The sequence below is a fragment of the Homo sapiens genome, chromosome 2 (assembly GCF_000001405.40).
Source record: "Homo sapiens chromosome 2, GRCh38.p14 Primary Assembly".
NCBI lineage: Eukaryota > Metazoa > Chordata > Mammalia > Primates > Hominidae > Homo > Homo sapiens.
The window spans coordinates 81,025,925-81,098,013 of NC_000002.12; positions in this window are offsets into that span (position 1 = coordinate 81,025,925).

Sequence of the window (72,089 nt, forward strand, 5' to 3'; positions counted from 1 at the left end):
TATTGCTCTTCTGAATCTAGCCATCCAGTGAGACTACCAGGTTCTGGGCTGCTGGTGGGAAATGTCTGAGAAGGATCCGGTGATATGACCTGTCTTTAGATCTCCAAGCAGTGAATACCAGCACCTACTCTGATGGAGGTGGCAAGCAGTGACGTAGACTGTGTGATTCCTTGATTGTAGTTAAGCTTAGTGTGTGCGGGCTTTCTCAAATGCTGCTTATGCTAGTAATGAATTTGTCACATGGATAGACTGAGGACCTCTAGTTAGCCAAGGTGTTGCAGGCAGTGGTGTTAGTAGCCATTTTTTTTTTCCTTCCTAGGTGCAGTGTTATTCTGCCAAGAGGTGCTATAATGGCCTGAGTTGGTTGGCCTCCAGCCAGGAGGCACTTGCAAGAGGGCACCAGCTGCAGTAGTGGCAGTGGTATTTGAGCTTGCCCTGAGTTGTCCAGGGGAATTAGTCTTGTTTTTCAGGTGATGGGCAGGGTCATAGAGCTCCCAAAAGTTTATGTCTTTTGTGTTAAGCTACTGGTGTGAGTAGAGAAATAACATCAGTTGGGGGCAGGGTTTGGAGGGTCTGAGCTCAGACTCTCCTTGCGCAGGGCCTGCTGTAGCCACTGTGGGAAACAAGGGTTGGTTTTTAGGCCATTAGGGTAATGTTCCAAGTGGGAGTATAATTGCCTCTTTTCTTCAGTTTCTTTCATCGTTGCTTTATTGTTTTTATTATAGAGATCTTTCCCTCCTTTGGCTAAGTTTATTCCTAGGTATTTAATTTTTATTTGTAGCTATTGCAAGTGGAATTACCTTCTTGATTTATTTTTCAGATTGTTCATTGCTGTCACGTAGAAATGTTGCTGATTTTTGTATGTGAATTTTGTATCCTTCAAGTAAACTGAATTTGCTTCTCTTATAGTTTCTTGGTGGAATATTTAGGTTTTTCCTAATATAGGATTATATCATCTGCAAATAAAGATAATTTGGTTTCTTTCCTTCCAGTTTGGATGCCCTTTATTTGTTTCCCTTATCTGATTGCACTAGCTAATACTTCTATTATTGTGTTGAATAGCAGTCGTAAAAATGGTCATCCTGTTCATGTTCCAGATGTTAGAAGGAAAACATTGTGTTTCCCATTCAGTGTAATACCAGTTATGGATTTGTCATAAATGTCTTTTATTACACTGAGTTATGTTCATTCTTTACCTAGTTTTTTTATTTCAGAATAAAACTTAAGTCCAGTTTTATTCTGAAAGTATGTTGAATTTCATCAAATGCTTTTTCAGCATGAATTGAAATGGTCATATGGATTTGTTCTTCATTCTGTTGATATGATGTATCACATTGATTCATTTGCATATGTTGAATCATTCTTGCATTTCTGGGTTAAATCCCTGTTGGTCATGGTGAATGAATTTTTTAGTGTGTTGCTGAATTCTATTTGCTAATATCTTATTAAGGATTTTTGCATCATTGTCAACCAGATATAATGGCCTGTAGTTTTTTTTTCTTTGATGTTTTTTCTGGTTTTGGTATCAGAGTAATACTGGCCCTGCAGATTGAGTTTAGAAATATTTTCTCACCCTGTATTTTTCAGAATAGCTTGAGTGGGATTGATATTAGTTCTTCTTGAAATGTTTGGTGAAATTCAGCAGTAAAGCCATAGAGTCCTGGGCTTTTCTTGCCTGGGAGACTTTTTTTTATTATGATTTCTTTTTTATTTTATTTTATTTTATTATTATTATACTTTAAGTTTTAGAGTACATGTGCACAATATGCAGGTTTGTTACATATGTATACATGTGCCATGCTGGTGTGCTGCACCCATTAACTCATCATTTAGCATTAGGTATATCTCCTAATGCTATCCCTCCCCCCTCCCCCCACCCCACGACAGTCCCCAGAGTGTGATGTTCCCCTTCCTGTGTCCATGTGTTCTCATTGTTCAATTCCACCTATGAGTGAGAACATGCGGTGTTTGGTTTTTTGTCCTTGCGATAGTTTACTGAGAATGATGGTTTCCAATTTCATACATGTCCCTACAAAGGACATGAACTCATCATTTTTTATGGTTGCATAGTATTCTATGGTGTATATGTGCCACATTTTCTTAATCCAGTCAATCATTGTTGGACATTTGGGTTGGTTCCAAGTCTTTGCTATTGTGAATAGTGCCGCAATAAACATACGTGTGCATGTGCCTTTATAGCAGCATGATTTATAGTCCTTTGGGTATATACCCAGTAATGGGATGGCTGGGTCAAATGGTATTTCTAGTTCTAGATCCCTGAGGAATCGCCACACTGACTTCCACAATGGTTGAACTAGTTTACAGTCCCACCAACAGTGTAAAAGTGTTCCTATTTCTCCACATCCTCTCCAGCACCTGTCGTTTCCTGACTTTTTAATGATTGCCATTCTAACTGGTGTGAGATGTTATCTCATTGTGGTTTTGATTTGCATTTCTCTGATGACCAGTGATGGTGAGCATTTTTTCATGTGTTTTTTGGCTGCATAAATGTCTTCTTTTGAGAAGTGTCTGTTCATGTCCTTTGCCCACTCTTTGATGGGGTTGTTTGTTTTTTTCTTGTAAATTTGTTTGAGTTCATTGTAGATTCTGGATATTAGCCCTTTGTCAGACGAGTAGGTTGCGAAAATTTTCTCCCATTTTGTAGGTTGTCTGTTCACTCTGATGGTAGTTTCTTTTGCTGTGCAGAAGCTCTTTAGTTTAATTAGATCCCATTTGTCAATTTTGGCTTTTGTTGCCATTGTTTTTGGTGTTTTAGTCATGAAGTCCTTTCCCATGCCTATGTCCTGAATGGTAATGCCTAGGTTTTCTTCTAGGGTTTTTATGGTTTTAGGTCTAACATTTAAGTCTTTAATCCATGTTGAATTAATTTTTGTATAAGGTGTAAGGAAGGGATCCAGTTTCAGCTTTCTACATATGGCTAGCCAGTTTTCCCAGCACCATTTATTAAATAGGGAATCCTTTCCCCATTGCTTGTTTTTCTCAGATTTGTCAAAGATCGGATAGTTGTAGATATGCGGCGTTATTTCTGAGGTTTCTGTTCTGCTCCATTGATCTATATCTCTGTTTTGGTACCAGTACCATGCTGTTTTGGTTACTGTAGCCTTGTAGTATAGTTAGAAGTCAGGTAGCATGATGCCTCCAGCTTTGTTCTTTTGGCTTAGTATTGACTTGGCAATGCGGGTTCTTTTTTGTTTCCATATGAACTTTAAAGTAGTTTTTTCCAATTCTGTGAAGAAAGTCATTGGTAGCTTGATGGGGATGGCATTGAATCTATAAATTACCTTGGGCAGTATGGCCATTTTCACGATATTGATTCTTCCTACCCATGAGCATGGAATGTTCTTCCATTTGTTTGTATCCTCTTTTATTTCATTGAGCAGTGGTTTGTAGTTCTCCTTGAAGAGGTCCTTCACTTCCCTTGTAAGTTGGATTCCTAGGTATTTTATGCTCTTTGAAGCAATTGTGAATGGGAGTTCACTCATGATTTGGCTCTCTGTTTGTCTGTTATTGGTGTATAAGGATGCTTATGATTTTTGTACATTGATTTTGTATCCTGAGACTTTGCTGAAGTTGCTTATCAGCTTAAGGAGATTTTGGGCTGAGACGATGGGGTTTTCTAGATATACAATCATGTCGTCTGCAAACAGAGACAATTTGACTTCCTCTTTTCCTAATTGAATACCCTTTATTTCCTTCTCCTGCCTAATTGCCCTGGCCAGAACTTCCAACACTATGTCGAATAGGAGTGGTGAGAGAGGGCATCCCTGTCTTGTGCCAGTTTTCAAAGGGAATGCTTCCAGTTTTTGCCCATTCAGTATGATATTGGCTGTGGGTTTGTCATAGGTAGCTCTTATTATTTTGAGATACGTCCCATCAATACCTAATTTATTGAGAGTTTTTAGCATTAAGAGTTGTTGAATTTTGTCAAAGGCCTTTTCTGCATCTATTGAGATAATCATGTGTTTTTTGTCTTTGGTTTTGTTTGTATGCTGGATTACATTTGTTACTGGTGTGTTCAGGTTTTGAATTCATTCACCATTCAATCTTGGTAGATTGTATGTGTCTAGAAATTTGTCCATTTCTTCTAGGTTTTCTAATTTCCTGTCATATACTTCCTAATAGTAGCCTCTAATGATCCTTTGAATTTCTGCAGTATCAGTTATAATGTCTCCTTTTTCATTTCTGATTTTATTTATTTGGGTCTTCTCTCTTTCTTAGTTAGTCTGGTGAAATATTTATCAATTTTGTTTATCTTTTCAGAACAACTTTTCTTTTTGTTGATCTTTTGTATTGTTTTCTTCATTTCAATTTCTTTGTTTCTGCTTTGACTTTTATTATTTCTCTTCTCCTCCCAGCGGGTTTCTGAGTTCTTTATGATGCATTGTTAGGTTCTTTATTTGAAATTTTTCTTTTTTGATGCAGGCACTTATACGTATAATGTATCCCTATGAGATACTGCTTTTACTGTTTCCCATATGTTTTGGTATGTCGTGTTTCAATTTTCTTCTTTCTTCTTTTGCATTTGCCATTCCAGAGAATATTGTTTAATTTGCATATGCTGACCTAGTTTTCAAAATTTCACTTGTTATTGATATCTAGTTTTCTTACCTTAAAGTCAGAGAAGATGCTTGATACTACTTCTATATTTTGATTTTATTTTTTTAAGATTTGCCTTGTGGCCTAACATATGCTCTATGCTTGAGAATGACCCATGTATTGAGGAGAACAATGTGCATTCTGCAACCATTGAATGAAATGTTCCCTAAATAGCTATTAGGTTCATTTTTTCTATAGTGCAGCTTAAGTCCAATGTATCTCTGCTGATTTTCTATATAGATGATCTGTCCAGTGCTGAAAAATGGGCAGTTGAAGTCTACAGCTAATAGTGTATTAGGGTCTATCTCCCTTATTAGTTGTAATAATATTGTTGTATATACCTGGGTGCTCCAGTGTTTGGTGCACATATATTTACAATTGTTATATCTTTTTGCTGAATTGACTCTGTTATCATTATATCATGACCTTTTGGCCTTTTTATTATTTTTGTCTTGAAATCTACTTTGTGTGATATAAGTATAGCTACTTCTCCTCTTTTTAAGTTTTCATTTACATTGTATATCTTTTTCCATCGCTTTTTTTCAGTCTATGTGTGTCTTTATGAGTGAAATGTGTTTCTTGTAGGCCACAGATTATTAGGTTCTGTTTTGTTTTAATCTATTCAGTCACTCCTTGTCTTTTTATTGGAGAGTTTTGTCTAACTTACATTGAATGTTATCATTTATAAGTAAAGACTTACTCCTGCCATTTTGTTATTTGTTTTCTGGTTGCTTTGTGATCTTCTCTTCCTTCCTGTCTTCCTTTTAGTGAAAGTGATTTTCTCTGAAGGTATGTTTTAATTTCTTACTTTTTAGTTTTCATTTATTTGTTGCATGTTTTTAGATTTGAGGTTACCATGAAGATTGCAAATAATATCTTATACCCCATTTTATTAAAACTGTTGACAACTTAACACTGATTGCATAAACAAACTTACAGATGAACCAAGCGAAAACCAAAAAGTACTCTACTCTACATTTTGACTTCATTTCTTTGTTTTTAACTTCTTGTTGTATCCATTTGTTTTTTATTATACTGTAAAACTTTGTTGTAGTTACAATTTTTCATATATTTTAGTCTTTCTACTCAAGATATGACTAGTTTATATACCACAACTATAGTTGTTATAATTTTCTGTGTTTTTATGTGTACTTACAAGAGAAAGTGAGTTTTGTACCTTCCAGTGATTTTCTATTGGTCCTTACCATCCTTTTCTTTTGGATTGAAGAACTCCCTTTAACATTTCTTATAGGACAGGCCAGGTGTTAATGAAACCCGTCAGATTTTGTTTGTCTGAGAAAGTCTTTGTTTCTCCTTCATGTTTGAAGAATATTTTCACTATATATTCTAGTCTAGGGTAAAAGTTTTTTTTTCCTTCAGTGCTTTAAATATGTCTGCCACTTTCTCCTGGCCTGTAAGGTTTCCACTAAAAAGTCTGCTGCAAGATATATTTTAGCTTCATTGCAGGTTATTTGTTTCTTTATTGTTGCTGCTTTTGGTATTCTTTCTTCATTCTTAAACTTTGGGAGTTTGTGTATTAGAGCCCTGGAGGTAGTCTTATTCGGGTTAAATCTGCTTGGTGTTCTATATAGCCTTTTATTCTCCTTGGTTATTTATATCTTTCTCTTGGTTTTAGAATTTCTCTGATATTATCTTGTTAAATAAACTTTCTACCCCATCTCTCTCTGTCTCACCTTTAAGACCAATAACTGTTAGATTTGCCCTTTTGAGGCTATTTTCTAGATCTTGTATGCATGCTTCGTTTGGTTTTTCATTTTTTATTTGTCTTCTCTGATGGTGTTTATATACCCTTCCTTCAAGCTTACTAATTCTTCCTTTAATTTGACCAATTCCATTATTAAGAAACTCTGATGCATTGTTCAGTATGTCAGTTGAAGTTTTCAGCTCCATAATTTCTATTTGATTTTTTTAATTTTTTCTATTTCTTTATTTATTTTGTCTGACAGGATTCTGAACTCCCTGTCTGTGTTATTGTGAATTTTTTTCAGTTTCCAATAAACAGCTCTTTTGAATTATTTGTCTCAAAGGTCACATATCTCTGTCTCCCTTGGATTTGTCCCTGGTACTTATTTAGTTAATATGGTGAGGTCATGTTTTTCTGGATGGTCTTGATGCTTGTGAATGTCATCATTGTCTGGACATTGAAGAGTTAGATATTTATTGTAGTCTTTGCAGTCTGGTCTTTTTTATACCCATTCTTCTTGGGAAGGCTTTGCAGGTATTTGAATGGAATTAGATGTTGTGATGCAAATTTTGGTCACTCTAGTCTTATATATAGTTCTTGTAGACTTGTAGAGGTACTGTCTTTGTACCTAGGTACTTAGATCTTGGATAAGATCTAAAAGAATTCTCTGGATTACAAGGCAGAGATTCTTATTCTATTTTTTCATTTTCTCCCAGGCTTACAGAGTCTCCCTCTCTCTGTGCTGAGCTGCCTGAAAATTGTGAAGTCATGACATAAGCTCCCCTGTAGCCACCACCACTGAGACTCTGTTGGGTCAGATCTAAACCCATCGCACTGGTTCTTGCCCAAGGCCCACTGTAACAACTGTCTAGCTATTGTCTATGTTTTCTCAAGGCCTTAGGGCTGTAAAATCAGAAGGTGGTGAAGCCAGACAGGCTTGTGTACTTCCCTTCAGGGTGTCAATCTCCCCTAGACCCCAGGTAGATCCAGAGATGCTGTCTGGGAGCCAGAACCTGGAGTCAGAAACCATAGAAATCCACCCAGTATTTTATTCTACTGCAGCTAAGCTGGCACTAAAACCATAAGATTCCATCCTTTCCACTCTTTGTTCCCCCTTTCTAGAGCAGAAGAGTCTCTCCCCATGTCCTCCACCACCACCACCACCACCATGGGTAACACTATCAGTATTACCCATCGAAATACGGCCAGAGTACCACTGATGTTCACTTAAGGTGAAAAGGGCTTGCAGCTATTGCTGCCAGGTCTGGAACTCACTTCTTTGGGTGTTGTGCTCCCCTCTGGCCATGGGTAAATCCAGAAATGCCACCCAACAGCCAATATCTGGAATCAAGGACCCCAAGTGCCTGCTTGGTTTTCTTTCCCCATTGTGGCCAAGCTGCTACCTAAGCTGCGAAACGAAGTACCCTTTATTCTTACCTCTCCATTTCTCAACCAGAAGGAGTCTATTCTCACAGCTAACACAGCTGTGAATGTGCTGGGTCACACCAGACAACAGCATATCTCAGAGACTCACCTAAGGCCTGTGGAGTTTACTAACTGGTTACTGCTTCTGGTTATTTAGTGCCCATGGGCTCTTTAGTGAGCAAGTAATGAATCCTGGCAAGACTGGATCCTTCCCTTTGGGACGGTGGGTTCCTTTCTGCCCTAGGATTTGTCTGGAAATGTGATATGAGAGCTAGGGCCTAGAATGGAGTCCTCATATCTCTGACCAGTGCCCTATTTAACTGTGGGTGAGCTGGTATCCAAGTTGCAAAACTAAGTCCTCTTTACTCTTCCCTCTCTTCTCCTCAAGTGGAAGGAAGTGGCCTCTTTTGTAGCTGCACTACCTGGGTTGGAGAAGAAGTGACATAAGCACTTCCTAGCTGACATCGCTGGTGTCTCATTAGGTTGTGTACTCCCCAAGACCACTGGCTCCAGGCCTACCCCAGAACTAGAACTTGCCTAAGAATTGCAGTCCTTGTCGCCTCGACTGCCTTTCAAGTTTATTTGGTAACCCAGGACAGTTTAGCTGTTGTGGTGAGGCTTGCTGAAGCTCAAGATCCGACTGCTGGAATCGGCAATTTCACTATGGATAAAGCTGGTCTAAATGCTCCTGCCATAGACATAGACTGAGTTTTGTCTGGTGTTGGCAGCACTTAGTTCCAGGGTAAAGTGTCACGATTGCTGCACTCTCCATTCCCCAAGTACAAAGATTCTCTCCTCCTGCCATGCAGCCACTTCTGGGTGATGGGGGATGGATGGTGTCAGCAATTCAAGACTGTCTTTCCTACCCTGTTCAGTGCCTCTTTCAGAGATATGAAGTTAAAACCAGGTACTGTGATTTTTTTTGTTACTGTTCTTATGAAGGTGTTTGTTTTCTGTGTAGATAAACTTCAGACTTGGTGTTCCTGCAGGGAGGATGATTGGTGGAGGCTTCTATTTGGCCATCTTACTCTGCCTCCTCCCCCAGCAAAAGATTTCTTGAAGGGTGAGAGAAGCTGCACAACTTTAGGGCTGACATAGCTGATGTATTTTTACCTGCTGAGCATGTTTGTTGTTCAAGAACTGGGGATCATATTTATCTTACATATTCTCTTATAATATCATAGAATCATAGAAGTAAAGTAGCTTTTCATCTTGCCAAACGAAGCCCCTCTTGCTTGTTTGAATGTAAAAATTGATTTCATGGGCACTTAGTTCTAAAGAATAATCTGAATGATGCAATCCACACCAAAGCTTCAATTTATGGATAGGTAAACTCTTCTTTAGATTCTTTATTTTACTACAGTATAAGAATAGATAGTCATTTGTAAATTTTGGCTGCTCATTTTTAGTCCTGGAAAGAATTAAATGTCTGCATGTTGAATAAAATATACTATTGAGAGGTGAAGCCAGCTGGAATTCTGGGTCAGATGGAGACTTGGAGAACTTTTGTGTCTAGCTAAAGGATTGTAAATGCACCAATCAGCACTCTGTGTCTAGCTAAAGGATTGTAAATGCACCAATCAGCACTCTGTAAAATGGACCAATCAACACTCTGTAAAATGGACCAATCAGCATTCTGTAAAATGGACCAATCCACACTCTGTAAAATGGACCAATCAGCAGGATGTGGGCAGGGCCAAATAAGGGAATAAAAGCTGGCCACCCGAGCCAGTGGTGGCAACTCGCTCGGGTCCCCTTCCACTCTGTGGAAGCTTTGTTCTTTCATGCGTCACAATAAATCTTGCTGCTGCTCACTGTTTGGCTTTGCACTACCTTTAAGAGCTGTAACACTCACTGCAAAAGTCTGCGGCTTCACTCCTGAAGTCAGTGAGACCACGAACCCACCAGAAGGAAGAAACTCCAGACACATCTGAACATTTGAAGGAACAAACTCTGGACACACCATCTTTAAGAGTTGTAACACTCACCAAAAAGGTCTGCAGCTTCATTCTTGAAGTCAGTGAGACCAAGAACCCACCAGAAGGAATAAATTCCGGACACATTTTGGCTACCATGGAGGGACAATCACCAAGCGGTGAGTATCATCGGACCCCTTTTGCTTGCTATTCTGTCCTATTTTTCCTTAGAAGTTGGGGGCTAAATCCTGGGCACCTGTCAGCCAGTTAAAAGCGACTAGCCTGGCTGCTGGACTAAAGACATGGTTGTCAGGCTTTCTGGGAAAGTGTTCTCTAACAACCCCTGACTCTTTGGGAGTTGGGAGCGTTGGTTTGACTGGAACCAGCTTCTGCTTTTCCTGTACTTCTGGGCTGAGCTGAGGGTCGACAGATAGTAAAGCCATTCAGCTCCATGGTCCCAAGAACAAGTTGGTTGACCCTATGGCCATGAGCAGAACTCTCAAAGTCATGTCGCCCAAGCGAGACTCGCCCATGTATCCTGTTTATCCTGACCCTTGCCTCCTGGGTCCTAATGCTTGTCAGACAAACTTCATCTTGCTTCTGTTCTCCGAGGCTAGTCCTGCTTCTAAAATCCACTCCCTATCTCTGGTGCATTTCTAGTTTCTCCTATAAGAATGATTTCTAGTATAAATTTCAGGACACTGTTACTTTCTTTAGGCAATCGGGCTCACCAATCAGAAAGACATAATTTTTGCCCAAAGCCCCATCAGGGTGGGGGACTATCTGGAATTTTAGGATCCCTCCTCATATCTAGCAGGCCTAACAAAAGCTATTCCTGAAGCTAGGATATGGGAATCTTCAGAAATGGTATCTTTCCTATTCATATAAGTGAGGACAAAAGGCATCACTCTTCCAACTCTGGAGATCCCTTACCTCCCTCAGGGTATGGCCCTCCACTTCATTTTTGGGGCATAACATCTTTATAGGACAGGGGTAAAGTCCCAATACTAACAGGAGAATGTTTAGGACTCTAACAGATTTTTGAGAATGCATCAGTAAGGGCCACTAAATCCGATTTTTTTCAGTCCTCTTCATGATCTGGTAGGACAGGCAAGGGTGCAGCTTTTCGAGAATGCATCGGTAAGGGCCACTAAATCTGAACTTCCTCGGTGCTCCTTGTGGTCTAGGAGGAAACCTTGTGTTTTTGCTGCTGCGTCAGTGAGTGCAACTATTCTGATCAGCAGGGTCCAGGGACCATTGCAGGTTCTTGGGCAAGAGGTGTTTCTGCTGCTGCATCAGTGAGTGCAACTATCCTGATCAGCAGGGTCCAGGGACCATTGTGGGTTCTTGGGCCGGGGGTAGAAACAAACCAAAACTACGAGCAGTTTTGTCTTTCAGATGGGAAACACTCAGGCATCAACAGGCTCGCCCTTCAAATGCATGCTAAGCCATTGGGACCAATTTGACCCACAAACCCTGAAAAAGAGGTGGCTCATTTTTTTCTGCACTACAGCCTGGCCCCAATATTCTCTCTCTGATGGGGAGAAATGGCCACCTGAGGGAAGTATAAATTACAATACTATCCTGCAGCTTGACCTTTTCTGTAAGAGGGAAGGCAAATGGAGTGAAATACCTTATGTCCAAGCTTTCTTTTCACTGAAGGAGATTCCGCAACTATGCAAAGCTTGCAATTTATATCCCACAAGAGGACCTCTCATATCCTAGCCTCCCTATAGCTCCCCTTCCTATTAATGATAAGCCTCCTCTAATCTCCCCTGCCCAGAAGGAAACAAGCAAAGAAATCTCCAAGGGACTACAAAAACCCCTGGACTATTGGTTATGTCCCCTTCAAGCTGTAGGGGGAGGGGAATTTGGCCCAACTTGGGTACATGTCCCCTTCTCCCTCTCTGATTTAAAGCAGATCAAGGCAGACCCATAGAAGCTTTCAGATGATCATGATAGGTATATAGATGTCCTACAGGGTCTAGGGCAAACCTTCTGTCTCACTTGGAGAGATGTCATGCTATTGTTAGATCAAACCCTGGCCTTTAATGAAAAGAATGTGGCTTTAGCTGCAGCCAGAGGATTTGGAGATACCTGGTATCTTAGTCAAGTAAATGATAGAATGACAGCCGAAGAAAGGGACAAATTCCCTACTGGTCAGCAAGCCATCCCCAGTATGGAAACCCACTGGTACCCCGACTCAGATCATGGGGACTGGAGTCACAAACATCTCTTGACCTGTGTTCTAGAAGGACTAAGGAGAATTAGGAAAAAACCCATGAATTATTTATTGATGTGCACCATAACTCAGGGAGAGAAGAAAATCCTTCTGCCTTCCTCAAGCGGCTATGGGAGGCCTTAAGGAAATATACTCCTCTGTGATCCAACTCCCTCAAGGGTCAACTGATCCTAAAAGGTGAGTTTATTACCCAATCAGACACAGATATCAGGAGAAAGCTCCAAAAGTGAGCCCTGGGCCCTGAACAAAATCGGGAGACATTATTAAACCTGGCACTCTCGTTGTTCTGTAATAGGGACCAAGAGGAACAGGCTGAAAAGGAAAATCAAGGTCAGAGAAAGGCTGCAGCCTTAGTCATGGCCCTCAGACAAAAAAACCTTGGTGGTTCAAAGAGGATAGAAAATGGAGCAGACCAATCACCTGGTGGGACTTGTTATCAGTGTGGTGTGCAAGGACACTTTAAGAAAGATTATCCAATGAGAAACCAGCTGCCCCCTTGCCCATGTCCACTATGCTGAGGCAATAACTGGAAGGTACACTGCCCCAGAGGACAAAGTTTCTTTGTGCCAGAAGCCCCCAACCAGATGATCCAACAACAGGACTGAGGGTGCCCAGCTCAAGCACCAGCTCATGTCATCACCCTTACTGAGCCCTGGGTATGTTTAACCATTGAGGGCCAGGAAATTGACTTCCTCCTGGACACTGGCACAGCTTTCTCACTGTTAATCTCCTGTCCCAGACAGCTGTCCTCAAGGTCCGTTACCATCTGAGGAATCCTGGGACAGCCTGTAACCAGGTATTTCTCCCACCTCCTCAGTTGTAATTGGGAGACTTTTCTACAGATAGTAAGTATGCTTATCTAATCCTACATGTCCATGCTACAATGGGAAAGAAAGGGAGGTCCTAACCTCTGGGGGAACCCCCATTAAATATCACAAGGAAACCATGGAGTTATTGCATGCAGTGCAAAAACCCAAAGAGGTGGCAGTCTTACGCTGCCAAAGCCACCAAAAGGGGAAGAACAGGGGAGAACAACAGCATAAGTGGCTGGCAAAGGCAGGGAAAGACTAGTAGAAAGAAAAGAGAGAAAGAGACAGAAAGTAACAGACAGAGAGAGAGGAAGAGACAGAGGCAAAGAGGGAGTCAGAAAGAGAGAGACAAAGAAGAAGTCAAAGAGAAAGAAAGAGAGATGGAAGTAGTAAAGAAAAAACAGTGTACCCTATTCCTTTAAAAGCCAGGGTAAATTTAAAACCTATAATTGATAATTGAAGGTCTTCTCCGTGACCCTATAACACTCCAATACCACCTTGTTGTCAGTGTAAATAAGGGCATAGCCCAAAAGCACTGAGGCCACTGACAACCTGTAGCCTTCTTATCAAAAATCCTTAACCCAGCAGGTTTCCTAACAGGGGATCTAAATCTTAATTAATTACGATACAAAGGTCTGACCACACCTAGGAAGACCTCCCTTCAGGACAGGATGATAGATGGTTCCTCCCAGGCAATTAAGGGAAAAAGACATAATGGGTATTCAGTAAGTGATAAGAAAACTCTTGTAGAAGCAGTTAGGAAAATTGCCTAATAATTGGTCTGTTCAAACATGTGAGCTGTTTCCACTCAGCCAAACCTTAAAGTACCTACAGAATCAGGAAGGAGCTATCTATACCAATTATAAGTTAATATGGACTGAACAAGGTCTTATTAATAGCAAAGAATAATTGAAATCGCAAACTTACAAGGTTTTCAACTAAAGTAAAGTTTGCTAAAAGTTAACAGTGTAACATGTATTATTCTACTACCACACACTCTTAAAGGATTTCTCAGACAGTTTGCAAGAAATAACAAAATCTATCCTTACTCTACAATCCCAAATAGACTCTTTGGCAGCAGTGACTCTCCAAAACTGCCAAGGTCTAGACCTCCTCACTGCTGAGAAAGGAGGACTCTGCACCTTCTTAGGGGAAGAGTTTTGTTTTTACACTAACCAGTCAGAGATAGTAAGAGATGCCACCCGGCATTTACAGGAAAAGGCTTCTGAAATCAGACGCCTTTCAAACTCTTATACCAACCTCTGGAGTTGGGCAACATGGCTTCTCCCCTTTCTAGGTCCCGTGGCAGCCATCTTGCTATTACTCACCTTTGGGCCCTGTATTTTTAACCTCCTTGTCAAATTTGTTTCCTCTAGGATCAAGGCCATCAAGCTACAGATGGTGTTACAAATGGAACCCCAAATGAGCTCAACTAACAACTTCTACTGAGGACCCCTGGACTCACCCGCTGGCCCTTTCACTGACCTAAAGAGTTCCCCTCTGGAGGACACTACAACTGCAGGGCCCCTCCTTTGCCCCTATCCAGCAGGAAGTAGCTAAAGCGGTCATCACCCAGATCCCAACAGCAGCTGGGGTCCCCTGTTTAGAGGGGGGATTGAAAGGTGAAGCCAGTGGGGCTTCTGGGTCAAGTGGGGACTTGGAGAACTTTTGTGTCTAGCTGAAGGATTGTAAATGCACCAATCAGCACTCTGTGTCTAGCTAAAGGATTGCAAACGCACCAATCAGCACTCTGTAAAATGGATCAATCAGTGCTCTGTAAAATGGACAAATCAGCAGGATGTGGGTGGGGACAAATAAGGGAATAAAAGCTGGCCACCCGAGCCAGCAGCGGCAACCCACTTGGGTTCCCTTCCACGTGGAAGCTTTGTTCTTTTGCTCTTCACAATAAATCTTGCTGCTGCTCACTGTTTGGGTCTGCACTACCTTTAAGAGCTGTAACACTCACTTTGAAGGTCTGTGGTCTCACTCCTGAAGTCAGCAAGACCATGAACCCACCAGAAGGAAGAAACTTTGGACACATCTGAACATCTGAAAGAACAAACTCCAGACACACCATCTTTAAGAGCTGTAACACTCACTGCAAAGGTCCGCAGCTTCATTCTTCAAGTTGGAGAGACCAAGAACCCACCAGAAGGAATAAATTCCAGACACACTATTTGCAGAGGAAAAAATTCGTGCGATCTTTTTGTCTTATTACTTACTTCAGTGAGCTTATATTTGAATTATTAAGAAACATAAGAAAAAAAGTGAAAAAGATCCCAAGTATGAAACAATATAGCAAAGTTTGGTGAAGTTCAGGTGAGAGGCAGTTTGGTGAGAACTGAAATTGTCATAAAAGAAGTTTTTTTATTCATGCTGGTTATTTCATTATTAGAGAGGAAGTTGATAACACTGGGGATCTGGGGTCAAGTTTGTCAGAAGATTTCTATTACTCCTATTTTTTCAGAGCAAAAATAAATAAATAAGCAAATTTTAACCTTATTGAAATTGCTGGTAGCTTATTTATTTTTTGGTACCTCACCACTGGATATATATAAAAAATAACTAATCATTGATGTGCTTTCCTTTTTTTTCCTCTCAAAGCATGAGTTATTTATATATATAATAATGATATTATACAATAGATGAGCTTAACTCCTCTCTATAATTCCAGGAGGATGCCATTTAAGGAGCCACACCTATGCCTGCCCTTCTACTAACTCTGCGATAAGTTTGCTAGCCCTAGAAGCTGAGGATACTGAGAAAAGCACATGTGATTCTTAATAAAACAAAACATTATCCCAGAGAATTTGACACAAGTTGATGATCAAATATCTTGGATTCTCTGATCAGTCACACTTTATACTTTTTACTCCAGAATAATAATGGCTTAGTCTTTCATTCTCTAAAGCATCCTGGTCTGCATAATACATTATACTCTCTGGTTTTAGAGGGAATCACGTATTTCCTTTGTCTTTAATTGTAGAATTGCTTGCTTTTCCACGGCAAAAGTATAATCTATGACATGTTTGTTGTCCTTGTTGATACCCATAAGGCTTCACACCTAGATGGTGCTCAATAAAGTTTACTCTATTGAAGAAAACAGTAACAAAACTGAGAATAAACTTGAAGGGAAACAATATGTCCCTGACAAAGTGTTAAGAATAGCAGTAGTAGAGGGTCAAAGGGTAATGGGTATCTACTGAAATATGACACAGGTTACACGATGTGGTTCTATACTGAGATATATTTCCAGTGTATTACCTGACCTTTCTCTTGGTTTTGAGATTCTATCTCAATTCTGAATAAATATTCTTTTAAAAAGATTTTATCTTCTATATATGGTTAAATAAGCATCTAGTCTTACCCTATTTATTACAAGATCTATTAAGCATCACAGTTAATGCTGTTAATATGTTTGTTCATTTACTCTGTAAGCTCTTTTTGAAACTGTCTTATTGTTTACAGAAGCATCAAGAAATATTATGATGATTATTACTAGGATTTATGACTTGCAGTTTCTGACTTGGGGGTTTAACATACTTTTAATTGCATGTAGTAAACAGAGCATCTTTCCTCCCCAGATTTCCCAGAACCATATTTAAGTGAACCTTAGAACATAAAGAATTTTAACCACTGAGAAGAATGCAAGAAATTGGTTTTCTGGTAAAGAAATTAATAAAGAGGATATTCTTGAAGATGTCTGCAACAATCTCTATTTTACTTGTACATAAATAGAGCAACAATAATATTCTCGTACCCATGTGTAGTAAATACAAAGGAAAAAGAAGGAAAATTGAAAATACTGTCCATCCTCATTGACTTGTTTCAAATTGGTTTTTTACACATTTCAGGAGAGCACTAGCTAAACCTATTTATATGGAGGAAAGCTACAGAGTGTCTCCTTTCCTCTTAGAAAAGACAAAGGAAATTTTCAAACACCTCTGTGCGTTTAGATGGTTGCTGTGGACTACTTTGTCTGCCTCAATCTAGTAATGCCATGACCCCTAGAAGATTTTGGATGTGAAGTAGGATAGAGATGTGTCCATTAGTTAGACACATTTCCTGCGATCTCTTTTTAGTATTTTTTATAAGTGAGTTAATGTGTCAGTTTGGGTTCTACAAGAAATGGATGACACGACACAATTAAATGTGCAAGAGATTGATTGTGGGAAACACTTCTGAGGATAATGGGCAGAAGGGGCAGGAGTAGTCAAGGAGAGACTTCCCTGGGAAAAAAAGAGAAAGGAAATGAAGAGGAATTTTATATGAAGACAAAGTCTTGGCCAGGATGATGGTAACCCCCAGACCAGAGCTTTCCATTAGAACAGACCAGTTTGTGGCAGAGATTCCCAACTCAAGATTCCCACTGTGCTCAGTGATTATCTAGGAGCAATCCGGGGTAGGGTGGCTTTATCAAAAATGCTCTCTTCAGTTGTGAAAGTGTGGCAGCTTCAGGCTATCAGGTAACAATTCTTCTCACAACAGATTGTCTCTTGATGAGAGATCTGAGTGGTAACAACAAAAAAGCCTTTCTCCAGATTTAAAAGTATACTTGACCTATTAAAAATTGGAAAATATTCTTTAGGTATTGTGAATAATTCTTCAAGACTATAAGATCTCCACTGAGAGCTTGGTAAAATCTTGGCCTCCAACTTTCTCTTATCACCCATCTAACTTAATCCAAATTATCTACCAATATGGTGCTAAATTTTGGCCCCACTCTTACTGCCTGTATTTTTTTTCCTTAGATTCCCTATGGCATCTGATAATTTGAGCAGTGCAAAATTATTGGGACAAAACTGAACCTTGACTGACCTTCCTCAGTCTATTACATAGAATCTTTAGGCTTCTCATTCCCTCAAATATTCATCTGAATATTATTCTCACATGGCAATAATTGAATAAAGGTTTTGGCCATGGACGTTGATTGTTCTTTTTCCTTGCACAATTCACTATTTTGCTACCCCTTATTCAATCTCTGACTATATCTTTGCTTATTCCTTTTTGTACTCAATTCCAAAAGAGTTCTCCCTTCTCTGGCTGGATTGCAAATGGATAAAAAGTGCCTCTTAAAACCTCCCTGGGATTTTACTGTTTAACACTATGATGCTTATATTCCTACTTTATGGAGTTCCTCTACATTGCATAGATCATCATTTGGAACTGGGTTTGATTTGAGAAGATTTCACAGCACCTGCTGTGGAGCTTCTTGTGACAACTCCACTCGTCAAGCTGACTTAAAGCCAATAGAACTGAGAAACCACCTGCTGATTTCACAGCTAGGTGAGTAATGAGGAAAGCATTTTGCTGATTTTTCCTGGAGATTTCTTAAAGAGTTACAAATTTCTGGTTTCTTAATTTTGTATGTGTGAGGAAAAATCAAGTACAAAAAATGCAATGGCATAGTTGGAAGATGATAGAATAACTCAAGGAATCTTATTTTATACAATACATCTGTATGTTCGTGTACAATATTCTTTGGAAAAAGAACGTTTAAATTCTATAGCATTCTACACTTGGGTGTTATAAATAAGTGTTTGGGTAGAACAATTAGACTTGCTATGTTAGATTATTTTACCCACTGAATCTGATAGCAGCTTGGAGGAGGGACCCTTGGATTTTTGCATTAGCTTTATTAATGGCTTTCTGGCCTTGTATATTTTATCACAGAATAGAGCTTGGATGAGTTACAGAATTCCATTAACCAAGTGAAACACAAGGTACCAGAGGCAGGATTTCAGAAATTGGGAAGGGCCTGGCAAGATTAATTTGGGGATGCAGGTGTTGCTGGAGTACTAGACAGGTTGTTGGATAAGAAATTAAAAAACAGACCAAGATGAAATAAAACCCAGTTATATGAGCTAGAAGCAGATGGAGAGAGATTCAGATTCCACACGCTAATAAAAGAACCTTGGATTTTGACAAGAGCATTATTTTTCAGATGTTGTGAACAGAGCCGAAGAGACTGTGTTGAAAAAAAAGAAGAAAAGGAAAGGAGAAGGAAAACACTGTGACTTCACACTTCTACTGTTCTATAATAGCAATTACTTATAATTGAGCACTTACATGTCAGGAGTTATGCTAAGAGCTTTACACACATTAATTACTTAGTTTCACTTTAATTCTATAGGTTACATACTATTAATGTGGTTTTATGGAGGAGATGCTTTGACGTGTGAAGTTTCGGAACAGTTTCTAAAGCCAGATTATCTGTATTTAAATCTTGATTCTCATTTTCTAGCTGTCGGTTTGAGGTTAATTTGGTTGTTACAAAAATTAAATGAGTTAATATATGTAAAGCATCTAGAATAGTATGTACTGGACACTGAATAAGTAACAGTTATCATTTGACAGGTGTGTCATCCAAGGCTGAGTTTAATTTGACTAAATTAAGTTATCAATTCTCCTCATCCCCTGCTTCTCCTATGTCATTTGCTCTTTTCACTGTCACAAGTCAGATAAATCACAGAAATAATTCCTGCTAAAGACTCTGGATTATTAGTTCAAGAGCAATGTGCTAACTCTATTCAAGGTCTGGAGTTTGGATGTTTCAGCTTTAAAGGGGCTACATGAAAGAAGGTGGAGATGGGACAAATGAGTTCTAGAAGTGTTAAACACTTTCTTTATTTTCTGTTTTATTTACATTATAACTGCCTGACAATCCCTGTTCAGCACCTGGCCCAGATCTTTCCACCTATTCTATCCTTTATTGCTATTTGTTTGATGACAGTTGTGTATTAACGTTGTGTTTGTAACCATTAATAATTCTAGTTGTGATGCTCTACCTTTGTGTAGGTAGTATTAATTTCCTTAAGTGTTCAGGAAAAGCAGTCCAAAATACTGAGGGCAAAAATTTCAGCTTTAAATGCTTTCAGCAGCCAGGCAGAGATTCTAATTAAAAGTAGCCAGATAGAAGAAACAGTAGAAAGTCAGCAAGTTGGTAGGAAATCTTTAGGGCATATGCTTTGTCTAAATGGATAAGTCAAAACTAGGCTCTGGAGAGCTCTTCCATAAAGGAATGAGATAGAATTAAGATATTTCAAAATAATCCCCAAGTTCTTGTTTTTACATGAAATTTCATGATTACAATTTTTTTTCTAGTTGATGTAAAATTTACTCTAAATTACAAAGAAAAATATATTACTCGGTAGATGGTTCATGGGTCACTTTACCTTTATTGAGTAATCCTTGACTATGAAAGATTGCATTAGATTATCTATAGCATCTATTTTATTAATACCCTGTTTTCATCATTTAAGCCATTAATATGTGTAATAATAATGTAATAATAACCATATTCTCTTAGTAGAAACACTCAGTTGACACATTTAACTTTAAGCAGGGTCTTCAATAGTGGAACGAGAATGGCTCGTCAGTCTTCTCAAAGGCAATCTTTCCATCACTAACTTTGCACAATAACACATGGGGCAAAAGACCTGGCTGAGTAAGTCCAGCTTGAGTCTATGAATGTTGTTGACATGTGCACCAAGCATGAATCTTGTTTTTCTTATCACTGTTCTCAGTCAAAATGAGCTAACGTTCCTGCTCCCAGAAAGATGGCCCATTTCTCTTGTTATCTGTGGATATTGACACAATTGAGAAGTATCAATTATTTATTCATAGTTCTCCAAATCTCTGAATTCTAAGACCCATACAATGGCTCAAATTTGAAACTTACAAATGCTTAAAATGATAAAACCGTATGGTCCCAGAGTGGAAAGCCAAATTCAAGCCATATAATTCAAACTTATATCTGATGCTTATGAAAGAGAGATTTATTTTTTAAACTGTGCGTTCACCGAAAACATATAATGTCTCCTCTGGTATAAACTATGTATCAGTTGATGATTCATTTACAAAAAAAGTCCAGGGAGTTGTATTGGGCAGACAATTTGGATGGCTAAAAATGATGTTTGCCTCCAGGGCTAAAAAGCCCCAGTGGAATTCATTGCTCCTCTATAAACTTTTCAGTAATGTGTTTGGTTGGGAAAGATTTAATTCTGGGAAGAGTAAAACCAGGGTGTATAAAGCTAGACATGGATAATAAACTGGGGAAACAGAGAACAATGGGGCCTTTAAAGTAATCCTTCCAGTGTTTGCACTAGTAAGGTTTTAAGAAAATGCTTTTATTTTCTTCTAATTATTTGATCCAAATTCTTTATTATATATTCAGGCTGTAGTGGCCTGGGGAAGGATAGGCCATATGTATAATTGTAATTGAAAGTAAGATGACATCTGCTATAATCAGCAACAAGATTGCCTTGATATTTGGAGAAAACATTGTAGAAAAAATGAGGTGATAATTTAAAAAATCTTTTCACTCAGTCTCTGGATGTAAGTCACAGGAACAGCTGGAGGAAAAATTGCTTTTAGAGAACAGGCAATACTTTGGTCAAATGGAGGTACCTCAGGCCATTAAAATTATTGATACATTCTTCTGTTAATTCAGCATTCTATTATTAATTTAGCATTTTGCAATTTTATCACTCATTTATTATCCAAAATTTAGTTAGTATCTATAAAAATATATTATTGAAATTTTGAGAGAAGATAGAACCATATAGATGGGAAAGCCAATTCAACTTTGGCTAGAATGTAGGCAGTTCATGGAGTATATGCACTGTTGAGGACTGCAGAGAATTCACTCTGGCTTCACCGGTAAGCTTAATGTCTGGGAAGAAGAAAGGATTTAAAGAATTAAGAGGATGACACGTAGAAAATTCTATAAATATTACAAGCAAAAACTGTTACCGAGACAAGTGGAGTCACCTGGCCAGAATTACACAGCTGGTTATGGCAGAGTTGGAAGAAACATAACAAGGTCTAGATTACTGATTCTATACTGGGGGAGATTTTACCCGTGAGGGGAAATTTGGCAACATCCACAGATGTTTTTGGTTATCACAACTTGGATGATGCAACTGGCTTCTAGTGGAGAGAAACTATAGGATGGTGCTAAACAGGATAGCCTCTCATCATGAATAATTATCTAGCTCTAACTGCCAGTAATAAAAGTTGAGAAACTATGGTCCAAAGAAAGAATATAGAAAATGGGATGGAGGCAGCATAATCAAAAGCAGCAGGAGTATAGAGATGAGAAAGAAGGTGTGGGACACACAGTGACAGCATGTTTTTTACTTGTCCATTTCTGTGTGTATAAATGAGATACACCAACTATGCATATTTCACCCTGGGGCAGCACTTCCATGGATAATTACCTGGTCATAATCTTTGAATTCTAGTTTCCTAGTTCCAAACATGAAATGAAGAGTAAGTTGATTCTCCTTAAACTGAATGTGTCTTTCACCTGAAAACACAGGCTTGGCACATATAAATAATTTTAATGGATAAGGCCTAGGTCTGATGGCTAGCCCAGGGAAGTTAAAGGATAACAACTGCCCCACTCCAGCAGGATTCAGATGAAGGTGATGACAGAAAATAGACATGGCTGGAGAATGGGGGTGTCTTAGTCCATTTTGTGTTGCTATAACAGGATGCCTAGGATTGATAATTTATAAAGAAAATAAATTGATTTGACCCGTGATTCTGATAGCTGGAAGGTTCAAAATTGGAAAGTTGAATATGATGATGACCCCATGATGCTTCAATTTATGGTGGAGAGTAGAAAAAGGGCAAAGAGTGTGCAAAGATATCCTCATGGCTTTGCTGGTCACAGCTGATGTGGCTTCTCTCATGGTTTGGAGTCAAATGCCTGTAACTTTCTCAGGTGGGAATTACATATTCCTGGTGGCTCTGTAATGTTGGGGTCTTGACAGTGGCCCCAATCTCACAGCTCCCCCAGGCACTGAGGTGAGCTCCCTGTGTCAGCTCTAACCTCACATTTTTAACTCAGCATTGCCCTACTTCTTCACTAGTTCCACCCCATTGGCATATCTGTGCCTCGGTCCACAGACTATTTCATACCTTCTTTGAAATGCTGGTGGAAGAAACCATGCTTCCATAGCATTGCATTCTGAAGGCCTGCAAATTAGTTCCATGTGGATGTGAATGCCACCAAGGCTTATGGCTTGCATTCTTTTTGGTGGCAGCATGTGCCTTAACCTGGGCCCCCTTGAGCAATGCTTCTTGCTCCAACAGAGGAGCTGGGATGTGGAAAGCAGTGTCCCACAGTGGCACTGGAAAGTGGCAACACGGTCCTGTCCTTGATACTATTCTGTCATTCTAGGTCTCTGGGCCTGAGATGGGAGGGGAAACCTCAGTAATCTTTTAAATGCCTTTTTCTAATTGTTTTGACTATTAGCACCTGGCTCTGTTTTATCGTGCTAATCTCTTTAGTAAGTGGTTGCTTGGCCATACCCTTGAATTTCTCTCATAAAAATACACTTTCATTCTCTACCACATGGCCAGGCTGTGAATTTTCCAAATTCTTACTCTCTGCTTCCCTTTTAGTTGCAAATTCTCTCTTTAGATCATTCTTTTCTCTTATTATTACTCTTTTTTTTTCTGTAGCTCAGCACAGCTATTAAAAATAACCATGCAGCTTCTTGAATACTTTGCTGCTCAGAAATTTCTTCTACCAGTTATACTAGTTCATTTTTCTTATTTTCCACCTTCACAAAGCCCTGGGACATGGACACAATGTAGCCAAGTCCTTTGCTATAGTGTAACAAGGGTGACCTATCTCTACTTCCCAATAGGTACCTCTGAATTTCCATCTGAGATTTTGTCAGAATTGCCTTCACTGTTCATATTTCCATTAATATTTTGGTTACAGCCACTTAACCGATCTCTGAGAAGTTCCAAACTTTCCCTCATCCTTTTGTCTTCTGATCCTTCGTCAGAAGTGCCCTTAATGCTCTTTTCATTGCAATACAGGCAATACAGGCTATTCTATTATGCTCCTCAGCAGACTAGAATACAATCACTACAAATTACGCATTTCCAAAGCTGCCTTCATATTTCCAGTTGTCGTATAACAACATCCTAATCTTCAATACCAATTTTCCATCTTTATTTAGCATTGCTATAACAGAATACCTGAGGCTGGATAATTTATAAAGAGGTTGATTTTGCTTACAATTCCAGTGGCTGGAAAGTTCAAGATTGAGCATCTGCATCTGGTGAGGGCCTCATGCTACTTAAACTCATGGCAGAAAGTTAAAGCAGAGCTGGAATGTGTAAAGAGATCACGTGGTGATAGAGTAAGAAATAGAAATTGAGAAAGCCAGACACTGTAACAAGTCACTCTCTTAGGAACAAATCTATTCCTAAGAAAGAACTTACTAACTCCTTTGGTGGGGTATTAATGTATTTGTGAGGGATTCGACCCCATGATCCAAACACTTTCCACTAGGCCTCGCCTCCCAACACTGCAACGTTGGGATCAAATTTCAGCGCGAGTTTTGGTGGGGATAAACCACATCTAAACCATAGCAGAAGACATTATTTTAGACCATGGTTACTCAGAGAGCACCAGATCCACCCTGTCTGGACAAGAGGGGGATATCAGACATTGAGTTTTGAGCATGAACTGTAAATGAACCTTCTTATGCTAGGCACTTCTGGAAAAGAGACCACACGGCTTCCTCTCTTATAAGATAACTGGGTACTCTTATCAATAATTGGTAGGTGTTCATGGGCAAGGCTGCCCACACAAAAGAAATCCAAAAATCCTTTCACATTGTGATACTAAAGCCTGTTAGTATATGTTACACCATTACAATTCCAAGGTATCATTTGCATCTAAGTTCAAAATATTACTTTTTTACACAGTTACAGCATCTTGCTTAGGCATAAACATCCTATTACCAGAAGCCATTGTTTTGGTGGGGTGTGGCAAAAGACCCTAAAAATCTCCCAGTCAAACAATTTTGTTACTTTTTTACATTTCAGGTCAAAATATCACTGAACCTGAGAGTCTGAAGACACTTGAAAGTTTCCAGAAGATATCAAAGTAGTTGAATCTGAATATCAATATTAAAAATGGACTAAAACTTTAGTTTTAAATAATTACACAAAAATGGGAAATAAATCCTTCATTGGAACGGGATTTTTTCTAAAAAATTGAGAAAGAAGGACTCTGCATTTTCCTGGCTCTCTCCTCTACTTGCTTAGGCATCCAGGGTTCTTCCGCCTTGCCGTGTGCCAGCCTTGGATACAGAGAACTTTTACTGCTCTAAATTGTATTTACTTCTCAGAATTCCTGAGCCTTGATACTAGGTTCTCTGTGGGAGCTCGATAAATATTCATTGATGGGGATGGTAATGAATACTAGATTTTTTTGGCTCCCTGCTTTCTGACTTTAATCCAGCCATTTCCTTCTCTCTTCCCTGGGGGGACTGGCAATCTGTTTAAAACATGTTTGCACTTTGGAATCAGGAGGAGAAGCCAGCATAATTGTTAGCTTCCAGTGACTCCTGGACTGTCAGTTAATTCTCAGGTCTTGACATTTTCTCTACTCTACACAGAGCTTAAGTTTACACATAAGTGAATTAGTATCACCCTGAAAGATTTATTTCAGCGATGAAAGTATGTCTAGGAAGCCTCCTTTCCCTCTCAAAATAACATGTTCCAAACACACGACACTGGTGTATACCTCCCTGAAATTCTATTATTCATCCAGTATCTGGACTATAAACTGTCTCCTCTTTAAAAAGTTAATTCAGGTGGCTTTGAGTGTGGGAGGAAATCAGCATGGAGAATGGACTTGGTTATCGTCTTAATGCTGCCAATAATTACCTGTGCAACTTCACAAAACTCATTTTATCACTTTGGGGCTCAGTTTTCTTACCCAGAAAATGATGAGCCTGGAAAAAAAAAATGTGTGTTTTCTTTCATCTCTAATTTTTTTAAAAAAGAAAGAAAGTAAAACAACTCCCATGCAGATGAAAAATGAACATGTGTTAAATATACCATTTAACTCAATATTTAAATTAGGAAAGAAACGTGTAAGATGTTACTATCAGTTTATAGGTCGGAATCCAAAGAAAAGATATATTTATAGAGGTAGAATAATGAAATAAATATACAAATTGAGGCCAAACAAGCTGTTTTCACCTTGAGGAAGTCAGTTGAACCTGCACTATACAAATTTTCTGGGTCTGTTAAGAGAACTTTTTTTTCATTGCTCTCAGGTACCTACAACTTGGAGAATTATAAAATAGCTCCTATAAAATCAGTATAGTTAACTCTAAAAGGTGTATTCTAAGCAATGCATAGTTTTTTGTTTTGTTTTGTTGTTGTTTGTTTTTGTGGGTGGTGGTGGTGGTGGTTTGTTTGTTTTTACCAAAGCACAAATTTTCCCTTACATTACAAATCAGGTGCTAAGTACAATGTTTGGTCACAGTGGGTACTCAAGGTTTATTAGTCACTAATATTTTTTCTAAAATGATAATTTCTCTGTGATTTAGTATCCAAATCTGCCGCCTAAAATTTTGTGTACTTCAAGAGCAATCTGCTCTTTGTTCTCAAACCTAATATTAACTGGATGCTATATATCAGTTTATACTTTTTATCAAATTACATTTCTCTGATCCTGTGAGGAGAATATTTATTGTCTTTTTTCCCTCCCTCATTTGAGGGAGACTGTCAAGGTATTCAAAGCTTCCCAACAGGGAAGCATCCTGCGAGAGTCCTTTACTTTATCTGGCATCAGTAACTATTTCTTTTTTTTAAACGAGGAATATGCCCATATAATTCAGGTTAAATCAATGTGTCCTGATCCTTCATCAATGCTTACCTTCTCCTGTTTGACAATTCACTTTAACTATAACACTCTTTCTATACTTACCTCTGGCTTCAAGCAGATCTTTCACCCCTTCATTCTTTCCATTCTTCCTTCCTGTTTAATTTCACTGATTCCAACAAAAAGTCAACTCTTGGAAACAGATCAAAGTCTAAATGAGGGCTATTTTGTCCATTATTTGTAAATAAAAATTCTAAAGCAGATAACAGTTATGATAAAAATGTTACGTGACTTTGGCAAAATTGGGTGTCTGTGGTGAGGACGGGTTATTAGTGCTTTGTTGAAAGCAATCTCCTAATTGGATGCAATCACTGCTTCCAACTAACAATACTTGCTTTCATGTGCACAAGTCCCTAATCAATGTTTAGTTTCCGGACTTTAGTTTTAAGATCTTATTTTTCTTTCAAAATGCAACTGAGGGATATATTTTCTTCAATGTGTATTTCTAATTTAGTTTTCAGATCATAATTGGCTGGTATAGTCATTTTTCATCAGATGAAAGAACATTGGCAACATAATTGTGCTTCAAAAAATTTTACTGGAATGGAACCCAAAATCTTTTAACCTAAACTGATAACAAATTGGCAAATCCAAATCTCATGGGTGTGTCTGTGTTTGCTCACTATATAACTATAATACTTGGGTATTTTTTTCCTTCAGCGAATAGGTATTTTTTTCCTTCAGCGAATAGTCTACTGAATTATAGAAAATGGCAGGTAAGGCCAATTAAGCAAATTTGCACTATTGCAGTTTGAATTCATAAAAAGCTTGAATAATAAAATATTTGTAGAGAGACTGTTTTACTGCATATATATCAAATGTAAATTAGAATTAGGGTGATAATATATTTACTACGTAGAGGAAAGGAAATATATTTTTCTCACCCATTCTAGGTTCATTGCCGAGGTCCTTTAAACAAAAGAAAAATTAACAAAAAAATGCATCAAATTGATTTAAAGTAAGTTTTATGGGAACAGGATCCTTCATAAGGAAGTGGAGACCCAAAGGAATGGGTAAATCTGTGTATTTTTACGTTAGCTTTGATGAATAAGTGGATAGCCATGGAGAGGTATGATTAAATTAAAAACTGAAGATAATTTAGCAAAGTTGGTTTGTTCAAATTCTGTTCTGTGTTGCTGTGTCTTCAGAGATAAAGATGTTTCTTTCCTCTACACATGAGGAGGGTAGCTCTCTAATGAGGGCCTTTGGACCTGCTTTAGGGGAGAAGAGTAAGGGGAATATGAGAGTGGACTTCCTGTTTCTGCTGTTTTCTTGAATGCCAACGTTCCATGTTTTGGGGTAGCATGTCCTGAATCCCATCAACCATAATCAGTAGATTAAAAAATATATATATGCTATCTTATCAATGAGGTACTTTCAGAGTAGCAAAAGGACTTTCAAGCAGTCTATCTTCATAAAAAAAATTATATACTTTCTTTAAAAGGATTTTGACATTATTAATTTGTTAAATAAATCTGACATTCATTTGGCCCCAGATCTCTGTGTAGGGCCTTGCATATTGTGGATATTTAAAAACAACAAGACAACAAAAATAACAGATAATTTATTGACTAATTAACGTGCTTTATTGACTAATTAATTACCTTTGTGAAGTTTTAAAATGTATACATTGATTTAACTGTAACAAATATATGAAGTAGACACTTTTAGTATCCTTGTTTTACAGGTAAATAAACTAAGGAAGAGGGAAATTAAGTAATTTTCCCAAGGTCTAATAGCAAGCTAATATTTAAACCATATTTTAACCCAGGAAGAGCAATTTTATGCCCAGTTCACTTGATTACCACACTACTCTGTTTCTAAATAAATGGTTTTATATATAAATGTTATATGTTTACTTCCCTTTCCACTCCTCCCTGCTCACCACAGCCTCTGGTAGCCACCATTCTACTTTATACTTCTATGAATTTGGCTTTTTTAGATTCCACATATGGCTTCAAAGATAAACTTCAACAGAGAGGTTTTGTTATTTTTCTACTGTGTCCATGGCATCCTGCTGAATGACCTATAAAAATTCTCATTTTTTTAACTTTCTTTTTAGCCTTAGTGTTGTATAACTGACAAATAAAAATTGTATGTATTTAAGGAACACAACTTGTTTCAAGTTTTATTTTATTTTTAATTGATAAATAGTAATTTTATATATTTATGGGGTAAAATGTGACATTGTAATACATGTATGCATTGTGGAATGATCAAATCAGGATAACTAGCATATCCTCAAATATTTATCATTTCTTTATGGTGGGAAGGTTTAAAACACACTTTTAGCTATTATTAAGTATTGCTACCTTGCTGTGAAAAAGCACACTAGAACTTACTCTTTCTATATAACTGTAACTTTATATCCATTAACCAACATCTCAACTTTCTCTGTCTAGTCCTCCCTGCTCCCGACAGCCTCTGGTAACTACCATTCTAGTGTCTACTTCTATGAGTTTGACCATTAGATTCCACATGCAATTGAAATCATGAAGTATTTGTTTCTCTGTCCTTGGCTTATTTCACTTAACATAATGTCCTCTAGGTTCATCCATGTTGTTGAAAATGACAGAATTTCCTCCTTTTTTTTTAAGGCTGAATTTTATTTAAAGCTGAATTTTAGTATTTTATTGTGTATGTGTATCACATTTCTTTAATCCATTTATCTATTAATGGATACTAGGTTGTTTCCATAGCTCAGCTATTGAGAAGAATACTTCAATGAACATGAGAGTACTGATTTTTCTTCCACATATCAATTTCAATTCCTTTGGGTGTATACTCAGTAGTGGGGCTGCCAGATAATAACTTAATTCATTTTTAGTTTTTTGAGGAACCTCTCTATTGTTTTCCAAAATGTCTGTACAAATATACAATACCACCAACAGTGTAGAAGCATTCCCTTTTCTCCACATTCTCACCAACACTTATCTTCCATCTTTTAGCTAACAGCCAACCTAACAGGTATGAGGTGAAATCTCATTGTGGGTTTTCATTTTCATTTCTCTGATTATTAAAGATGTTGAACATGTTTTTATATATCTGTTGGTCATTTGTATGTCTGCCTTTGAGAAATATCTATTCAAGTTGTTTGCCCATTTACAATATGGCTATTTGTGTCTTATTATTAATTTTCTTGTATGTTTTGGATATGAACCTTTCATCTGATGCATAATTTGCAAATATTCCTCCCAATGAGGGTTGTCTCCTTACTCTACTGTTTTCTTTGCTGTGCAGAAGCTTTTGGTTTCATGCAGTTTTATTTGTCTATTTTTGCTTTCATTACGTGTGCTTTTGAGTCATATTCAAGAAATCTCTACCCAGACCAATGACTTGGAGTTTTATCCAATGTTTTCTTCCATTAGTTTTATATTTTCAGGTCTTCTTTTTAAGTATGTCATCCATTTTGAGTTTATTCTTGTATAATTGGTGAGGAAAGGGTCCATTTTTATTATTCTGTATGTGTATATCCAGTTTTCGCAACACAATTTATTGAAGAGACTGTTCTCCTATTGTGTGTTGTTGGCACTTTGATAAAAAATCAATTGACTATAGATGTGGGGTTTACTTCTGGGCACTCTATTCTATTCCACTGGTTGGTGTGTCTGTTTTATGCCAGTACCATGATCTTTTAATTACTATAGCTTTGAAACACATTTTGAAATTTGGTATGCAGATTGGTTGAAATGTCTCCAACTTTGTTCTTTTTTGTCAAGATTGATTTGACTATTTGGGTCCTTTTGTGGTTCTGTATACATTTTAGTATTTTTTTCTATTTATATGAAGAATGACATTGAAATTATTATAGGAATTCTGTTGAATTGTAGATTAAGTGTTTATGAATATTTTAACAATATGAATTATTCAAATTCATAAATGTTGGGTATCATTCTATTTGTGTCTTCAATGTATTTCATCAATATTTTATTGTTTTCAGTATATATGCATATCTTTATATATAGATATCTTTCACTTCTTGATGAAAGTATTTTTATACTATTATAAACAGAATTGGTTTTTAAAATTTATTTTTCAGACAGTTTGTTGTTAGTGTATAGAAACACTATTGATTTTTGTAAGTTGATACTTTATACTGAAAATTTACTGTTTGTTTATCAGTTCTAACAGTTTTTTTGGCAGAGTCATTAGAAATTTTTATATAAAAGATCAAGTCATCAGGAAACACAAAGAATTTCACTCTATCCTTTCCTATTTGGATAACTGTAATTTTTTTCTTTTGCCTAATTGCTCTGTGTAGGACTTCCAGTACTTCAAATAGAAGTGGTGAGAGTGGACATTGTTATTTTTTTCCTTACCTTAAAGAAAATACTTAGTTTTTAACACCGAGTATGTTAGCTATGAGCTAATAATATATGGCCTTTATTATGTTGAAGAACATTTCTTCTATACCTAATTTGTTGAGAGTTTTTATCATGAAAGAATGTTGAATCTTGTCAAGTGCTTTTTCTCCATCCATTGAGGTGATCATAAGATTTTTGCCCTTAATTCTGTGAATATGGTGAATTACACTTATTGATTTGCATATGATGAACTAACTTTGAATCTTAGGACTAAATCCTAATTGATCATGGCAAATGATCATTTTAATGTACTTTTGGATAGGAATTGCTAGTATTTCATTGAGGATTTTTGCATCTATGTTCATTAATGATATTTGCCTATAGTTTAGTTTTTTTGTAGTGTTTTTCTCTGGCTTTGGTATTGAGGTGATGGGGCCTCATTATGAAAAATGACTTTGGATGTAGTCCTTCCCTCATGTATAAATTTCTAGAAGAGTTTGAGAAGGATAGGTATTAGTAAATTTTTAAATGTTTGAGAGAATATTCATGAAGTCATCTGTTCTTGGATTTTCTTTGGTGAGATACTTTTAATTACCAGTTCAATTTCCTTACTCAGCATTGCACTGTTCAGGTTTCTGAATTTTGTGATTCGCTCTTAATAGGTTATTTGCTTCTGGGAATTTGCCTATTTCCTCCAGCTTGTCAATTTTTTGACATATAATTGTTCTTAGTCTCACATGACTCTTCATATTTCTGTGTTACCTGTTGTAATGTCTCTTTTCTCATTTCTGGTTTTATTTATTTGGGTCTTTCTTTTTTTCTTAGGCTAATGAAAGGTTTGTCAACTTTATTTAGCTTTTCAGAAAACCATCTCTTAGGTTTTCTTTCTTTTTTTCTTTTTCTTTTTTTTAGTCTTTTCTATTGTTTTTTCGTCTCTATTCCATTTATTTCTGCTCTGATCCTTGTTATTTTCTTTCTTCTGCTAACTTAGGGCTTAGTTTCTTCTTTTTCTACTTCCTTGAAGTATAATATTAGGTTATTTACTTGGGATCTCTTCTTTTTTTGAAATAGGCATTTATTGCTATAATGTTTCCTCTGAAAACAGTTTTTGCTGCATTCCTTAAGTTTTTTTCATCTTCATTGTCTCAAGATGTTTTAAAATTTCTCCTTTAATCCTTCTTTGACTAAATTATTCCAGAGAATATAGTTTAATTTCCACATATTGTTAATTTTTCATAATTTCTCCTATTATTGATTTCTAATTTTGTACCATTTTGGTTAGAAAGGATACTTGAAATAATTTTAATCTTTTTAAAAATGTGCTAAGACTGTGGCCTAACATGTAATCCATTCTAGAGAGTGTTTCATGTGCACTTGAGAAGAATCTGTATATTGTTACTGCCAGGTGGAATGCTCTATATGTCTGTTAGATCCATTTGGTCTAAAGTATAGTTCAAATTCAATGTTTCCTTATTGGTTTTCTTCCTGGATGATCAATCCAATATTGAATGTGAGGTAATTTGTGTTGTAGTCTATGTCTGTATTCAGATCTCATAACATTTCCTTTATAATGTTTCCTATATTTAGGTGCTCCAATGTTGTGTGCACATATATTTACATTGGTAGGCCCTTTGTTTAATTAACCCTTTTATCATTACATGATGACCTTCTTTGTCTGTTTTTAAATTTTTGATTTAAAGCCTATTTTTGCTAAAATAAATATAGCTACCCCTGCTCTTTTTGTTTCCACTTGCATGAAATATTTATTTTCTTTGTCTTCACTTTTAGTTTATGAGTTTTCTTTAAGGTAATGTGAGTCACTTGTATGCAGCATATAGGAGGATCTTATTTTTTAAAAAAATTCATTTAGCCACTCTCTGCCTTTTGATGGGAGAATTTAATCCACTTACACTTAAAGTTATTATTAGGTTAAAAACTTACTAGTGCCATTTTGTTAATTGTTTTCCCATTGTTTTGTAGACACTTTGTTCTTTTCTTCTTCTCTTGTTTTCTTCCTCTGTGCTTTAATGGCTTTCCATAGTGGTATCTTCAGGTCTTTTCTTATATATTACAGACTTTTGCTTTTTGGTTATTCTGAAGCTTATATAAAACATCTTATTCCTATTACAACCTAATTTAAATTGATAACAAGTTAATTTTGATCACATACACGAATACTACAGTTTTTCTCCTCCTACGTTTTATATTTTAATATCACACTTTACTTCTTTTTATAATTTTTATACCTTAAGAAATATTATATCTTTAGTTGTTTTTAATTGTTTTGCCTTTTAGCTTTTATACTAGAGATATAACTGATTTACCCACTGCCATTACAATATTAGTGTTTGGTATTTGGTAATGTACTCACTTTTACCAGTAAGTTTTGTACTTTCATATGTTTGCATGTTTCTAATTAGTGTTCTCTTTATTCAGCTCAAAGAACTCCATTTAGCACTTCTTATAAGGCAGGTATAGTGATTATAAACTCTTTTAACTTTTCTTTGAGATTGCCTTTAATACCAGCTTCACTTTGAAAGACAAGATTGCTGGGTTTTGTATTCTTGTTTGGCAGATTTTTCTTATTTCAGTTATTGGAATATATTATTCCACTTTCTTCTGGCCTGCAAGATTACTGCTGAGAAATTCACTGATGTCTTAGGTGAGTTCTCATATACTTTATAATTCACTTTTCTCTTGCTGCTTTCAACACTCTAACATTTGCCAATTTATTATAATGTGCTTTCATATGGGTCTCTTTGGATTCATTTTATTTGGTATCTTTTGAGCTTTCTGGCTCTGACTTTCTATTATCTTTCACAGGCTTGGAAAGTACTGTGTCATTATTTCTTTAAGTGTGTTTTCTGTTTCTTTTTTCTCTTTCTTTCCTGGTACAACAATAATGTATAAGTTGTTCTGTTTGATGGTGTCGCATAAGCCTCTTAAGCTATCTTTTACTCTTCTTTATTCTTTTTGTCTCTCTGATTTGATGATTTTCAAAGACCTATCTTTAAGTTCACTGACCCTTTCTTCTGCTTCATCTAATCTATGTGGAACCCCTCTATTGAACTTTTCAGTGCACTTACAGTATTCTTCAGATCTATGATTTCTATTTGCTACTTTTTATACTTTCTATTATTTTGTTGAGTTCTCAGTTTGTTCTTGCATTACTGTCTTAACCTTGGTGAACATCTTTATCACCATTATTATATTGAACTCCATGTCAGGCAAATCATACATCTTTACTTCAGGCAGATCAGTTTCTGAAATTTTATTTATGTATTTTTATTTGAAATACATTCCCTTGTTTGTTCATTTTATTTGACTCTCTTTGTTTCTGCACATTAGATAACTACCTCTCCTGGTATTGTGAGTCCAGCTTCATGTAAAGAAGCATCTCAATAATCCATCTGGCTAGAAATATTAAGATGTCTTTCAAATTTTTATGTTTTTTCAGACTACTGTCTCTTTATGGTAGTCCCTGGAGCTTAGGATTTGCTATGTTCTGTCTGTACCCCAAGACCAATAGTGTAGAAGTCAGACTGTTTATATGTATTTTGAAAGATTGGGATGTTGTATATGTATTAGTGTTTTCTACTTTCACAGTGATGCTGAGGAAGGGTGTTTATCTCTCACTTTATCTGCTTTAAATTAGGGAGAGAATCTGGCAAATGGTATACTCATGTTTAAGCTGTACCCTCTGATCCTGGGGAGATAGCTGCTAAAATTTAGCCTGCTGTATGTCCACCTCTTTGTTTTCTGTAGTCTTGGGTTGCTCAAAAATGCAAAGCCCCATCAATTCCTAGACCTAGGTTGTTAAAGAGACAGTCCCTTGGGTGGGAGCTATAGAAGATGTGGCACTTGGTACATGGCTAAACTTCTTCCAGGAAGAATGAGTATGGCTGGATTTATCACTGGAGTAAGACAGAGGGAAGGTTCATGAAGGGTCAAGCTCTGGCCCCAGCTGTTGAAGGACTATTGTTTGCCCTGTTAGCTTTCCAATAAAAGTTTGTTAGAAGCCAGGCCATCACAGCCACTGGCAGTGTGTGTCATAAGCCCCTTTGAGGAAAAATGGAAGTATCGTATTCCTCACCTTTTATGTGCTGCTTTGAGGGGGTGTATCCCATGGAAGTGTTTATACACTTGTGTAATACCAACTCTTTGTTCTGTGATCTAAGGAGGCTTACATATGCCTAGTCCCTTCTGCTCCCAGAGCTAAGGATCAAGTTCTTCAGTAGGTATCAGTAAAAGTAGTAGCACTTGATGCATGGCATAAACCTCTTCTGTGGGGAAACAGAGAGGTGTGGTTTTAATGCCTCTTCTCTGCATGGCTTCAGGGGAATTAAGGCACTGGAAGTGCTTACACACCCATATAAAACTTCCTTTTTTGTGGTTTATATAGACATGCAATACTTAGTCTCCTCTATTCCTAAAGCTAGGAGGTTTAGTATGTCGTTCTTCAGGTAGAAGCTGTAAACGTTAGGGTACTTGATGTTATGTAAACACTTCTTTCAATAGGGATTTATGGAGCTGGACTTATTGCTGGGATGAGTCAGTGGAGATGTCTCAGGAAGTGCCAATCTGCTTCTCAGGCTACCAGATGGCTTACACTTGTCTATTCTTTTAACCTGCCAAGTTAGAAGCTCCCCAAGTTTGAAGCCAGACTACCAAGTAGCTGCCAGAGCAGTGTGTCATAAACTCCTTTCTGTAAGAAACAGGGGCTGTGTTTTCTAAGCTCCTTCTATGCACTACTCCTTGGGGCTTGGGGATGAAGCCCTTGAAAGTGCTTGTTCACTCTTATAAAACCTCTGCTTTTTTCCTGTGGTCTCTAGAGGCATTTATATGTGAGTTTCTTCCAGTCTCAGAGCTAGGAGGCTTAGGATGCAGTCCCTTGGGTGGAAACAGTAAAAGTTGGGGCAAGCAATATGGACAAACTCCTTTCAGGAGGAATTATGAAACCTAGAATTATCACTGTGTTGAGCTTGGGAAAAAAGCTTGATATAGCTATGGCAAGTAAAAGTGAAAAGGGAAAAAATGAGTTTGCTGTCTATTATTGAGCAATTTTTTTGGCTAAAAGAATATTGAACCGTATTTTATGAAAATGAAGTTTAAGTCACAGTTGTAAAATTTACTCTCTATGTTTCAGCAAATTCTTTACTTCTTCACACTTCTTTTCCAATTAAATAAGAAGGCTGGCCTATTGGGAATTTTCATTATTAGTCTTTTATATTTTTAAAAACATGTTGTATCCCAAATGTAGAATTACCTGCTCGAATTAAATTTTATTCAGATGACTTATATGTGAACAAAACTGCAAGTATTTGTGTGAAGTGGGTGTGGTGGGCTTGAAACTTGTCCAATAGGAATTTATTTTTGCCTCTTGAATGGCCTTGAAGTGACTAGAAAAACACAGCTGAGAATATAACATAAAGTTAGTACCTAAATTGTGCAAAGTCTTACTCCAGTATTTTGTAAACGACGACAGAACATTTAAGTATTTGTTTTCTATCATGAGATACAAAAGATGATGGTCTTATGTGCAGTGTGGTTCAATGGGCATAACAAGGTTTACTTTAGTTTTATAATCTCCATCCCAATTTAATATTAGAATGCAAGAAGTAAAATTTTCTTAGTATGATAACTTCGATCCACTTGAATTTGGAAAATGTTATTTCATTCATGACCTTATGTACTTAATAATTATTAGTAATGTATCACTTGAGACATGCCTCAAAATAATTGCAACACACTTGCATTGAGATGCCATTGCTTTAGATGATGCTAATAGCTTGATGTTTTGGGTGAAAGAGTAAGCAGATATAAGTGACACTTTCTGCAAATAATAAAATTCTTGAACAAGTCCTGCAAATGCAAAAGAGAGTGTCATCTGAAGTGTGAAGTAGGTTAAGTGCATCAAACAAATACTTTAAGACATCTCTAGAAACAATGACCACATAAATACAAACAATGGTGTTAGTCAAGATTTTGCTGTGGTAACAAACAATCCCAAAATATTAGTGGTTTAAGGCAACAAAGATTAATTTCTTGCTTACACAAATTATACTGTAATTTCCAGCATGAATTTCCAGTTTCACCTAATTTTCCAGGTCTTTATGTGAAGAATTAGCATTGCACCTCCATAATAAAAATTTTCTTTGTGCATTAAGACAGGGAAAGAGAGTACTTATAACTGCTAATGACACATTTCATTTCTTAAATTTAACGTATCAAATCAAGTCATTCAAATAAGATAAACATCAACAAGCTGAGACATTGCAATATCTCTTTGTTCCTTGAAGAAGGACAATTGTAAATATTGGTGAGAAACACTTTCACCTACTACAGTTATAAACCTGTAAAAGTTTGAACAGTCCAAATCTCCCATGGGCTGCAGCCTAATTTGTCTGGAAAAAATTCATATTTGACTCATCTAATCCAGGGTATGTTATTATTATTATTTTCTTAATCACCTTCCATTTGGATTTGAAGTACTTTAGGAGACCTTTGGACGTACCATAACTGCTAACGTCTAGCTATTAATGGCTCTTTGTCTTCTCACCAGCCTTAACTATTGTAAGAAAACTAACATTTTGTGGAATTATGAGAATAGCCATCAACTACCATACAGTTGTCTTTTTTTGTCTGTAAAAGAAGAGAAACAGGAAAAAGAAGAACCCCTTGTCTGTCTATTTACATAGCTGGGGCATCTATTGTCTCTCCATATTGTGCTCTATTCTTCTATTAACATGGTTTCCCTTTCCTTCATCCACCCATCTCTAACATCATATATTGTGACATATGATGTTGGGTAGCAGATACTTATTTAAGATTTAGGTGTCATGAAGGGTGGGGGAACTCTGGAACAGGACATAATAAAGAAAACCTTCATTTTAATACTAAATCTCTCTCTTTTCTAACATATTTTCTCCCCTGGCTCAGTCTGTCTCCATATTATTTGGTTCCCTCTATCTTCTTTCCCCCAGGTGCTAGTCAATTAATTTCATATTCTTGTTAACCTATTAAGTAGAACTATTGTCTCTTGAAACTCTTTGAGGTACAATACTAAATAAGAAAATAATGTATTCTAGTTCAGAATACTTACCCATATAAAGAACCAGTTAGCCAAGACATATAAATAAGAGTTGTATTTTTATTTAACACATTTTGGATTATGGACAGAGCAACCTCCAGGAATCATGGATGTCCAATGGGGTTTCTCTTGTTACATTTGTGATATATGCTGTATAAAATGTATTTTACAAGATCTCACAATTGTCTTAGGATTTTCATCTAATACTGGCCACAAACCCTTGTTCCTTTTTTACTGGGTACATTTCAAAGGCCTAGAAGTTGCATGTGAATCAAGAAAACTCCATGGGGTTCAGACAAACTTTGACCTCCAAGTGGCAAGGAACAGAATTGAAAATTTCACGAAAACACCTTTATTCTCAGGGTCAGCTCAGCAGGGACCAAGCAGTACAGAACAGGTGAGAATGAAAGCTAATCAAGAAAGGAAACTCTTTCAAACAACAACATCAGTCACCAAAGCCATGATTCACAATCAGGATACTAGTTGAGTCGGTTCTTATTTTAACCAAAGAGTCCCTTCTGGTTCTCCTTGATGCTCATATCCACTTCAGAGGAATGTTACACTATAGGCTGCTGTCTTACGTCTCATAAATAAATCAGTAAGATAAAAATAGCTGTTTCTCTCAAAGTTAAACCAAAATGAAAGTCAAGGTTTCAGCAATCTTTCTCTACTCTTTCCTTTTCTGTTTTCTTATAATAATATCTAGTTGACTCTGAAAGCACAGATTATTCAAGTATAAGTGCAGACTGATTTTGGGAGAAAAACATAGTGTTCACTATTGTGTAAAATTTGTGATTAGCCAGTGTTTTATTAGAAATGTAATTCCTTTTATCCCTTTATTAAAAAACCCACTTATCTATAAAAATATCTTAGGATATACTCGTATTATACCTCTCTTGCTAGAAGACAAACAGTACTTCTGTTACAAGAAGTCCTAAGTTACCTGGGGCTATGAGAATAAACTGAAGATGGTTTCTCTACCTGTATCTATGCATATAATAATCCCTAAAGTTTAAGGGAGTGTTTTGTAATGGAAAGTTGTACATAGATGTTCTTAGTACAAAGGATTCTGGAAAGTTCCATCTTTCACCTCTGCACATAATTTTTACATGTTTTTCTTAATTGTAGGAATTCAGCTTGCACTTACAGGCAGCTTATTGTTCCAATGGTTGCCAATGCTTCCTTGATGCTTCTTTCTTTGTTCTTCAGAAAGACACGGAAGAGCTTTAGATATCATGTACGGTGTTTGCTTTTTTAAGACTGTATTAGTCTGTTTTCATGCTGCTAATAAAGACATACCCAAGACTGGGTAATTATAAAGGAAAGAGATTTAATTGACTCACAGTTCCACATAGCTGGGGAGGCCCTACAATCATGGTGGAAGACAAGGAGGAGCAAGTTACATCTTACATGGTAGCAGGTGAAAGAGAGCTTGTCCAGGGAAATTCCCATTTATAAAACCATCAGATCTCATGAGACTTATTCACTACAGTGAGAACAGTATGAGGGAAACAGCCCCCATGATTCACTTATCTCCTGCTGGGTCCCTCCCACAATAGATGGGAATGATGGGAACTACAATTCAAGATGAGACTTGGGTGGGGACACAGTCAAACCATATCATTCCACCCTGGCCCCTCCCAAATCTAATGTCCTCACATTTCAAAACCAATCATGCCTTCCCAACAGACCCCCAAAGTCTTAACTCGTTTCAGCATTGACTCAAAAGTCCACAGTCCAAAGTTTCATCTGAGACAAGCAATTTCCTTGTGCCTATGAGCCTGTAAAATCAAAAGAAAGTTAGTTACTTCCTAGATGCAATGGGAGTACAGTCATTGGTTAAAGACACCTATTCCAAAGAATAAATTGGCCAAAATGAAGGGGCAACAGGCCCCATGTAAGTCTGAAATCCAGCAGGGGAGTCAAATCTTAAAGTCCAAAATGATCTCCTTTGACTCCATGTCTTACATCCTGGTCATGCTGATGCAAGAGGTGGCTTGCCATGGTCTTGGGAAGCTCTACCCCTGTGGCTTTGCAGAATACAGCCCCCTCTCCTGGCTGCTTTCATGGGCTGGCATTGAATGCCTGTGGCTTTTCCAGGTGCACAGCACAAGCTGTCAGTGGTTCTACCATTCTGGGGTTCTGCAGATGGCTCTCTTCTCACAGCTCCATTAGGCAGTGCCCCAGTGGGGACTCTGTGTCCCACCCCACATTTCCCTCCCACATTGCCCTAGTAGACGTTCTTCATGAGGGCTCTGCCTCTGCAGCACACCTCTGCCTGAACATCCAGGCATTTCCATGCATCCTCTGAAATTTAGGTGGAGGTTTCCAAACCTAAATTCTTGACTTCTGTGTACCCACAGGCCCAGCACCACATGTAAGCTGTCAAGGGCTTGCACCCTTTTAAGCAATGGCCTGAGCCATACATTGGCCCTTTTAGCCATGGCTGGAGCAGCTGGGATGCAGGACACAAAGTCCCGAGGCTACACGCAGCACTGAAGGCCTGGACCCAGCCCAGGAAACCATTTTTCCCTCTTAGGCCTCTGAGTCTGTGATGGGAGGGGCTGTCACAAAGGTCTCTGATATGTGCTGGAGACATTTTCCCCATTGTCTTGGCAATTAGCATTTGGCTCCTTGTTACTTATCCAAACTTCTGTAGCAGGTTTGAATTTCTCGCCAGAAAACGGATTTTGCCTTTCTGCTGAATCATCAGCCTGCAAATTTTTCAAACTTTTTTGCTCTGCTTTCTTTTGAACACTTTGCTGCTTAGAAATTTTTTTTAAGTAGATGCCCTATATCATCTCTCTCAAGTTCAAGGTTCCACAGATCTCTAGGGCAGGAGCAAAATGCCTCCAGTCTCTTTACATAGCAAGTGTGACCTTTACTCCAGTTCCCAACAATTTCCTCATTTCCATCTGAGACCACCACAGCCTGGATTTTATTGTCCTTATTCCTGTCAGCATTTTGGTCAAAGCCATTCAACAAGTCTCTTAGAAGTTCCAAACTTTCCCACATTTTCCTATCTTCTTCTGAGCCCTCAAAACTCTTCCAACCAGTACCTATTACCCAGTTCCAAAGTCACTTCCACATTTTCGGGTATCTTTACTGCAGTGCCCCACTCTTGGTAACAATATCTATATTAGGGTTCTCTAGAGGGATAGGACTAATAGAACTGATGTATATATGAAAGGGAGTTTATTAAGGAGTATTACTCATACGATCACAAAGTGAAGTCCCACAATAGGCTATATGCAAGCTGAGGAGAAGGAAGACAGTCTGAGTCCCAAAACCTCAAATGTAGAAAGCCAACAGTGTAGTTTTCAGTCTGTGACCGAAGGCCTGAAAACCCATGGCAAACCACTGGTGTAAACCCCAAGAATCAAAACGCTAAAGATCTTGAAGTTTGATGTTCTAGGGCAGAAAGCATCCAGCACGGGAGAAAGATGGGGGCCAGAAGACTTAGCCAGTCTAGTCCTTCCGTGTTCCACTGACTGCTGTTATCCTAGCTGTGCTGGCAGCTGATTAAATGGTGCCCACCCAGATTGACAGTGGCTCTACCTCTTGCAGTCTATTGACTCAAATGTTAATCTCCTTTGGTAATACCCTCACAGGCACATCCTGGAACAATGCTTTGCATCCTTCAGTTTAATCAAGTTGACACTCAGTATTAACCATCATAGAGACTTAGAGTTTTGATATATGGAACATTTATTTAATATGGAGAGATTAATGGGATTATTCTGGATTCAACTAAGATGTGCTATTCCATGTTCATTAAACATCATAATAACATTCCAGAAACTAAAATCTGAATGTTTTTTATCGTTATATTTACTTACTTAGTAATTTTAAACTTTGGTTAGAGTATATATTTCTGTTTTAGAGCTATAAATGCCACTGGAGAATTTGCTTTAAAATGCCATTATAACTTTCAGCTTTGTATTAGGATATAGAAAACTGGAAAGATTATCATTTAGACCCTTACAACAACAAAAATCTGGGTTCTCTATAAGATTGCAACTTTCTTGAACACATCAGAGAGCAGAATTCACAGGGAAACCAACTAACCCAACGTATAAGCAAGACACTCTTTCAAAGAGGAAAAAGGATATGAACACTAGCTTTCCTAAAGAAGATCAAAGCTATCAAATAAACTTTTAAGAATGTTTAGTAAATATAATTAATTTTTGAACACTGATTATGTGCTATTATGAAAGTATAGAAACCCTGGATACTGCAGACACAAGATAAATCACTCCAACTCATAGGCTCTTCTCCACACACATCATTAGGTACTTATAAGAAATACCGGGGGCAAGACAAGAGATCAGAAGGAACATTTCTTATGGTGAATGCCTGAAAAAGGGGAATAGCAACTGCTTTGGGGATGGCATGAAACCTGGTTGGGTACTTCTTCTCTGCTTCCCCATGGGAGAAAAGTCTTAAGCAGTTTGAGTAAGTGCAGTAAGCCCTGTCCCACAGAGAATACAAATAAATACCTATCAAAACTGAGGAATAAAAACAGAAAAACTTCTTGGAGAAGGGACAGAAAAATGTCCTAGGACCAGATCAATAAAGATTTTCTACCACTAGGGGCTAAGGCACGATCACTGAGAAAGATCAACCATTGAGAATGAGAAACACATCAGCTGCCTAAGACTAAGGCTGAACCAGAACAACAGAGAAGGTCTCCTCCTTCTGCCCTCAGAGCTATCAACTATGAAAGAACAAGTAAGAGCAATCCAGTATATTTACTGGAAAAGAGCAAGAACATGAAGAGATACTCTCTTTGTGATGTAGGCACAAAGGGAAGCCTTAAATTAAGAATTGATTGGATGTTAAAAAATTTCTCTAGCACCAACCTTAAATAGAAGGTAATGCTATAAGTACTTGAAGAGTGGTAATGTACTGAGTAAAATGATAATAACAAAAAAAATTCAACTCAGCTCAACCCTTAACTAGATTTACTCAATCCTCCACACAAAAGCTAGAAAATAAAGGGGGAAGCCCATTTTGAAGAATGAATAAGCTATAGCTCAGTCTGTATTGCCTAACAAAAGGTATATTTTTAACTAAAGATTATGAAACATGCAAGTGAATAGAACAAATAAAAATACAGTTAAGAGACAAAGTTGTTGGTAGAATTAGACCATGGCACTGATATTTGAATAATCATATAGGAAATATAAATAATATATTAAAAATTCTAGTGGAAAACTGTATAATATGAATGAACAGATGGTAGATTTCAGCAGAGATATAGAAAATATAATAAAATTAAATAAAAATGGTAGAAATGAAAACAGAGTAGCAGAGATAAATAATACCTTCAATAAGCTCATCAATAGATTTGACAGCTGGGAAAATAATTAGTGAGTCTCATTCTAGGTCAATGGTTATCATCAAAATTACATCACCAAGAAAAAAATATTTTAAAAATTAAGAATCCAAGATATAGGAAGCGGTTTTTTGTGTGTGTGTTCTAATATCGGTAACTGGAATTTCAGAAGGAAAAGAGAGACAAAGTGAAAGATCTTGGGAAAGATAAGGGCAGATACTTTTCTAAAAGTAGTGAAAGACACCAAACAGTATATCCAACATCTCAAAATTTCATACAAGATTAAACAAGATAGCCACTCCCTACCCGAAACACAAACACACACACACACAATATATCCTAGTAAACTCTTGAAAACTAAAGACAAAATAAAATCCTGAAAGTAGTCTGATTAAAAGTCATATTACATATAAAGAAACAAATACAAGAATTATTCCAGTTTCTGCTGGGGCAGTGGCTCACACCTGTAATCCCAGCACTTTGGGAAGCTGTGGTGGGCAGATAACTTGAGGCAGGAGTTTGAGAGCAGCCTGGGCAACGTGACAAAACCCCGTCTCTACTAAAAATACAAAAATTAGCCAGGCATGGTGGTGCACACCTGTAATCCCAGCTACTTGGAAAGCTGAGGCACAAGAATTGCTTGAACCTGGGAGCTGAGATCATGCCACTGCACTCTCGTCTGGGTGACAGAGCAGCAAGACTCTGTCTAACAACACAAAAAAAGAATGATACCAGGATTTTTGTTAGAAATTATTTTGCAAGTCAGAATACAATACAGTAATGTCTTTAAAGTGCAAAAATGGGAATAAACTGCTCAACAATATTCTCTATGTAGCAAAAATACCCTTCACATATAACGGAGATATAATAACCTTCAGAGAAACAATAGAGAAAATTTGTTGCCATTTTTTCTGTTCTCTACTGAAATGTTAAAAGTAAGTTCTCCAGGTGGAGTGAAAATGACATCAAAGAAAAACTTTCATCTACACAAAGAAATAAAGCAGTGTTCTAAGTGTTATAATTGAAGGTAAATACAACATTATTTACTAAACGTTTTAATTGCTCTAAAAGATGGTTGTCTAAAGTAAAAGAGGTATCAATGGATATTATATTCATAACCTACATAAAAGATAAAATATATTACAATAATTGTGTCAAGAAAGATAACAAAAATGGGCATCAACTGTTTAGTAAGGTGCTTATTATACACACAAAATTTTATAATATTATTTGAAGGTGAACCATGATTATCTGAAGATTTATATTGTAAACCCTGTGGTAATCTACAAAGACATTTAAAAAATAGATATAAATAATAAACCAATATTGGAAATAAAATAGAATTATAAAAACAATCCACAACTTCTATTTTCAGAACATATAGAAAATACATCTATATATGTGTGTGTATATATTTGGTTCTTGTTTAACAGTAGAAATAATATATATAATTATATATCTATTGTTAATTATATATTTATTATATATATTATATATTTGTTTATATAATTTATATATTTATTAATTATATAACTATATATTTATATTATATTATTTCTATTGTTAAATACAACTAAAAACTATGGACATTATGCATAAAACAAATATAAGAAGACTCCGAATAGTGGAGAGAAGAAGGAAGACCTACCTAGGGACCTTGGAATTCAAGAAATTTCATGGTGGTGAGTTTTGTGATATTTATTTTTTTGCCTCAAATACATTTGAATTAGAGGTGAAGAAGATAGCAATCTGGAAGCAACAATAGTCACAAACAAAAAGAACAAAAAAAGCCAATAACAGCCTGAAGTCTCTAGCTAAAAGCCCAGAAAAGTGGTAGCCAGGCAAGATGGAAAATCGTTAAACAGTATCTTCTCTACTCCAGCCAAGCACTACAGAAAAGTCTATGGCCCCATCTGCATCTGTAACAACAAAAGTCAGATGGAAAGCCTAGGCTTCCACCCTTATGAGACTATAATATAGTATTCCAAAACAGTACTGAGTTAGTGTTGGAGAAGTTGGAAGCCAGGACCTTCCTTCCTGCTGCGCACTAACAAACACGTGCTCGTAGGTCAGTACCATGGGAAATGCCTAGGTTTTATCCACACTAAGCAGTAACAAGGGTCACACTCCTCCCAAATGGAATGGTGTCAAAGGAGGCCTAGAGAAAAGTCAGAACTTTCATTGTCACATAGCAGTAATGAGGCCAATTGAACCCAATCACAGTGCCAGTGGAGACCTCATGGAAAGGCAGAATTCCCACCCTCCTCACTCGAAAATAATGATGAAACCTCCTCTTCTCAGGTGTCAACAAGGTCACCTGAGACACCCGTGGAGAACCTGGTCTTCTCCATTCATCTGTCAGCAATAAGGTGGCGACCCCCTTCCATTGCCAGTGTGGTATCAGAAAAACTCAGCTAAAACAGAAAACATAAATACAACTCTAAATTTTTTAAAATAATAGAAAAAAGACCAATATTCAATTGAAACTCATTTATCATGCCAAGAATCAGCAAGTTTTCAAACTGAATGAAATGGGTAATCAATACAAAACTAAGGTGACAGAAATGTGGAATTACATAATAAAAATATTAAAGCAGCCATGATAAAAATGCTTCAATAAGCAATTACAAACATGCTTGGAGCAAATAGAAAAAATAGAGAGTATCAGCAAAGAAATGTAAAAACTCACCAAAATTAGAAAATACAAATAAGAACCAAATGGAAATTTTAAAACTAAAAAAAATATTATAACCTAAATGAAAAGCTCAGGAGGTGGACCCAGTAGCAGAATGGAGAGGGAGAGAAGAGAATCAGTGAATTGGAAAATAGAATAATAAAATTAACAATTCCGTATAAAGGAAAAAATAGCCAGGGAAAAAAATGGATACAGCTTTAGAGACCCATGGGAATATAACAAAAATTCTAGCAAAATTTTATAATTGAAATAATGGAAGAAGGGGAGAAAAGGTTTGGGACTGAAAAAGTATTCAAAGAAATATGACTGAAAATTTTCTAAATTTGACAGGAGATACAAAATCTACATATTTAAAGACAGTGAGTGAATCCCAAATAGGATAAACACAAAGAAATCTACACCAAGACACAACGTAGTCAAAGTTCTGAAATCTGGAGATAAATACAAACTTTTGAAAGCAGTAAGAGAAAAATGACACTTCGCTTATAAAGAAAAAACATTTACATGATACCAGATTTCTCTTCAGAAGCCATGGAAGGCAGAAGAAAATTGCACAGTATTTTTCAAGTCCTGAAAGAAAAGAACTGTCAACACAGACTCCTAAATCTGCAGAAAATACACTTCAGGAATGAAGAGAAAATAAACAAAAAAATTTTAAATGAAGAAAGATTAAAATTTGTTACTAGCAGACTTACTCTAAAAGAATGGCTGAAGGAAATTCTCCAAACAGACAGGAGGCAATTAAAAAAACAAAAAAAACAAAAAAAAAAAACAACTTTGGGATAGTAAGGAAGGAGAAAATACACAGTAAGAAAAAAAAATGACACAGAAAGTACACTTTTCTTTGAGTTTTCTAAATTGTGTTAGATGTTTGCAGCCAAAATTATAACACTGTCTAATGTGCCTCTAAATATATGTAGAAAATATTTAAGATAATTACATTATAAATGGAAGAGTAAAGAGATGTGAGGAAGGTAGAATTCCTATACTTCACTCAATCTGGTAGGATGATAATAACTGTAGACTGTGACATGTATATTTATATGTCATATATATTTCTATATATAAATATGTCATATATATACAATATATATAATTAGATCGAGATCAACCATTATAAAAGCTATAAAAGAGGTACATTGAAAACACTATAAGTAAATCTAAATGGAATTCAAAAAAGTGTTCAAGTAACTTACAGAAGGCTTAAAAAACAAAAGAGTGAAACAAAAAATAGAGCAAACAGAAGACAAACATACATTAAACATAATCCCTGTACTGAATAACAGGTCTGTTTCAAGTGGGAACAGAAAATGTATCAAGACAGACAATATCCTGGGGTACAAAACAAACTCAAACAATTTAGACAAAAAATTAAATAATATAGAGTGTGTTTCTAGCCACAGTGAGATCAAACTAGCAGTTAAAAATAACAGAAAAACATGCAAGTAGTTGGGAACTGGAGTAAAAAAAAATGCCCCTTCCAAGTAATCATGGATCCAAAAGGAAGTTGAAATTGATAACCTAAAATACTATGGAGTTGAATGAAAATGAAAATGTACATATGTCACAACTTTGGTCACATAGTTAAAGCAGTACTGAGAAAAAAATTATAGTGTTAAATATGTATATACATTAGAAAAGAGAAAAAAATGAAGTAGAAAATCTAAGCTCTTACACAAGAACTTAGAAAAATAATTTTTAAAAATCCAAGCAACAGAAAGGAAATTGTAAAAATCAAAATAGAAATTAATGAAATTGAAAACATAAAATAGAGAAACTCAGTGAAACAAAAAGCTGGTTCTCTGAAAATAATAGTAAAATCGACTAAGCTTTAGCATGACTGGCAAAAATATGAGAAAAGACACAAATAACCAACAGTAAAAATGTTATAGGAAAATCACTTTAGACCCTGCAGACATCAAAAGGCTAATAAGGAAATTCTGTAAATTTCTGTAAAATATAAATTTGACAGCACAGATGAATTATACCAATTCCTACATAGGCAAAAACTAGCACAACCTATCAATATGAAATGGATCATTTAAATAGCCCTAAAATTATTAAAGGCAGAAAACGAGTAAAGATATAGAAGGTTAGAACAATGTTGTCAATCAATTTCTTCTACTTGACATTTTGCAGAACATTCTACCATACGAAAGCAAAATAAGTTTTTAATGTGCATATAGGATATTCACGTAGAAAGACCATATTCTGGATCAAAAGTGAAAAAAATGTTGGACGTGAAACTATTTTGACACATCATAAATATTATATGATGGAATTGTGTTAACATGACCAAAAATGGTTTTTAAATACAAGGAAAACAAAAGAGTGAAAAATGTAAAATTCAATATCTTTTTTAAAAATATTTTGGACTAAATGTCACATTTGGTTTGATTGCATGGATTTTAAGACACAGTGTTTCAAATATTTTATAAGAAAAATGAACCATATTTTAAGTACTGGTAGCCAAAATCTTAAATTTTATAAAATAAAGTTGATCCTAGAGACAGGGAATAAAATATTACAGAGTTGGCTTTGGGATTTTTATAATAGGACTATTCCTGAAAAGTTCCACTATGAGCTAAAGAAAAGCAAACTAAAGCAAGTAAACAACAACAGCAATCACTCCCCCACTATAATCTCCCCATTTATATGTAAGACATTTCAACATTAATGATTTTAAGGTAAGTGCACTGAGGGATGCAGTTAGAATAGGGCTGTGCAGTTTGGAAGTTGGTAGGATTCCATTAGAGCCACCAGAGCACTTAAACTGTCATAAACTCTAGTCACTTAGCAGGAGACTAAGGAAAGAAAAGCTAATCTTAAGTGGTGGAGGCAGGAGTTTAAAATAATGGATTGCAGGGGATAGTTTGGCCATCAACAGGAACATAATCAGAAAACAAGTAAGCTGGGAGATCAATTTAAAACTTACCCAGCAGTTAGCAGGAAGCGATAAAGTAATATAATGAGGGGACAGATGTTGAAGTGTCAATGTCAGTATAATAGGAGTGCCAGGATCACTAATAATTAAGCAATAAAGACAAAATATCTGAATAAATAGTACCTGAGCATTTCTTACAATCAGAGAAAAATAATACTTCAATTTGTAAAAATGTATATAATATATCTAAGTGTCATGTATGGTGAGGTGTCATATATACCAATTATAGAAAAGTTGAGGTCAACAAAGACAGAAAAGCAGATCTCCTTCTGAGGAACATGGTTCAGCAAAGTTGGACTGGTGACTTCCACAGCAGATTGAATATGAAGTCAGCAAATCATATTTTTAAATGCATCATGTACATATCCCTTTTTTGTTTGATTCCACTTTATTTAGAGCCAAAAAATTAGATTTGGGGAAACTACTAGCATTGTAGTTGGTTAATAAACTATTATTTTTATTTGATATCAATTTTAACCCGAGCCGTGTATTCTGTTAAATTTCATGGCAGAGTGAAATCCCTTTGAACTCATGACTGTAGAGGTACTTAAGTTGGGAACAGTGACAAACCAAGGACAGATGTGGTGTGGAGGGAAAGGTAGTGGGTTCAGTGTAAATAGATACCATATATACTATATACACAAAACATAGATAATTATATAATAGAGTAGTAGTTTTGGATAATAGGTCTACAACAGAATTGCCTTGTTATTTTTACTTCTGTTTCAAATAGGGTGAAATATTAGAAAACTGTCTGAAATTCACGCTGTAAGCATGAAAACAATCTGAATAAAACAATTTTTAAAAATGTATTAATGAGCTGATTGTTTAATGGTGAATACCTCAAGGTCAAAGCTGGTAAAAGGAAAGGGGATCCAGATAGATACATGGGTCACTGAAGCAATTTTCCCTGTTGTATGTGCTGAAACTGAAGACCACAGAGCTTCTATGTCAGTGGCCTCAAAATTGCAAAGGAAAGGAGGTAAGACCTAGGGCTTATTCAAGTGAAGAGCCCAACAAAAGCAAACCCACTCCTGACACAAAGTTGACCCTGAAATATAGAACCCTCCATGGAAATGTGGATTAAAAATAAATCTGATATGCTTAACTGCTGCTAGGGGATTATTTAAATTAAAACAGAGCCCCGCGTGAAAGTGAAAAAACCTTTCTCAGAAATAATTCATGATCACATTCTAGACTCCATCTGCATATGAAAACCTAGTTTGCATAACCCTAATGTCTTAAGGGGCCTTTGTGGGGGGAAAAAAAATCAAATGTCCCGTTAGTGTTCTCATGTTCTTGGAAAGAGCAAACAAATTTTCTCTCGAAAAACCCATCTTCTTCTGGGCAGTAAAGCTTTCTCACAGACTAAATCCAAGACCTACAGCTATGACTTTTTCGGTTAAAAATCAGTGATTTTTTTTTCAGTCAAAAAAAACCCAAAAAAAGATCAAACAAGAGAAAAACAACAACTAGGAATTAGCAGAGAACACAGCAAAATCTAACGTTTGAATCTTCAGAACTGTAAATATCAACTGAAGAAAATAACATGATTTGTTAAGTACACTTGGATGATTGCAAATATAGGTAAAGATTAAGAAACTAAAAAGTAAAATAATCAAAACTAAAATTAAAAACACAATGAATGAAATTAATGACTTGTAAGATAAAGTTCGGAAAAAAATATCTAGGAAGCATAGTGAGAAAGAGATAAAAAGTATAAAAGGAAAGAGTTGAGAGGGAAAACTGGACAAAGGATATAGTTGAAGAAATAATGATTGAGAATTATCTTAGTCTGCTCAGGCTGCCATTGCAAAATACACAGGATTGGCTGTATAGACAATAAAAATTTATTTCTCACACTTCTGGTATATGGAAGTCAAAGATCATGGTGCCAGCAATATCTAGTGTTTGATAAGGTAAGAAAGAAGAGAGATTTAAAAAAATCAGTGCAATTAGCACAAAATTAAAGTGATAGAGATAAATCTAAATGTGGCAGTAAATTATAGTAAATGTAAATGAACAAAATGCTTTATTTAAAAGGGAAATATTTTGGAATAATTTCTTAAAAATCAAAATACATGTTACAAGAATAATATGCAAAACCTAAATATGCAGAAATTTGAAAGAACGAGGAAACATATGCTATGAAATTTATAATAATATTAAAGCTGACATAACTATATTAATAATAGACGATACAGACTTTAAGGCAAAAAACATTACTAGGGAAATAGAGAATCTTTATATACTGATAGAGATTTCAATCTATCAGGAAGATCATCAATTATAAATCTGTATAACAGCCTCAAAACATATAAAGCAAAGACTTACAGAACTAGAGACTAATCAACTAACATAGTGAAGGATACATAGTGAGAAATTTAACACACTTCTGTCATTAGATAAAATGCACAAAAAAAATCAGCATATATAGAAGAGATTAAAGAGACATTTTTAATGAATTCTGCAAGGACAAAGCAAAAAGTTGGTGAACTTATTCTTTCTATAAAACAGTGAACATACAAGCAAGATAACTAAAATAAACTCTTTCAGAAGTGTGGTAATTAGACAAAGCCACAGATTAAACCGAAAATAGGGCAACTGCTAATCCTAGCTAAGACAGCAGAGTCTATATTGTTTTAATTTAGGGTGATTCCCATCCGCCTCCCTCTTTCAGTGGCACTGTTCCCGAAAGTTGGCAGCAACCTAGAAAACAGAGATATCAGACACTTTTGGAGATCTGTTAAAAGTACAATCTCTAGGGCATAGTCAATATTTTATCTGAACTTGCAGTTCCCTGAGATATTTCTATTCTCAAGAATGTGGAGGCTGTTTGATTTGACTCAGAGCTCAATTCAGCAGAACAGTCTAACCCTAGGGCATTTCCAAAACAATAGCAAACGGATGGCAAGCAGCATAGTTGCCTGAGGCTGTGATTTCACTTGGGGCAAACAAGAGCCTGTCTGGGAACTGAAAAGGGAATTTTGGAAAACTAGGTGATCATAGGGAACTTTAAAAAGCTCTGACATATGCCCGAGAATCTGAAAGTTTGTATGTATGCGCATACGCAGAAAAATATATGGAAAATAAGAAAGCACCGGTCACTGACTGACTTAAGGCCTTGAACAAACAGAAACTAAAAGCTAAGACTGTTCTGTAAAATGAGGACCTGAAGTTAAAAGGTGTACCTCCTCACAAGAGTGCCATTAGCAAAGAATAGAAGATACACAGGCAAGGCACTTACAAAACTCTGACAAATGATTGGAGCATAATTTAGCTGACCGCTAAATTATACTGACCCAAATATGACCATCAGGGAACCAGGCTTAAAAATAAAAACAATAACTTAAAAACAAATACTAACTGTGAACTCTGTGGCCACACATTGCAAAGAATACAGAATCTAAAATTAATTAAGGAAAGTCTTTACACAAATAACAGCAATAAGGAAAAACATCTCAGTAACAGAAGTAGAAAACTCAACATCAGAATAGCTTTCTTGCATTATCTAGAATGTCCAATTTTTAACAAAATATACTAGACGTGGAAAAAACGGAAACATAAAACAAACATAAAACGTCAGCAGATTCTGTGACTGAGGGGGCCTGAATTTTGGATTTAGTAAATAAAGACTTTTGTAAACCAAAAATAAAATTCTAAGTCCTCCAGCTAACTGAATGGACCTGTCCTCTTGCCCAAGGCTTTCTAAAATAAACCTGAAACACTAGTTCAGGCCATGATGGGAATGGATGGTTGGACATGCTTCATTATACGTTCCTCCCTTTGGAATTCAGGCAGAGCTGACCAGCATTACCATTAAAAGAGGGACCTCAAGACTCACAAAGCAGACTTTTTGTAGCAATAAGATACCAATGTGATGGATTATAGGCATTGAAAGAAATCAAAGTATTTTATACCAAAGTATGTTTCTATGACAAATTTTAAAAAGGCCCTGCAAAGCTGTCTTTTGTGATGAAAATTTACATTCTGTAGAGGGTTCTTTTCCCTTTCCATGTTTTTTTCCCTGATCCAAGAGAGAATTAACTAAGAGTCTGGCACCTTTTTAGGCCTGAGAAGAGCTCTGAAGCCTGCTACCTGGAGGCTTTATCTACGTGATAAAACCTTGGTCTCCACAGCCCCTTATCTTCACCTAGACATTCCTTTCTATTTATTCCAGGTCTTTAGATAATAAGCCTTTCAACCAATTGCCAATCGGAAAATCTTTGAATCTGCCTAGACCTGGAAGCCCCCTCTTCAAGTTGTCCTACCTTTCTGGACTGAACTAATGTACATCTTACCTGTACTGATAGATGTCTTATGTCTCCCTAAAATATGTAAAACCAAGCTGTAGCCTGACCATCTTGGGGACATATTCTCAGGATCTCTTGGGGCTATGTCATGGGGCATTGGTCACTCATATTTGGCTCAGAATAAGTATCTTCAAATCTTTTACAGGGTTAAGCTCTCTTCATCAATACTTTAAATTAGCTATTAGTATGTTAAAAGAACTACAGAACATAATGTACAAAAATTAAAGTGTAACAACTATGTATAACCAAATACAGAATATAAAGAAAGAAATAATAATTATAAAAAAGAACCAATTAGAATTTCTGAAGTTGAAAAAAAAACTGGAATAGAAAATTCACAATGGAGGCACAAAAATAGAGCTGGTAGAAGAAAAAATCAGCAATCATAAAAATATGTTAATAGTGAAATTCCAGTCTGAGGAGGAGAATTTAAGAAATGAATATAAATGAACAGTCTCAGAGACCTGTTAGCATCAATAATTTCAACATATGCATAATGAGTATTCTAGAAAAAGAGAATGAGAAAGAATGAGGAGAAAATAATGAGAAAAAAATTGAGGAAATAATGCCAAAATCTTCCCAATTTTGGTGAAAAATGTTAATCTTGCTGAAAAATGTCACTCAATAAATTCAAGAAACATGATGAACTCTAAGTAGAATAAATGTGACTTCATCCATGTTAGACACATCATAGTCGTATTTAAATCAGTAATAAAGAGAAAATCTTAAAAGCAGTAAGAGAATAACAACTCATTATATAAAACTGTTCTCAGTATGATTAATCTAATTTCTCATCAGAAAACATGAAGGCCAGAAAAGAATGGAATGCCATATGTTCAAAGGGCTCAGAATAAAGACTGTCAATTCAGAATCCCATGTCCAAGCACATTAAATAAGATCATTCACCATGATCAAGTGGGACTTATCCCTGGAGTGCATGGATAACTCAATATACACAAATCAATATATGTGATACATCACATCAACAGAATGAAGGACTAAAACCATGTGATTTTCTCAACAGATGCAGAAAAAGCATTTGATAAAATTTAGCATCGCTTTATAATACTAACCCTCAACAAACTAGGTATAGAAAGAGAGTGGTTCAACACAATATAGGCCATATATTACAGACCAACTGCTAAGATTATGCTGAACACAGACAAGCTGAAAACTTTTTCTCTAAGAACTGGAACAAGACAAGGATATCCACTCTCACCACACTTATTCAAATTGTATTTGAAGTCATAGCCAGAGAAATAAGGGGCAAGATAAAGAAGTAAAAAAGGAAACCCAAACTGGAAAGAAAGAAGTCAAATTGTCCCTGTTTGCAAAGGATATGATTTTATATATAGAAAACCCTAAAAGTGCAACCGAAAAACTTTTAGAATTGATACAGAAATTCAGTAAAGTTGCAGGATACAAAATTGACATACAAAAATCAGTAGCATTTCTACCCACTAAAAAATGAAATAATGGAAAAATGATGCAAAAAAGAAATCCCATTTACAATAGTTAAAAAATTAAAAAATAAAAATCAAGGAATAAATTTAACCAAGAAGTTGAAAGATCTCTAAAGGAAAACTAGAAAACACTAATGAAAGAGATTGAAGAGGTCACCAAAATAACTAGAGGTATATTTCGTGTTTATGAACCGGACAAATTAATATTGTGAAAACGACCAAAATATAAAGAACAATCTACAGAGTCAATGCAATCCCTATCAAAATATCAATGATACTATTCACAGAAATAAAAAATATCTTAAAATTCATATGGCACTACAGAAGTCCCTAAATCACCAAAGCAATCCTGAACAAAAAGAACAAAGCTGAAGTCATCACATTACCTGACTTCAAAATATATTCTAAAGCTATAGTAACAAAAACAGCATGTCACTGGCATAAAAAACTAACACATAGACCAATGAAACAGAATCAAGAATCCAGAAACAAATCCGTATATTTATGGCCAACTGATTTTTGATAAAGGCAGTAAGAATATTCACTGGAAAAAGAAGTGAATGCTCTTCCATAAATGCTGCTGAAAAAATTAGATATCCATATGCAGAAAAAATGAACCTCTATCTCTATTTCTCTCCCTTTTTTTTTTTTTTTTTTGAGATGTAGTCTCGCTTTGTCACCCAGGCTAGAGTGCAGTGGCGCGATCTCGGCCCACTGCAAGCTCCGCCTCCCGGGTTCATGCCATTGTCCTGCCTCAGCCTCCTGAGTAGCTGGGACTACAGGCGCCCACCACCACGCCCAGCTAATTTTTTTGTATTTTTAGTAGAGACGGGGTTTCACTGTGTTAGCCAGAAAGGTCTCGATCTCCTGACCTCGTGATCCGCCCTCCTCAGCCTCCCAAAGTGCTGGGATTACAGGCATGAGCCACCGCGCCAGACCTCTGTTTCTCATCATATACAAAAATAAAATGAAAATGGATTAAAGGCTTAAACGTAATACCTGAAACTATGAATGTACTAGAAGAAAACATTGGGGAAACACTTCAGGACATTGGTCTGGGCAAAGATATTTTTGATAAGACCTCAAAAGCACACTGTTACACAAACATAAATAGACAAACGGGATTATATCAAGCTAAAAAGTACAAGAAAGGAAACAAGTAACAGAGTGATGAGGCAACCTATTTGCAAATATTTGCAAACTATTCATCTGACAACTGATTAATAACCAGAATATAAAAGAAACTAAAACAACTCAAAAAGCAAAAGCAAAAAAAAAAAAAAAACTGATTAAAAAGTGGGCAAATGATCTGAATAGACATTTCTCAAAAGGAGACATACAAATGGCCAACAGGCATATGAAAAACTGCACATCACTAATCACCAGAGGAATGCATATCAAAACCATAATGAGATGTTGTCTCTCTCCAGTTAAAATGGCTATTATCAAAAAGATGAAAAGTAATAGACGCTGGCAAGAATGCAAAGAAAGACCGTTGGTAGGACAAGGCTTGTTTAGGCATTTTAAGCAAGAATAATGCTTGTATTTTTAAATGCTTATATAAGAGGTCTGTGTGGTTTCTGAATTCTGCTTCTGCATTATTTCAAAGGGATTCCTTTTCTATTTATTTTTGTTTTGCTGAAATCCAAGGAAAATTGGAATTGAATGTAAAATCACAACCTCAAAGGCAACAGTTGCTGATGAGGATGGTATGCCTTATGTGAAAAACCCTTAATGAATTTAGTCACCTGGCAAATTGAGAGCAGTATGAGCTAAATGGACTTTGATATTTTTCCTTGGTTAAGTCCTGACTGCTTTCCTCTATTTATCTGTGTTACTTTTGTTAATAGTTTATAAGGAAAGTTCATGGTTGACAAGGCCAGATGGGTCCTGAAAATATTGGAAATATTTCAGGCTTAAAGATAGGCTTTTTCTTGGGCCGTGATGTGGTAGAAAAAACCCTGGACAAGGAGATCAGAGGTCTGCTTTGAAACTCAGTTCTGCCACCAATCATTGACCTTGCAAATCATTGTTTCTCTGGGCCTCAGTTTGAATATTCTGCCTCTTCTAGTACTACCAATGGATACTATTTTTTGAATACTCAAAATGTGACAGCATGTCAAAGTTAATACACCTATGTCTTTATCTGTAATAATTCATTTAATACACACAAGTCTAAGACAAAAACTCTATTTCCTATAAGTAAAATAAAACTCTATAAACTCTATTTCCTCTAAGGTGGGAAATATTATTCCTGGTTAAAATACAAACAAACACACTTGAGAAAACTAAGATTCAATGAACTTAAGTAACATTATCAAGATCACGGAGGTGGAATCAAATCTAGGTCTGTTTAAATCCAAAGCAGTAAATATTGTCTTGATGATTGCTTTGTTGTAATTTTATTGATTAGCATATTATTACTGTATACATTAGCCCTCCTCTTTTCTGTGGGGGATACATTCTAGGACTTCCAGTGAATGCCTGAGCCTGAAGCCTCAGATCATACTCAACGCTATACATACAATGTTTTATCCTATATATACATACCTGTGATAAAGTTTAACTTATAAATTAGGTATAAGAAAAGATTAACAATGATAAATAATAATAAAATGGAACAATTATAACAATATGACAGCATTACTACTGTTGCACTTTGGGGCCATTATTAAGTAAATTAAGGATTACTTGAAGACAAGCACTGCAATACCACAACACCCAATCTGATAATTGAGGCAGCTACTAAATGACTAATGGGCAGATAGTATATATAATCTGGATACACTGGATAAGGGAAGGATTCACATCTCAGGTGAGATGGAGCAGGAAAAGCATGAAATTTCATCATGCTACTCAGAGTGGCACAAAATTTAATAGTTACGGATTATTTATTTCTGGAATTTTCCATTTAATATTTTCAAACCAGGGTTGTCTGTGTGTAACTGGAACCACAGCAACTAAAACCGCAGATAAGGAGAGACTACTGTATATGCAGAAAATGCCAACAGAATGCAAGATAATTAGTAGTTTATTATGTGATTTCCTTGAATACATAGCACATGACAATGACAAATATTTCTTATTTCAGATCAAAAACTTCTTACCAACCAGATTCACGTTGATGTAGCTTGAGGTAGTTTTTCTCTTCTTATGAGAAAAACTAGCTGCTTCTCATAGGGTCTTTTTCTTACTTTCTTTTTATGCTACATTCCCCCCCACTGATTTTATTTGGGTGACTCATAGAGTTTTTCCTCATTTTCCTCATTTCCTATATACTTCCCTGGGAAGTATATAAAACATTTGCTGCTCTTAGACTATGTTAAGGTATGTGGCACTGTATGTGGTTAGAGGCTTTTCCTCATTTGAGGAACAGAGCTTTCCTTAATGTCCATGGGTATATGTAAGTTCACAGTGTCTTAGCCCCTTGCAGTGTCTCCACACCTTCATATTCTCTAAGTGAATTTCCAAGAAAGCTGTGCATGATGTTTCACCACATTTACTTATCCAGGGATCATAAAATTGGGGGATAGAAATGTTGAACTCTCAATCATAAATGATTTTTAACCTGAATTTTTTCTTACTCTAAATGAGGTCTTGGAAATATGAAAAACATTTTTCCCACACAAGGTAATCACCTGGTTTATTGCATCAAGTAACCCTGTGTGATTTCCACTCCAATTACACTCCTCATATCAAGCAGTACTTGAACAATAGCAATTTGGCTTTTCATATTTGGACTCTCAAACAACCAAAGTGAGAGTATGCTTAATACCAGAAAACAATCACTCTTTAGGGCAAAATCGTGATGTTTGAAAGTTATTGCTAAGAGCTTTGGAATTTTTATAGAGAATTCCAGGAAGGCAGAGGTTTCAGGGTGATATGGTAATTACTGAGAAGAACTCTTTTCCTTTGAGGCCAAGCACTGCTTTTTAATTTCATAAAAATGTCAATAAGCCATGAGAGTTCCATTTTTTAAAATATATGATCTCTTGTATTGATGCTACATAAGAAAATGAAGGGAATTCTATTATTATTCAGGGATTGAGTGTGTTTCCTTTCTTTTGTTTACGCTTATTAGGCAGATCACACAATATTTGTTTTTCTTTTTCTGGAAATAACGTGAGATCCTTAGAAAGGTAGTCTCTTGGCTCTCCCTATGTAGGCTACCTGGGACATCAAAATTGATAAACCCAGTAATATATATACAACATAAATGTAAAGTGTTTGGGCATTTGTGTTATAAAGGGTGTTAGATCTTCTACAAAGAAACAATTTCTCGGAAATAAATTCCTATATACTTAAAAATATTTCTTAGATAATAATTGCTTCTTTATTTGTTCTTGGTTTTAAAATTTAAAAACTGAGATCCTTATCTTGGTATTTAAGATATTATACAATTTTTTTTCTATTTGCCATTGTGGCACAGACAAATGGGTCCTACCCATGCCTCTGATTAGTCACTGTGATGAAACCAGACTTGGGGACCAACTGTGATACAGAGGCTCATAAGCCATTTGGGCCTAATATCTAAGGGAACATCTCCATATTAATCAATGTTTGTAATTTCCTGCTCTCATATTGGCCTATCTAGCCATCCTCAAAATCTAACTATTGTTACTGCATTGGCTTTCTGTGCATGAAAATATTAAGAAAAGCAGTTACACTATTTATAAGATAACTTATTATCTTAATTGTCCTCTATTTTAAAATATATTATCTAGGGTTTTAGAAGTCTTCATAAATACCTTTAAAATTATTATCCTATTGGTGCTCTTCTGCAACTCACATTTGGGCTCAAACTTCTTTCAGATGGAAATAAATATATGTAAATATTAATACTAATAGATGTGGGTTCTCTGTGTATTGGAAGTATATAGAATATGTACTACTCCTAGAATATGTTAAGATATGTGGCATCATATGTGGCTAGTATGGGGCATTAAAAAGGCCTCCTAAGAACAGTTTTTTAAAATCAGGTAGTTTTTGAAAGTCCCATGATCAGTAATTACATTTTCAGGCATAAGCTACCAAAAAACTCATGGTGTAAATTCCATAGAATGCCCTTGGGTTGTTAAAGTGCTGTACTGTTCCAGTTCCTCCTTAGGCCTTCAAGAGAGGGGAGGGTATAGCAAATACAGACCTTATATTATATTTTAAATAACATGAAGAATGCTAGCCTAATGCTTTGTGTGTCTGTCTCCCTTCCTCCTGCCTCCCTATCCTAGCCAGTTATGGAGACTGACACAAACCTAGTAAATACATGGCTTTATTATGATTAAGTAAATATCTACTATAATTAAGTCTCAACTTTTTCTGTGACCACCAAACACACCTGAAAAAAATCTGCCATTCTTTCCCATCAGCAGAAAAGGCTCACTGCTTCAGTACATCTGGACTGTCCCAAAGGAATCAGCCCCAGCAGGTAGGGCTGATAAGCACTGTTGGTGGCTGGAGCATGAATAATTTGAAAAAGTCCCAAATTCCCTGTGAATTTTTATTGATTCTCCACTCTTATTCCAAATCCTTTGAAAAATCAGTGTATATATTTCAAATAAATTAATCAAATATTTGCAATGCTGTCATCACCTGGATGCTAACAAATTGATGTCTCTCTCTTTTGTCTAGAATATCCTTCCTGATATGGTGAATTTTGACTTCTAGACTGGTACCTATGTCTGCTTTTCAACTACTCTATATGGGATCATTCTTCCTTTCCTTGCTTCCTTCCCTCCCTGCTTCCCTCCCTCCCTCCCTCCTTCCCTTCCTTCCTTCCTTCCTTCCTTCCTTCCTTCATTCCCCTTGGTTTTAGAGTAGCATTTATGCCACTAGGTTGTAATTTTATTTACTGTTTTTTCTTGTCATTAGCTTGTGTTTTCCTTCAAGGCAGAGGTTATGTCATTTCACCTTTCTATCTCAGATATTTATTACAGACACATTACATAATATGTGATTGATAAATGTTGAGAAAAATGCAAAGACAAAGAATTTTCATGATGGAGACAGAGATGGGAAGAGCCTAGTGAGAGAATTTTCTGGCTGAGGACATCCTCCTGAGGAATGCCACAGGAAGGGTGTTCAGCAAGGTGGACACTGGAGACTTGAAGGAAGCAAAAGGTTAATTTAGCAAAGGAGAAGTTTTGCCATCTTGACAATTTCCTCAGGACTTGTCTTCAAGTAGGAACAATTTTATGGTTGTACTAGGCCACATGCTTAGAATGTCCCTTCACTGTTTTGCTATTGGTGTCATAAAATTCTTATTAGTTTTTAAAGAAGGAATCCATCATTTTCATTATATACTGGGCCCAGCAAATTAGGTAGCTCTTGCGCTTCTTAAGTTCTGTGGAGCCCTTCAGAGACTCACATAATTGTTGCACCTTAAGTGTTAACATCTGAAATGTGGCTTCCATTAAAGTGCTGTGGAAAAGTCTGTTTGTAGCTCATCGGCACTACCCACAGGTGCTACTCACTGGCTTCTCCCATATAGCTTGGCAACATGTAGAGCTGACAGAAAGAGAACTGATTTCCATTTTTACTGCCTATAGAAAGGATTTAATAGAACAGATTTCTCTCTTTTGCTTTTGAAATAAAACTCATTCTAGAAGACTTTTTGCAAGGAATGAGAGAAGTTTAACTTGGTTAAGGGAAAACTACATAGACATTCTAGATGGGATTTTAGGTGGCCTACTCTGCAGTTGGCTGAATGGTTGCTTTTCATCATGTTGTAGTGAGACCATCTATTAAGCAATTACAAACAACCAGTGTTCAAATTCCACTTTTGTCATTTACTAGGTGTGTGATTTTAGGCAAGTTTATCTAAAGGATGAATGTCACTTTTCTCATGTGTAAACTGGCGATAATGTGTGCTGGACTCAGGATTAGTCTTGCAGATTAAATGAGTTAATACGTGGCATATGATCACAGTAGTATATTGCATATGGTAAGCACTCAGTAAAAGTAATTGTTATTAATATGGAACAAGGGTTAGTTAAGTTGTTCAGTTTGTGGAGAAGGGCTTAGAATGCATTTTTAGTAGGTAAAGAGGAGGAAGGAGAATAATAAGATAAGTATCCTGGCATGTGGTTGTCTAGTCCTAAGTACAATTCCAGTCTAACTCTGTATATGTCCTTAAGCAGATTTTTGACGTTCCTACAAAATGTCAAGGGCTTTTGCTGCACATAAAAACAGTGCTGGGAGGCTGGCCACTGGAGTGATGCTTATGATGAAACATTTTTTAAAAATTTATATTCCTTCAGATGTTTCCCATTGACTCAGCTGAGAATGGGGTGAGAACTTAAGAGTTTACAGGGAACAAATAGAAGCTTAACAGCCATCTGGTGTCCCAGGGGCATCTGGAGCTTTTCTCTGTAGGATGTGTCATAGGCGCTCTCTCCATTACTCTCTCACTTCCCCACACACTGGCTCAACACACAAAGGCAATACACACTCATGGTCAGACCGTGGCAAAATTGTGAAATTGGTGGAATTTGTCTTCTTAGTTCTCCATTTCTCAGTCCTATTTCCCATGTCGTTTCCAGAAGCTCAATGGTCTCTTATTTTTCTTATTACTTGTTCACCTGCTAATTAATTTATTCAACAAATATGAAATACCTGCTTGTGATGCACTCTGCTAAGTTCTGAGGATAAAGTGAGACAGAAAAGTTCACTGCCCCCTCGGGCTTTGTGAAATATACCAATAATAAATAATTTTTAAAATACACTAGATTGTTAATAATTCTGAAATTCCTGTGAAGGAAACTAATGGGGTGATGAGATAATAATGAGTAAGAGGAAACCAGTTTGGATGGGAATCTGAGGGTGCTCCTCTGGAAATATGGCGTTTAAACTGAGACACAAAGTACGAGCTCAGAGTGCAAACTATTGGAGAAAAGAGTATGGCAGGAAGAAGGAACAGCAAGTTCAATTATCTAGAAGAAGGAAAGGGCATTGATGCTTTGAAGAAACAAAAGAAGTGAATGAGGCTGGACTGTAGAGAGATGGAGCTGGGGAATGGTCTTATGATGAACATTCTGGACCATAGTAAAAGGGCTGGATATAAATTTAAGAGAAAGTGGAAACCAGTGAGGATCTTTGATAAGGGAAGTAAAGTATACTAACTTATATTAGAAAAAAATCACTTACTGGACCAGAAAGTGGCAAAAATGGAAGGAAAGGGATCAAGTCACTTATGCAACAGATGATAATAATTTGCTAGAATGGTGACAGGAGATAATGATATAAACGTTAGAGTCAAGAATTACTTCAGAGGTGCAACTTATTTAATTTGATGATAGATTGTATGTGAAGATGAGGGTAAAAGGTGAAATCCAGGATAAGACCCATGTGTTTGGCTTAAGCAAATAAAAGGGTAATGATGTTACTAATATCCTATTAAAATCTATTTTAAGAAAAGAACTGGATTAAAGTTCCATTCAGGGCCGGGCATGGTGGCTCACGCCTGTAATCCCAGCACTTTGTGAGGCTGAAGCGGGCAGATCACCTGAGGTGAGGAGTTCGAGACCAGCCTGAGCAACATGTTGAAACCCCATCTCTATTAAAAGTACAAAAATTAGCCAGACATAGTGGCGGGCGACTGTAATCCCAGCTACTTTAGTGGCTGAGGCAGGAGAATCGTTTGAACCTGGGAAGCAGAAGTTACAGTGAGCCGAGATCGTGCCATTGCACTCCAGCCAGGGTGACAGAGCGAAACTCCATCTCAAATTAAAAAAAAAATTGCATTCAGTTAATCTTTTTTTCGTTTCCTGCCACTAGGCATTTCACAAATGCACTTTGGTGAATATGATCAATTGAGAACAGTTCAAAGTGTTCTCTCTCAGTGAGCTTTGCATTTTAACAGGCAATGAAAACCTAAGCTAAATTCTAATATTCTACAAGCAGGAACTTTGACGTTTATGTTATTTTTTCTTATTTATTTGCAGTAAATTCACATCACTTGGGCTAACACCTGTTCTGCTCTTACTTTTGTAAGGTATTAGTCACCACTCCCCTCTCTTCCTCTGTTGGCAGTGCACACTAATGAGCCCCAAATCCTAGAGCATGACTGAAATAGACGTCAGAGTGTCAAGGATGAAAATCAGTTAGGTGGAGTTGTGGAGAGGGAGATGGAGGCTCATAATGGGATTGAATTTTTCTCTTCTTCAAATGAAGAGTTTTGTTTGCTTATTTGTTTATTTATTTGTTTGTTTATATGGAACAGCATTTCTTACCACCACAGTCAGAAAATATCATAATACTGCAAGATGCAAGCTATAAGCCAACATAAATTCTACAGAAAATTAAGAGATTCAAGTTGGTAAACTCAGAGATTCAAGTTTGATCCTACTTTGGAGAGGGGAGGGTACAGCAAATATATGAGGAATAACACGAATAAATAACATGAGGAATGCTAGCCTAATGCTAGCATTTTGTTTTTTATAGTTATTATTTTGTTTTACAGTCTACTTTGCTAGATGATTTACTTTTGATTTTCCCTTAAATTGTGGTGTTCTTTCTTTCTTTTCCCATCTACAGTTGCTCTGCTTTTTATTCTTAATTTTCTCACTGAAAAATTCCAATTACTTACTGGATTTTAATGATGAGTGATTAGCTGATTAATCACAAACTTCAATTTCAAAAGCCCACCTATGTCATAAACCAAGCCCAACCATTGGCCAATTTATTTAATGACACTTTAATTAAAATATTTTTAATAATATCTTAATAATTTATCCCAGTCCAATCTTTAACATTAACAAAAATTTGCCAGAAATGTGAAAGCCATCTTTGATTCCACTTAGACCATTTTATTCATTTTTTAAAAGTAAATAGTATTCTTTTAAAGGCTTCTGAAGTATATTTTGATTTTTGATTCTACTCTATTAAGATTTATTTTAATAAATTATATTTTAATACACATTTCAAAATATTTACTGTTTCTCTGCTAAAGATACCAGCCTACTCAGAGACTGTGTGTCTTCATCCTCTTAATGTCAGACTTGGCTGTCAAATTTGATACCACTTTTAGCTGATACTTTTGGGGCTATTCTATGAAATGCCATTCTCTCTTTTCCTTCTGCTGTGAGCTAGGTATACCCCAACTAGAGTGCATGCATATAGACTGAGGTAAATATAATGTCCCAGATCAACTACTATGATGAAAAATATGAGCAGGAAACAAACCTTTGTTTTTTGTAAGACCTTAAGATTTTTTTGTAATTGTTGCATGTAATATTATAACAGTTCATTCTTCAAATCATCTATTTATTCCTAGGAACAAATCAAAACAGCCTTTTAGCTAGTTTTTTTCACCAGTTAGCATGTATTAGCCCAAATACCACACAATATTTCTTGAGATATTTGAGAAGTCATGTTGAGTTTTGGATAATTTGGGTATTTATGATGATTTTGGAATATCACCAAAAAGTCATAAAATAAGGAAAAAATTAGAAAGCTGTGGAGACTTATCAAAGTATATCTCTATCCAGAGTTGTATGACATGACAAATGAAAGTAATAATAGTACCCATCATAAAAGTAATAATGTTGATTGAATAAAATTAATTATACAAAGTTATTATCGGAATTCCGGATACTAAGTATACATAAAATATACTTAGTATATTTTAGCTAAGGAAAGGAACTCTAGTCCCTGGGAAGATATGAGGTCAAAACAACGTATTTCTCACTCTCAGAATGGTCGAGAGCTGAGACATACGCACTCTTCACACCTTTGCCGTGATAGCTCTAAATCCTTAAGTGTGCTAAGAAACACATTTCACTTTACTTTTAAAAATTAAAACATGAATTCTTAATCTCTGAATCTTGCTTGGTGTAAAAGTACCTTGCCACTGGCTTGAAAGAATAATTGTACTTCTTTCACAGCTTCAGACATTACCAGGGAGAATGAGGGTACGGGAGAGCATGTGGATCATTCCTTTCTGTTTGCACTGATGATCGATACATTCTACCAAAAATAAAATATCTGTTTAATTCATATATTTGAAACCTGCTTCAACGGAAACTCATTCTTTCTAAATCATAATAAATATTAACAGATTTTTGAATACTATTGCTATTCATTTAAAAAATAATATTTAGGTCAGTAACTAAAGCTTTGGTTTTATACTTTTGAATTCAGAATATCAGTGTACTAATTTATGGGCTTTCTTACAGTGAAAAAGATAACTCTCATCACTTACTTCTCCTGGCCCCTCTCTTTTGAATTTTTTGGTCCAATGAAAATACTTTGTTTGATTCATGTGTATTCTGGAGATGATTCAGGGAAAGGCAGCAGGGACCGTTAATATCTTGCTTGCCACAGTGAGAATGATTCTACAGCACCACCATTTCTCATAAAAGATGGGTTTTAAATATGTATAGAGTGAGCTACCGTTTGATGGATCACGGCTATGACTCTTTCAATGAAAGAACAAGCCCATCCCTAAGCTTGACATTCCCCTACAGATGACACTCTAGAACTCTGCTGTCAATACACTTAAAGTAAAAATTGACAGATGGCCAAAATACTCTAGTGTGAAAAATGGAGTTGTATCCTCTGCTAAACTTTGGTGTTGGTGGAGATTCATCTTAAGAAAACCTGGTGTCTTCTTTCTGCCTAATCCTGGCTGATGGAAGAAACCAAATTCATACTACCTGTAAATTACTGAGGCTAATGATATGTGTTTCTTCATATCACTACACACACACACACATACCACCACACCACACACACACACACACACACACACACACACACACATCCAATGCATAGGAGTTTCTTAACAACAACAAAAATTAATCAGTCCCTAGTGTAGAATTATATATAGCTGGAAAGCGTTTCTTTCTTTGTTTTTTCACCCCAGTAGTAACTGGGGACAGGACAGTGTTTCTTACCTTTCTCCTCAACAAATTAAGGCTTTTTAAAAAAATATATAGGCAAGAGAAGACAGAAAAAATGAGTGATTGGTGGTGTTTCTTTCACCCCACCTCCCCCATAGACTGATGCTCCACTTCCCTAGGTCTTAGAACTCTCTCCAAATATTTATTTGAGCCCTCTTATGGGTTGAATTAAGTCCCCCACAAAAGATATACTGAAATACTAACCCCTAGTACCTCAGGTTGTGACCTTATCTGCAATTAGGTTCATCACAGAGATAATCAGTTAGATAAGGTCATACTAAAGTAGGGTGGGCCCTTAATCCAATATGACTGATGTTTTTATAAGAAGAGGAAAGACTAACATTTCTCCTTTACCCATACATCCCCTGCCCCCCACCCCCAGTGTCTGGTGGCCACCATTCCACTCTTTTATACTGTGAGTTAGACATTTTTTAGATTCCACATATGCATGGTGACTATAGGTTATAACAAATTATTATACATTTCAAAGTAGCTAAAATAATGGATTTTAAATCTTCTTACCACAAAAGAATGATAAGTATTTCGGGTGATGAATAGGTTAATTAGCTTGATTTGATCATTCCACAATATACACATAAATCAAAACATCACCTTGTACCTCATAAGTATATACAATTATTATTTGTCAAGTTATTCTACAAATAAAATAATACTCAAGAAAAAAAGGAAGAGGAGAGAGAGAGGGAAGAAGGCTATGTGAAGACAGAAGCAGACATTAGAGTTATGCAGCCAAAACCAAGTAGCCTGAGGCTACTGGAAGGTGAAAGAGTCAAGGAAGGATCATCTTCCAAAGGCATCAGAGAGGAACAGCTCAAGTGACACCATGATTTAGGGCTTCTGGCCTCCAGAACTGTGAAAGAATAAACTTGTTTTAAACCACCAAGTTTGTGGTCCTTTGTAACAGCAGCCACAGGAAAGTACTGTACTACAAGCCCCAACATGCAGACTCATCCAATTTATTTAGCCATCAGGGAGCATCCCCCTCTCTTACCAGTGCACACTTGGGCTCTACTAACTTGCTAGCTACTACTAGCTGAACTCTTATATCTTACTCTTCTTTCTGATGACTGTTTATAGCTGCTTTAGCTAAGCCAATGCTCCTATGTCGTACCTTCCTACAGGTGCCTGTCTTGCCTTAGAGTTTGGACTAGCCAATTGCCCTATGACTTAAGGTCACTAATGGGGTCAAGAAAACTACCAAGTATGTAGTTTGATGGTTTTCTTCTTTTTTTTTTTTTTTTTTAAACTTTTCAGTATGGAAGCTATATCCTTCCCAGATCTCTGCATCTCAAAGCAGAAACCAGAAGTAATAAATTTAATTGGCTTTGTTTTCATTTTTATTGAATTCAATATATTCAAATATATTTTCTAATTTTCTTTGCATTTTTTTGACCCACAGCTATTTAGAAGTATAGATAGATAGATAGATAGACAGATGTATATATATATATGTGTGTGTGTGTGTATATATATATGTGTATATATATGTATATATATATATATATATATATATAAAATTAACCCCTAGGACCTTGTGTGTATATATATATATACACACACATATATAATTTCTACATATTTATTGAGAGACCTTTTACAACTCAGAATATGATTTGTCTTAGTGAGGGCTCAACGAGCACCTGAAAGAAATGGTTATTCTGTTGCCGAATCAAGTGTTATATGTGTGAGTTTATAGGTTTCATCAAATTTGGTAGCCTTTGTTGCTGTTGGCTAGCTGTTCTTCAAATACATTTTTCTATCTCATTTTCTTTCCTGTATTTTAATTATGTATGTTATAACATTTGCTATTTGTCTATAATCACTGAGGCTCTGTTTGTTATTAATTTTTTAACTTATCCTGTAATTTTCAATTTTTTTTTCTCTATGCTTCAGCCATGTCATCAAGGTCATTGATTATTTCTTATAATTGCTATTAATAAAATTTAGTGAATTGCTAAAATTAAAAGTTCCATTTGCTTTCTTTTAATTCCTTGATGACTCATAATTATGTTAATCTTTTCCTTTAAATCCTTGGCATATTCATAAAAGCTGTTTAAAGTCCTTAATAGAGTTCTATTTAAAGACCTTAGAAAGTCATTCTCTTATCTCCATCATTGCTGATTTTTTTCTTTCCCCTGATTTTTCTTCTGATTGTAGATCACACTTTTTGCTGTTTGGAATTTTTATCTGAATGCGAATATTGTTGTTTTATGTTGTTTGAATGCTGGATTTTGTAGCTTTCATTTAAGAGTATTCACCTTTTTCTAGGATGCTGTTAAGTTTCTTGCCAGTCATCTTGATTTTTTTAAGACTTTAAGCTCTGTTAGGACAGACCTAGAGTAGTATTCTCTAATCTAGGGCAGCACATCTCAATCTCAGCAGTATTGGCATTTGGCACCAGACAATTCTTTGGTGTGGGGATTGTCCTGCAAATTGTGAGACATTTGTCCTGCAAAACCAATGTCTCTAGATGTTACTGAATGTCCATTGGGAAAAATTTTCCCTTGTTGAGAGCCACTTATCTAGCACTTGTTTAGCCTTGCTCCCATGGTGTGATGATTCTAGTAGCTTCCTACTAAATACCCTGTTTCTTCCACTAGGATTCTTCACTCTGCTGGTTGGAATTGAATGTCTTCCATCCTTGCATGAACTATGGAAATACACAGCTTCCAGCTCCTGATTATTCTCTGCCTATCTTCATTGAATTTTACCCATTGAATCGGCAGTAACAATGAGATTTAAGAACAGGAGGGTTTGTGTGAAAATTAAGATTAATAATTTCTCTACCTCAATGCAGAACACCAGGAAATAGAATAATATTAAAATGAAGTGAATATTTTCTGTGGAATACTAAAACACTGGAAGAACATGTGGAAGGAGGCAAAAGTTTTAGTTTTATTCATTGAACAAGTACTTACTAAACACTTGTGTGTGTGTATATACACACATGCACAGAACACCCTCCCTACTCACTTATATCTGTATTCACTATGTGTTCTAGGAAAATTACAATGAGCAAGTCATACACCTTAAGGTCTTTACATCTTTTATAGAAAACAGTAAGGCAAAAAGAGAAAAAGTTAATTATCACAAAGCAATGTGAGTGCTACTATTAAAAAAATTAAAAAACAAGATGATAGAAAATAAGCACAAAAAAGCAAGGCTTAACTAGGGCTAGTACTGTAAGTAAACATTTCCAAGAGAAAGAGACCAATGAACTGAGTGTTAAAATGGGCAAATGTGGAAAATATTCAAATGGGAAAGGGCAGCAGGAACAAAATACAAAGTAAGGAAAATGGTTTGGGGAAATGTAGGGAAACTGATATGGCTAAATATTAAGGAACTGTACCAGGGAAGACATGAGGCTGGAAATGCAATCAGGGATTAGATTTGTAGGTTCTTCTTTGTCATTCTAAAATGCTTAAAGTTTCTTCTAAAGGCAATGGGTATTCTGTAGAAACCTTGAAATAAGAAGCACAATGTGATTTAATTTGAACTTTAGCAAAAATTATTTGAGACTGATTATGTGGGATAAATACAAAAGAAGCCTAGTGTTATGCTTATATTCTTCTTATCGAACAGATCTCTGTCTTCTAGTTTCAATCAAGCCTCAATAATCCCTAGGTCTGCTGTACAGCTATCATACTGGGCATTACTCTTCTCACTTTATAGCTGAGTCTACTTTTTGTGGATCACACAATTTCCTCTTGATTGAGATCATATCCATTATGTTCTGGTATTTAAGTGTGCCAAGAAGTAAAAAGAAATCATGTTTAGTTTGAATATTTTTTCCTGTGCAAGGGGTAATCTTATTTTTTTTATTTAACTCTGATTTTCTGCTGAATTTAAACCTTATAGTAGCATAGCAATTTAATGCCTTTCTGTCTTTTCCCATTATATTATTGTCCTGCTGAATTTTTGATCTATTAATTCGAAACTTTCTTGTCTAACCAATGACGTTTTTCTAATTTAAATTTAGCTATTACTTCAATTTATTTTACTTTATTCTCTTAATTTCTAAGACCAACTCTTCCAATGTTTTATCTTTAATTTTCTGAATATACTGTCTGTTCTCAGCATTTCTTTTTTTATATTTTCTTAAATTAATGATTAAGTTTTGCTTTTGAAATAGTAGTTTTTTGACACCTTTCTTATCTCAGTCTACTTTTTCTTCTTGCTTGTCAATCATTTGTTGTTAAACATACACGCGGGCACACACACACAGAGCTTTACTGAAGTAAAATTGATGTGCTAAATTATACATGTTTAAAGAATAAAATCTGATATGTTTTGGCATATGTATGCACCAATTAAACAATCACTGCAATAAAGATAATGTATGTATCTAATATGATTAGACTTTGTGCCCCACCCAAATCTCATCTTGAATTGTAATAATCCCCACATGTCAAGGGAGAGACCAGGTGGAGGTAATTGAATCATGAGGATGATTTCCCACATGCAGTTCTCCTGATAGTGAAAGAGTTCTCACGAGATCTAATGGTTTTATAAGCGGCTCTTCCCTCTTTGCTCACCACTTTTCCTTCCTGCCACCTTGTGAAGAAGACGTCTTGCTTGCCCTTCGTCTTCCACCATGGTTATAAGTTTTCTGAGGCCTCCCCAACCATACTGAACTGTGAGTCAATTAAACCTCTTTCCTTTATAAATTACCCAGTCTCGGGCGGTTCTTTATAGCAATAAGAAAAGGGACTATACAGTATTCATCACTCCAAAGTTTCCTGATTCTTCATTCTCATTTCCTATTCTTCCTGGAATCCTTTCCTTCTTCAATTGCTGGCAATTACTAACCCAGTTTCTCTCATTGTGGATCACCTATCATTGTTCAGAATTTTATATGAAGGATTCATACACCATAAACTTTTTTTCTGACTTTTATTTTCACTCAGCATACTTATTCTGAAACTCACCTACATCGTTGCATGAATTAATAACTCATTCCTTTGTATTACTAAGTAATATTCTATTGTGTGATTATACCACAATTTGTTCATTCAACTCTTGAAGGACTTTTGGATTGTTTCTTGTATTTGGCTACTGCAAATAAAGCTTCTGTAAACATTCATATTAAAGACTTTGTATGAAGATATGCTTTACTTCTCTTGGGTAAATATGTAGAGGCGCATTGGCTTGCTCATATGCTTGGTATTTGTTTAAATTTCTCATAAACTTCCAATTGTTCTTTATAAGTGCTGGCATAATCTGACACTCCTACCAGCAGTGTGTAAGAAAGACCTCAAGTTGCTCCATACACTTAACAATACTTTGCATAATCAGTCTTTGATATCTTAAACATTCTAATAAGTATATAGTGGTATTTTACTGAAATTTGTTTCTCTGTCACTTTTTTCCTCTTTTTTTTTTTTTTTGAGATGGAGTCTTGCTCTGTCGCCCAGGCTGGAATGCAATGGCGTGATCTCGGCTCACTGCAACCTCCACCTGCTGGGTTCAAGTAATTCTCCTGCCTCAGCCTCCCGAGTAGCTGGGATTACAGGTCATTCAAGTGATTCTCCTGCCTCAGCCTCACGAGTAGCTGGGATTACAGGTGCCCGCCACCATGCCCAGCTAATTTTTTGGATTTTTA